This window comes from Papaver somniferum, chromosome 9, assembly GCF_003573695.1.
Source record: "Papaver somniferum cultivar HN1 chromosome 9, ASM357369v1, whole genome shotgun sequence".
NCBI classification, from domain to species: domain Eukaryota; kingdom Viridiplantae; phylum Streptophyta; class Magnoliopsida; order Ranunculales; family Papaveraceae; genus Papaver; species Papaver somniferum.
In genome coordinates, this window is record NC_039366.1 from 28,740,541 (window position 1) to 28,812,629 (window position 72,089).

A 72,089-nucleotide genomic window follows, 5' to 3' on the forward strand; every position below is an offset into this window, starting at 1 on the left:
ATTATTGCTGCGAGATTCTGATCCTACAAAAACGAAGGTGTGCGACGATCAACGACCACCCTTCAATCCTAAATGCAAATCCTAGCCATCCAAGGTTTCCAAACAACGCACAATAACCTTTGGCCCCCAAACCCTAGTTTTGGCCACGCCAAACCGTGCCAAGGCATGCCATACCACATGTGCCAATGGCATGCCAACCACCTTGTCGCGCCACGCCATACCGGCCTTCCCTATGCGGATGCCAAAACGAAGGCCTGCAACGATCAACATCCACCTTTTCATCTAAGATGCAGATCTTAGCCGTCCAAGGTTACCAGCTAACGCATGGTAACTTTTGGCCCTAGTTTGGTCGCGCCTAAAAAAATCCCAAACCCTAACTTTTGGCTGCGCCTAAACCAGGCCATATTAAATCCATACCGAGCAGGCTTTCATGCCATTGGCTACCAAACGAAGGGTTGCAATAATCAACGGATACCTTTCCTCTTAAGATGCAAAATCTCGACCGTCGAAGGTCACCGAGCCGGCAAGTCTCCCAAGCTCGACTTTCCAGACGACAACAACATTCTACATGTTTTCCATGAAAACACTCGAGACATCAACGCATGTCACAAACTGGGGGATGCTCATTGGGTATTGGTTTGGCGGTTTACAGCATGCGGCGTACACTACGCCCGTTATAAGAAAGTATCATAAGGATGAGGCGGTTATTAAATACAGGGAGTAATGGTGAAGCGCTTTCTTTTATGGAACATCAATTCCAGGCGTTACCGGTTACCACCTCCTCCCATTTACTCACCCGTTTTCCATTTCTTAATGAGACCATAGTACGTTTCACTCCGACTTGTATAAATAGGCATTACTTATTTCCACCGAACAACAAGTTCAGGTCAGGAGCATATAACACTCAGAAAACATTTGCTAGCTTTCCATTTGTTAGCTTCCCACTTTCTGATACAAGTCGTAGAAAACAACTATTCTGGTCTTAACACTTTCTTCGCTTCCCTCCCCAAAACCAACCCTTCTCCTTAACTTTGTGACTGAAGCAAGTCTGGAACGACCATATCTTGGTTTAGGACGGATTTGTACAGATTGATCTCTCGAATCTAAAGTACTCCTTGTAGTACATTGTTTAGGGTTTAAATTCGTTTCTCACCCACACACCCGAAATTACCAAAATCAGCAGAAACCGTTTTCACCCTTAAACATCAGGTGAATAAGATAACTAAAGCATGGATGAATACTCTTGATTATTGTCCTGAGGATGAAACCTGTGATTGTTCTCTTAATCTCTTTGATGAAAATCACAATCGTGATTCATGTACGACATACCGAATTACTCCAACGGTGTTTCATAAGCTGTGTCAGCAAATGTCACCCAACTATGTATCACTCTCTAGTCATCTTGACAACAAGGGTGATACAGAGAAACACAAGATGCTACCAAATCTCTCGGTTTCCTTGTGTGAAAATCAGGATCATCCTAACGCGAATGATCAAAAGCAGTCCTTTTCTGCTAAATGTTGTGTGCAGAAGAAGAAGAAGAAGAAATCTCCTATGAAATCCTTTTTTCCTCAAAAAGTGATTTCTGGAACAATGCAGGATGTGCGGAAATCAACAATCAAGTTCTTCAAAACTGTGATTAAAAAGGAAAAGAATGATTTGCATAGCTCTTCTTTCTTAAAGAATAAGCAGAAACTTGAATTAACAAACAATTTCCCCCCTCACGAGAGATATCCCAGTCCTATCTTGGATTGGCATAATTATGATCTATAATCTTGTTGATTCATGATTCTTTCGTCTATCCCTCTTAGGCAAGAATCATGATTTTCAAGAGGGAGTGTTGAGATGCATCTGTTAAATTCCTTGTAGTATTCGTCTTTGTTTATTCTCCTCTAGTACCGTTGTTGCTCCTGTACGGTTTATGGCTCTTTACAGGACTGGTTCTGGAGATAACCAATTTCTGTTATCGTTTGGTAAAAGGTCCTTTTTGGAAATTATCCATTTTCATTCTTTTAAAATGAAGTTTCTTCTCTTATGTATGATCATTTCATTTACCTTCTCTATCATGTCCTCCTTTAGTCTTTCAAGCAAAGAAAATGATGTATGGACTATTATGTTTCCTTATAAGAAGATTCGTTTTGATTCTTCTGATAACGAAATGTGGTATGACAAGCATATCCCATCCTATGATGAGAATCCTTCAGTCTCACAATTTGATAAGCTCTCTTTAACCATGAATCTTGTCTTGGATCAAGTACGTGCCCTGAAAAGTGAACTCGAAGCTTCTTCCAAAAGACTTGAAGAAAAGATGGATAATATTGAATCTAGGATTGATCTAATCGAAGATGAGCTTGATGAATATAGGGAATATGAGAAGAATTAAAAGTAAGTGTAATGCATCATAGAGGTTATTTTTGTTGCCTAGTATGTCTTTTTTTTGGTTTAGTTGGAAGAATAACTAGTGCTTGAATAGCAATGATTGTGACTACACATAGCTATTATTTTTCATCTTCTTGTTCCTTTTTAGGTTTTTTGGTTAAAAAAAAATTCTAAGAAAATTTGGAGGATGATGTTTTTGCAGTATTTAATCTTTATGATTTGTTATATTGCAACTTGTTATGGGATATTGGTGTTTACGTCCGTGAACTATGTTTGTCCCATAGCTTGTCAAAAGTAAAGTCGTTTGTGATCGATATTCATGTATTGGTTAAAGAATGAATGGACTTTTGACAATTACAAAAGTTAAGCCTATATTGTCAATCTTTGACGGAAGATAGGTTAGAATCTTTTGTTTGCAAGGATTATGTCTATTGAATGTCGTTATGTGAATGGTGATGGAAGATAGAATTAACCCTTGTGTATTCCACAATATTGATCTTTACTGATCCATATTTTATGTAATACTGTGAGGCTCCGTAATGTGTCTTATGTTGAGCACTAAACAACCAAGTTGATTAATTTTGATTGACTTTGTTGTTGCTCAGTAAGGTACTATATGTCGAGCATTATGAACTAAATTAATCATCTTGGTTGGTTATTTAGTTATTACTCAATAAGTTTTTCTTGTGTTGAGTATATGAACGGTTAACCTAATCATTCCTTATGGTTAAACTTAGTCGTAGCTCCGTAAGTTTACTTATGTTGAGAATAATCAATTAAATTTATCACTTTTTATGTTTAATTTGGTTGCATATTCCGATTAAATTATTCATGGGTTTACTTGTGATTAATTTGATTGAGTTTTTGGATATAAAAATCATTCTTATGGTTTTGGTGTCCAACAGAAATCCTTCTTTTCTTTTGAAATTAAGGTCGCTCGTTGTTGTTCTCTCGGGAATGACATCAAATGGGGGAGAGTTCTTTTGAACTTGTGCTTAATGGTCATGTCTTGAGGGGTGTGCGGCTGTGGAATTTTAGAGGGGTTATCTTGTATCTTTAAACTCCTTGATGAAAGCATTTAGCTTCGGCTTTATGATTGCATCTAAATTAGTTGGTATGTATTTTTTTTTTAGTCATGAAATGTATCTTACGGAAATTTCATTATGATCCCGTTCTTGTACCTTTGCCAATGTTATTGACAAAAAGGGGGAGAATTAATATGTAGTTTACACTACAAATACATATTGTTTTCGGATCATTGTGTAAGGTGGAGTGGTTTCCATGTGAGATGGAGTATTGACTAAGGGGGATTGATACATATCACCATAGTATTATTGTTGAAGTTGTGATACAATTGAACTTTGACACTGTGTAATAATACTATGACACTATATAGCAATGATCGAGAATTATGTTTTCTCATTGTTATAGCTACGGATCTTCAACAATGGTGATGCTAAACTTACAACCTTTGGGATCATTGGAGTACTTGGAAATGACGAAGATTTCGAGGAACGTTGAAGATTAGACATGTGGAATAGGAGCTACTAAAGTTTCATTATCTTTTTTGTATTCCATATGTATTGATAGTTTTGTCACTAAAATTGACAAAGGGGGATATTGTTAGAGCATTGCTCGGTCGAACTCGCATGCGTTGCTATCTCAAGCATGTTTGTCAATGTTAGTGATCAAAACTATAAGTATTGATTTCTAGTCTACTATAGCTAAGTCTCGGACTAGGATAGAAAGTGTACTTGAGCTCAAGGACTTCATGGCGATTCATCATACAAGAAGAAGAACTGCTCAAGGAACCGGTGGAACTTCTCGACAAAAAGGTATGTGAAGACTTGAACTTATCTATCACTCAAAAGTCTATCTATTCTATCTCCTACTTCTTGAGACAAAAAGTCGTATGCTATATATAGACTTTGATTGTACACAGTTGGTATTTCGAGCCGAGTATACCTCGCCTATCTATATCTCGAAATATGTGTTGGTAAGCTTTTCGCTTCGACCAAGTTTATCTTTACCTAGTGACGAAAGTCATGATATGTTTCAATCACTTTGAAAATTGCTTTGACGAAGAATGTTTCAATGATTGGAATAAGAGTTTAGATTACATAACCAATGTGGACATAATCATTGTTGTGGAAACACCATTTATGTATAAGTCATATTCCTTGAACCAAAGTTTGCGAACTTTGTTGATCAAGAGAACCGGAAGAATGGGGTGAGCCAAGTCCGCAAACTCAGTCCGCGAAGTGTCGAAGTTCTCAAACTCGAAAATTTCTGCTGGAGTAGACAAACTAGTGCGTGAAGCTAAGTCCGCAAACCCAGGAGTTCTCATCCCGAGAATTTCTGCTGGAGTTTGTAAACTCTTCCCGGTAACTTAAGTCCGCGAACCAAGTCTGCGAACGTAAGAAGGTTATATATTTGAAGATGATTTCTGAACTTAAACTTAAAAGACTAAGGAATGCAGTTTGCAAACTGTGGCTATAAAAGTTCATGAAACGATTTGAGCGCATCAAATCATGTTTGCTTCAATTGTGTCTTGTGTAGTTACATAAGAATCCTTTGCAATTGAACAACTCTCTAACTAGTTCATTTGAGTCATGTGAACTAGTTATGGTGAAGAAGAACATGGTTGATATGAAATGCTCATATGGCTAACCTTTTGGTTAACTATTATTGAACCAACAAGTGAATACGTTTGGGTACGGTTAACAAAGCATTTCAATTGTGCGTAACAAGCTAAGTTTTCGATCTAACGGTTGAGAAATATTAGCTTGAATCTAAATCAGGTTTTCATCTAACGGTGGATATTAATTGCTTTGTTACCAAGGTAACTTAATGGAAAACCCTGATTTGAAAGACTATATAAGGGGACATCTAGCATCAATGCAAAACTAATCCCCACACCTTACATGTGATACTAGTTTGCGTGGTAGAGTGGTTTCTCCTTTAACCTTTGGTTTTCTTCTTCTAAAACCAGGTTAACGACTTAAAGAATTCATTGGGATTGTGAAGCCAGACATATACTACTTTATCGTAGTTGTGTGATCTGATCTTGCATCTTCTATCGTACGAGTACAATCATATCGATTGGATTGAGATTGATATCTCCGATAGGAAAGATATAAAAAGTAATCACAAACATCTTCGTCCCATCGTTTGTGATTCCGCCACATCTTGTTTCGCTGCCATACGATTAAGATTGTTGTGAGGTGATTGATAACTCTAGGCTGTTCTTCGGAAATATAAGACCGGATTATCAATTGGTTCTTGTTCACCTTGATTACTATCAAAAGACGGAACAAAACCTTTTAGGGTTTATCTGTGGGAGACAGATTAATCCTTCGATAGACTTGTCTGTGTGAGACAGATTTGTTTGTCATCAAGTCTTCGACTTTGGGTCGTAGCAACTCTTAGTTGTGGGTGAGATCAACTAAGGGAATCAAGTGCGCAGTATCCTGCTGGGATCAGAGGCGTAGGGAGTACACATGTACCTTGGATCAGTGGGAGACTAATTAGGGTTCAACTACAGTCCAGTCCGAAGTTAAATTGAAGTAGGCTAGTGTCTGTAGCGGCTTAATACAGTGTGTGTTCAATCTGGACTAGGTCCCGGGGTTTTTCTGCATTTGCGGTTTCCTCGTTAACAAAATTTCTGGTGTCTGTGTTATTTCAGTTTCCGCATATTGTTTTATCTTTATAATTGAAATAATACAGGTTGTGCGTTAGATCATCAATTAGAGTAATCCAACCTTTGGTTGTTGATTGTCATTGATTGATCCTCAGATATTGGTATTTGATACCATCCGAGTTATTCCTTGTATTTGATTAGGACTCACTGATTTCTATTAGCTTGAGTAAATCAAAACAAGAGAGAGATATTAACTCCTTGAGATACTTTTACCTAGATTGAGTCTGACTGTCTAGTTGATTCTTTAGAAAGTATTCCGGAATTAGTCCATACAGATTGCTAAGCGAAATATTGGGTGGTGGTGTTAGACCCCACTTTTTCAAGAATGAATTTCCAAAGATTTTTTCTGAATATCGTCATTTTACGCGTCAGTTACAAGCTGCACATCCCTTTTAAAATATACTTGTTGGAGTTCCATCTCATCTGCCGATTTCATAGTTGTTAGCAGCCATGAGCATTCAACTTGCTTTGCATTCAACTATATATCCATCAACATAGATGCATTTTTCTTATTAATTAAACCAACTCCAACATGATTAACTATAGTTTTTTTTTCTACAAGAAGCATCACAAAAAATGGTAATTAATATAAGCAACAACTTCAAATCTTAATAAATGAACGAAGCAATTAGCTACGTGATTTAATTTTTTTTTGTTACCATCCCCTAAAAAAGAGACTCATGCTATACAAGCTACGAGGTTAGGTGGAATTCTGCATCATGCATAATAAACTCAGGTATAATTTTTATTTCTGTCCTTGGAGAAATCTAAAACTCTGTGGCTTTAAACTTCCTAGAAAATATCTACCACATTTTTCTTTAATAGACAAGTGCTTAATATGTTTTTGCATCTAAATCGGTTCTCAATATAAAAATGTTTAAAGGATTTTTTAACTTTTTTGACAGGAAAAGTAAAATGTTTATTAAAAAGTAACTAAGTCCCTGAAACAGTGACACAGATATCTGAAATGACGAGGGTACCCAAATATACCACGATACTTTTGTTTCAAAATATAAGTCTGATATCTTAATTGATCGTCTATGGACAAAGTCGAGACAATACAATTCAGGATATTCACTTGACAATAGTTACGGTACAAGACCGATTGATTATAGGATCAATGTCAAGTGATTAATATTTAACGTACAAGTGTTATTTACTTTATTATAATAAAAAAAAATTATAATGCGAAAGTAAATTAAATGACACGACAAGATTTTGTTAACGAGGAAACAACAAATGTAGAAAAACCCTGGGACCTAGTCCAGTTTTGAATACTCTTAGAATTAAGCCGCTACACAAAGAACAAATCCAACATCGTATAGTTGAGACCAAGTAATCTACCCCTAGTTACTTAGTTATCTAAGTATCCCTGCGTCTATGACCGTATGGTCACGCACGTGAATCCCAAGACAGAAATCACTATCTTGATTTGCTTTACCGATGTAAAGTCTTGAGCACTCGCCTACTTTAGATCGTCTTCCAAACAATAAAGGAACAAAGATGTTTGGTAACTACTCAAATAATCTTTCAGAAAAAGATTCGTTGAAATTTGACAAAGGCTCTTCCGTTTAAACTAGTAAACTCTTTTGTTGTGTAGATCAATCCAAATCATTAACTTAGATTCAGATTCACAACTATCAAATTCAGATATTTAAAAATATCACCAAATGATAGTTGCCGATATAAAAGACCATATGATCAAATCTATCAAAGATAAATCGGATCTAAGTCGGATCCCAGACGATCAAGATGTGTGTAGAAATCATGAGATACGAAAACCAATAAGAAAAATCTTCTTGTCTTCAAATCTTCAATTGCCTTCTTTTGCACATGCACAACACAACTTGAATCCATTTATGATCGACCAAGCACAAAACGAAGTCTGTTAATGATGGATGATCACAAGTTGTCTTTAGATCTAAAAATAGTTCTTAAGATCCTGTCGATACTTTGATCTAGTTTGAGTGACCCTTATGTCAGAAGAGAAGGCTCTCAAGAATAACTAAACTAGGTGCAATCGAAGTTTCAACAACAGTTAGTCAATCAAATCAATAATCGAAAACTAAAATAACAATGTAATTATCTAGTTTCCCACCAGCGGTACTCGTAGAGCTTCTTGATCCCACAAAAGTCTTTAAACGAGCAGTTGTAAGAGATTTCGCCTAATTAGGGTACTTTTCTCTCTAGATAGATGACTCCACCAAAAACAATACGAATGAAAAGTTTTCCTGGCTCTTAGGATAGTTTGCAGGAAATGCAAAATTAACTATTCATAGTCCAAGGTTGTTTGGACAACAAAGAAATTCCAAAACAAAAAATATTTTCAAGATATGCAATAAGTACCTAATTTCAGTTTTTCATATTTCCAATTAATATCCACCTGTAATTCTGAAATCTCTCATTAGTTTCGCACTTAACTAATATAACTTTCTAAGAGATATGTTTTGATTACTGGAAAGCATATAATCGAAAATCTTAATTAAAAGATTCTTAATATTTTGATTTGGGGAGTTTCAAGTAATATCGTTGAACAATAGAAGATAAGAATTATATTCTTGTTCAAATTATGTCGACATCTATAACTTTCCTATTTAGCAAACCGTAATTCCAAACTCACACAAAACCCTAAAGTTATATGTGAATGTAGATGATCGATTTTTCTCTTGGGACCGGTTCTACCATGACTCCTAACATAGGTTAAGATTGGTTTTACCAAGTCTCCAAATATAGGTAGGGATCGGTTCTACCATGACTCCCAACAATAGTAAGGATCGGTTCAACCATATATCCCTCATTAGGTAAGGATCGGTTTCTACCATGGCTTCCAACAATAGGTAGGATCGGTTTTACCATGTATCCATCCCAATATACAGTAGAAACTCCATTAATTAATACTCGATTATTAACTAAACTCTCTTAAATAATATTTTTAGTTGGTCCCTAGTCGGGGACAACGTTCCAAATTAATAATTCACTAAAATTATAAATTAATACATTTTTTATTACCTATGTAGGCCCTATGTGAAATATAATATATATATATTCAATATACAGAATACTATCTGTAATGTATGTAATAAGGAAGATGAAACAGCTGATCATATTTTTCTTCGTTGTGATCTTGCTAAAGATATATGGGATTATTTTGTTAAGGTTTGCTATGTGAATTGGAGTGTTCTTGTAATAGTTTTTGATCTGTTTATGTATTACAAAGGTGTTGTTCTAAATGGCAGAAGGAAGGAGGTTTGGGAGAAGATTATATATGCAATCTTATGGCATCTTTGGAAGACTAGAAACTGCAAGACTTTAGGTGGAAGAAAACAACTTTTTGAGAAAGTGTGTTTAAATAAGAAACAATCCATTATTCTTTGGTGTTTTGAGATAGAGGTTTTTAGAGGTTTCACTGTTAATCAGATTTTGTTCAATTGAGAAACTTTCTTGCACTTATAATGGAGTGTTGAGCAATTTACAAGCTTTGTAATCTCTTTTCTTTTAATATAACCTTCTTTATCTCAAAAATGTTTTATAAATATTTCTTAAAAAATGAATCCATTGTCTTCTGTTTTTTGTTAAAATCAACAACACATTGAATTTCATATCTAATTTTTCTTATCATCGTCAGAATTTCTAGTATTGTTTCTCATAGCCGAGCGAGAAATTATTTAATATGATTTCTTTTTTAACAACCTCGTTTCATGAAGAGGATGAATTGTAGAACTTTCATCATCTTCTTTCCCATCTTTATTAGTTCTTATAACGCTCTCAATCATTTCTTCACGAATCAGAATACAGAGAAAATAGTTGGATCTGGCTTCACGAATCCCAAATGAAGTCTTCAACTCGTTAACCTAATAATGGTTTTGGAAAACTTAGGTTAAAGGAGAATCGACTCTAGTTTGCAACTAGGACACACAGAAGTGTCGGGATTAGGTTTTCCAGTTGCTAGAGTTCTCCCTTATATAGCCTTTCAAGTAAGAGATAGCAACGCTTGCGAGTTCGATCGAGCAATGCTCTAACACATAGGTTAGTATGTAGTCAATATAAGTAAACACGTTCTCTCTGAAGAAGCTGGGGTCTAGCAACCATACACAATATTTCGCTTAGAAAATTGTATGGACGAAATCCAATATACGTTCAAGAGAATCAACTAGACAGTCAGACTCAATCTTTAAAAAAGTATATCAAAGAGTTTATATCTCAATTTCTCAATTCAATCCGCAATCAAACAAATAGGAGTTTGTGAGCCCGATTGAAAAAGAGAAATAACTTGGACGGTATCACAAACTAATATCCAAGTGTCAATCAATTCAATCAATAACCCAAAGGACGGATTCAAGAAATGATTGAACTTAACGCACAACCTGTGGTATTTCAATTATATAAACAAATATAATGCGGAAAAGAAATAACACAGACACCAGAAATTTTGTTAACGAGGAAACCACAAATGCAGAAAAACCCCGGGACCTAGTCCAGCTTTGACCATACTGTATTAAGCCGCTACAGACACTAGCCTACTACCAATGAACTTTGGATTGGAATGTACTTGAGCCCTAACCAATCTCACATTGATCAAGGTACAGTTGTGCTCCTTACGTCTCTGAACCCTAGTAGGATTCTACGCACTTGATTCCCTTAGCTGATCTCATCCACAACTAAGAGTTGCTACGACCCAAAGTCAAAGACTTGATAAACCAATATGTCTCACAAAGAAAAGTCTATTGAATAGATAAATCTGTCTCCCACAGATATACATATGAGTTTTGTTCTGTCTTTTGATAAATCAAGGTTAACAAGAACCAATTAATATACCAGACTTATATTCCCGAAGAACAGCCTAGAAATATCAATCACCTCACAATAATATTAATCGTATGTTGGTGAAACAAGATATTGTGGAATCACAAACAATGAGACGAAGATATTTGTGGCTACATTTTATCTTGCCTATCGGAGATTAAATCTCGAGCAAATCTTAGAGAAGATAGTACTCAATCACTATAGAAAATAGCAAGATCAGAACATGCAACTACAGAGAAAATATTTGGGTCTGGATTCACAATCCCAATGAAGTCTTCAAGTCGTTAACCTACATGGTTTTTGGAAAAACCTAAGGTTAAAGGAGAATCGACTCTAGTCGCAACTACTATCACACATGAGGTGTGGGGATTAGGTTTTGCAGTTGCTAGAGTTTTCCTTTATATAGTCTTCAAATCATGGTTTGCAATCAATGTTACCTTGGTAACAAAGCATTCAATATTCACCGTTAGATGAAAACCTGATTAGACTCAAGCTAATATCTTTCAACCGTTAGATCGAACTTAGCTTGTTACACACAAATGAAAAGTGACTTCATTCAGATATGAGCAACCGTACCTAAACGTGTACACATTTGTTGGCTCAACAATAGTTAACCGAAGTTAGCCATATGAACACTTTCATATCAACCTTATTCATCTTAACTATAACTAGTTCAAATGACTCAAATGAAACTAGTTCTAGAGTTGTTCAATTGTTTATATTCTCGTAGAAGTATACAAGACACAATTGAAGAAAAATCGATTTTGATTCACTCGAATCAAGTCATGAAAATTATAGCCACGGTTTGCAAAAAATTGCATTCCTCATTATATAAATATACTAGAAATAACATGTGTCGTAACGGCATGACATGAGGTTAACAGAGAGTTCTAATAAATATCTAGAGATAGCTCGTGCCGTAATGACATTGCTTTAATATGATATGTGACTGGTGTAATTTTTCTTTTTTTCCGGACTTTAAATCGTGTTCCTTTGCAAGATAGTTTTCTGTTTTGTTTTAAGAGAAAATAATGTCTATAAATGCATTGTAAAATTATTCATACACATTATCCAAAAACTAACAAAAAATCATTTAAGTAATAGTGTGTATGCATATCTCACTTATGAGTTATGAATAGAGATAAACAAATAAATCTCATTTCCCATTAGATTCATCATGCCACCACTAAATCTAATTAATGCATGTATGATATATTATGATTTCATTTAATGTTTCTTTGAATATCTTGAGTTAGGAGTTTATGCAATAACTAAAGGTTAATAAATTTTGATTCATAATGGGAGGGGTTACAGAAATGACGACCGTCGGATGTCTTTCGTTGGGATGAGATTGGGATGGTCGGATGCAACTCTTGTCTCTCAAAATGTTATCCGACTGTCCAAGCTCAAAAACCCATTCTGTTTTGTATTATAGATTAGTTCATGAACAAACCGATTTTAGAAAATAACCCACTCAAGTATGCTAACGGGTACGCATACCTTAGTGGTAAGACTAAGTTTGGGTTCGCCAGTATGCGAACGGGTACGCATACCACCAAACTCAGTAAAGTCCCGAAACTTGAACCTCACGCCAATACGGGTACCGGTATGCGTACTTAGTTCCCAGACCTCTATCAGTACACATACGGGTATGCTTAACATGGTTCTCGGACTTGGATAACACATATGCAAGTACGCATACTGTGCTTATATCCAATTGTTCTAAATTTTCATTTCAACCATTGAAACATTCTCGGAAGACGACAATAACTGTCTCACACAAACTGTTAGCTTCAAAGCAATTTTCAAGTGATCGAATGATCAATACGAAACATTCCGAGTCTACATCAAATGACTGTCTCACACAAATCATGTAAGATGTTACCAGGCGATTTTCACATGATCATATTTTGACTTTCGTCAAGAATATAATATGAACTTGGTTAAAGCGAAAGCTTACCAACACATATTTCGAGAAATATGTAAGCGAGTTAAACTCAGCTCGAAATATCAAATGTGCATAATTGAAGTCTATATAGCTATACGACTTTTGTCTCAAATAGGAGATAAAGTATATAGACTTTTGAGTGATAGATGAGTTCAAGTCTGCACATAACTTTTGTTGATGAAGTTCCACAAGCTCCCGTTAGTAGTTCTTCGTCTTCAATAGATGAAAGCTATGAAGTCTGATGCTCAACTACACTTTCTACCATAATCCGAGACTTAGCTATAAGTAGACTAGAAATCAAGACTTATAGTTTTGGCAACTAAACTTGACAAACAAGCATGAGATAGCAACGCTTGTGAGTTCGACCGTGAAATGCTCTAACAATCTCCCCCTTTGTCAATTTTAGTGACAAAACTATCAATACATATGGAATACAAAATAATTAACTTTGTATCTCTCAATCCAAATGATTGATTTTCTTGGTTCTTCAACATTACTCGAAATATTCGTCACTTCCAAGTACTCCAACGATTCTGAATGTGCTCAACTCAGCATCATAGTTGTTGAAGATCCATAGCTATAACCTGAGAAAACAATAACTCTCAATCATTGTTATACAATTTCATAATATTATTACACAGCATCAAAGTCCAATTGTATCACAACTTTTACAACAATACTATGGTGATATGTATCACTTCCCCTTAGTCAATACTTCATCTCACATGAAAACCACTCCCCCTTACATAATAATTCGTAAATCATATGTATTTTTAGTCTGAACTACACATTAGTTCTACCCCTTTTTGTCAATATGAATTGGCAAAGGTATGAAAACTAGTGGGATCCTAATGAAATTTCCATAGAGATACTTCATGACCAAAAGAGAACATATCAACTTTGTTTTGATGATTTCACATAGACGACACTAGTGTATACATCAAGGAGTTTATAAAGATACAAGAAAACTCTTACAATATTCCACAGCCGCACACCCCACAAAGATCTTTAAGCACAAGTTCAATTAAGAACTCTCCCCCATAAAATGTCATTTCCGAAAGAACAATAAGAGTGATCTTACTTTTACAAGAAAAGAAGGATTTCTTTGGATATTAACAAATCACATGAGCCATAAATTTGTATCCAAAAATCTCAATTGAATTAACTACAAAGGAAATGATTAATTTAATTGGCCATTCTCAACATAAGAAAACTTACGGAGCAACACAGTATATTCACAAAGATGTGGATCAGGGAAAGACCAACACTGTGGAATAATCAAAGATTCATTCTATCTTTTATCAATATTTGCATATGACATATAATTGACTTAAATTTTGAGCATATATGGGATAATCATAGTTCACGGACGTAAACACACGTATCCTATAACAATTTGCAATATATAAAACCAATAAAGATTAATACTGCAAAATCAATCTTTGTTCTTAGAAGGTAGAATCAATCTTTTTCACACGGATTGACACCAAGAATAGCTACCAAAGGCGTATAAAAATATTTTCTTAACAAAGAAGAACATACAAAGTCAATAAACACCATGCATCATAGTTCACATAAGATGATTGTGCACATTTAAGAATCACATAGTAATACGACTACTGCCCATTCTTGAACTTCCTTCTTTGTGATTCACCAACAACATTCTTTTAATATCTACAAATGATCGTAAAAGAGTAGTACTCCAAGAATCCAAGTGCGACGAAACGGAGCACAACACTCAAAAACAAGAGAGGGACAAAGACCAATCTTAACTCATCCAAACTCAAGAATTATTATCTCCAATTTGAAAAGAATTAAAATAGGAAGAGAATGCAAAAACATTGAGGTCATTTCGAGTTCGGATGAAGAAGTTACGGCCAAAACAATTTTACCGAACATCGACGTCTATAGGCCAGTATGCATACGGGTTTGCAAACGAATTTTCGTGACCTGGAGCAGTATGCAAACGAGTTTGCGTACTAAAACCCCTGGATTTTGATTTTAAATGATGATATGCATACCTGGTATGTGTACCATGAAGTCCAAACATCCCGAACTACTATTTTCAAACCTAAACATTTAAGAACCTTAAACACATATCAAATTAGGTAGAAATGAACGATAAGCAAGGTACATGGATTATTATAAGCACTCAAAGCAAATAAAAACAAAAATCTTGCTCAAGTTTATAGACATACCTTTTTAAAAGAATCCAATCGAAATCTACAGCCTTACCGAACATAATCTGTGAGCCCCAATTCTTGTGTTTTCCTCACCGTATACATAGCAGGGGATTCCTTGGTGAGGATACACTTACAACATATTCAAGTTGTGTTGAGGTAAACAATTTCTTGCTCACCACAAGTGAATTTTAGATTATCATGAAAGAGATCGCTTTTAGAACCTTTCACATCCAAATCCATCTTTCCAAAGAACTTTTTAAGTTCCAACATCATGGATACTTCCTTCTCCATAGTCATGGAATTTTCTGGGTGATCATTACTTTTCACACTCAAGGCATCATTGACTTTCTTTGGTATCCACTTCTGAGTGTGTTTAGGAACAACCAGAACCTTCTTCCCATTACTCTCTTCTAGAATTCTTGGAGGATAATTGGATTGACTATTCTTTTGCAAGTTAGTATTTCTCCAATTGGGAGCATCAGATATTGTCTTCGTCTTTACAAAGTTATCCTTTTGATAATCATTACGATTGTGACAAGACTTCTTATGACGTTTATAGGCAAAACTAGGTTTATCACAACACTGATTCCTTTGCCTAAATGTTGGACAGTTACAACCTGTAGCTTTAAGGGGATTATCCTTAACATATGATCTTGGTTTCACAACTTATTGTGATGCCAAAACAAGAACATCATGAAGTTTCTCATTCCTCATACGGAAACGACATCTCCTTTCCAGATGACCTTTATTTCCGCAATAGTGGCAAACATAAGGAATGTTCTTACCTCGATCCGTATGTGCTGACTTTGGAAGTTTATATACTTTGCTCTTTCGAACCTTAACTTCCGGTGAGGGTATTTCACTTTTTCCATCAGCGGAAACCTTTTGTTGAGAAGAATAACTAGCCTTGACAAATTTTACCTCTTTGCTAATACTTGGAGCATCTATTCCCTTATAGCCCAAGTATTGAACTTTTTCAAGTCATCTTCCAACATTTTGATTTTATCAAGAGCAGCAGTTAAATCAACCTAAAGTTGCTTTTCTCGAGAAAGAAAAGCACTTTCTATGTCTTTAAAACAGCTTTGTTGAGATTTAATCCTTGCTTCAGATTCAACAAGTTCTTCTTTCAACTTAAAGAGATTTCGACGAAGATTTTCACATTCAGACTTCTTTGAACGTACATCTTCTTCACGATTTTTAAGTATACATTGTAAAAGATTATAACCACAATCGTATCCCTTAAAGATTTTTCTCATTTTCCTGTTTTCTAGACAGAGAGGAGTCAGAAACTCAGTCAAGCAAGATGTTGACCCTTGCTTCTTCATGAGTTGGTCAAAGAGCTTGATATATTGTGAGACTTCCTCATCAACACCGTGTCCCTCATCAGAATCACTTCCATCTAAAAGATCGTCCAACTGCTCATCTAGGCGTGCTTCCCAGTTATACACAGTTTCAGACAATTGAGAAGGTGTGAGAGACTTCTCAAGAAAAACAAGGCTTTGAACCAAATCAGAATATTTCTGAACTGGTGATGCGTTATCTGAGATATTATCATCCATATCCAGATCGCTACAAACACAAACTTATGAGGTCTTAAACGTGTTTGCTTGCTCTGATACCAAGTGAAAAAGCGGGGATCTAACAACCACACTCAATATTTCGGTTAGCAATTTCTATGGACAAACTACAATATACTTTCAAGAGAATCAACTAGACAGTCAACTCAATATTTAGAAAATTATATCAAAGAGTTTATATCTAAATTTCTCAATTCAATCCGCAATCAAATAAATGGGAAGTTGCGAGCCCGATTGAATATGTGAAATAACTTGGACAGTATCACAAACCAATATCCAAGTGTTAATTAATTCAATCAACAACCCAAAGGACGGGTTCAATAACTGATTGAACTTAACGCACAACCTGTGATATTTGAATTATATAAACAAATATAATGCGGAAAATAAATAACACAGACATCAGAAATTTTGTTAACGAGGAAACCGCAAATGCAGAAAAATCCCGGGACCTAGTCTAGCTTTGACCACACTGTATTAAGCCGCTACAGACACTAGCCTACTACCAATGAACTTTGGATTGGAATGTACTTGAGCCCTAACCAATCTCACATTGATCAAGGTACAGTTGTGCTCCTTACGTCTCTGAACCCTAGTAGGATTCTACGCACTTGATTCCCTTAGCTGATCTCACCCACAACTAAGAGTTGCTACGACCCAAATTCAAAGACTTGATAAACCAATATGTCTCACAAAGAAAAGTCTATTGAATAGATAAATTTGTCTCCCACAGATATACTATGAGTTTTGTTCCGTCTTTTAATATATCAAGGTGAACAGGAACCAATTGATATACCAGACTTATATTCCCGAAGAACAGCCTAGAAATATCAATCACCTCACAATAATCTTAATCGTATGGTAGCGAACCAAGATATTGTGGAATCACAAACGATGAGACGAAGATGTTTGTGACTACATTTTATCTTGCCTATCGGATATTAAATCTCGAGCAAATCTTAGAGAAGATAGTATTCAATCATGATAGTAAACAACAAGATCAGAACACGCAACTACAGAGAAAATAGTTGGGTCTGGCTTCACAATCCCAATGAAGTCTTCAAGTCGTTAACCTACAGGGTTTTTGGAAAAACCTAAGGTTAAAGGGAAATCGACTCTAGTCGCAACTACTATCACACATGAGGTGTGGAGATTAGGTTTCCCAGTTGCTAGAGTTCTCCTTTATATAGTCTACAAATCAGGGTTTGCAATCAATGTTACCTTGGTAACAAAGCATTCAATATTCACCGTTAGATGAAAATCTGATTAGACTCAAGCTAATATCTTTCAACCGTTAGATCGAACTTAGCTTGTTACACACAAATGAAAAGTGACTTCATTTAGATATGAGTAACCGTTCCTAAATGTGTACACATTGGTTGGCTCAACAATAGTTGACCGAAGTTAGTCATATGAACACTTTCATATCAACCTTATTCATCTTAACCATAACTAGTTCAAATGACTCGAATGAAACTAGTTCTAGAGTTGTTCTTCTCATAGAAGTATACAAGACACAATTGAAGAAAAATCGATTTTGATTCACTCGAATCAAGTCATGAACATTATAGCCACGGTTTGCAAAAGATTGCATTCCTTATTATATAAATGTATTAGTTCATGAACAAACCAATTTTAGAACATAACCCACTAAAGTATGTAAACGGGTATGCATACCTTAGTGGCCGAACTAAGCTTGGTTTGCCAGTATGTGAATGGGGTACGCATACCACCAAACTCAGTAAAGTCCCGGAGCTTGAACCTCATGCTAGTATGCGTACTTAGTTCCCGGACCTCTACTAAACAAATTAGTACGCATACGGGTATGCATATCATGGTTCCCGGACTTGGACAACACATATGCAAGTACGCATACTGTGCTTATATCCAATTGGTATAAACTCTCATTTCAACCATTGAAACATTATCGGAAGACGACAACAGCTGTCTCACACAAACTATTAGCTTCAAAGCAATTTTCAAGTGATCGAATGATCAATACGAGACATTCCGAGTCTACGTCAAATGACTGTCTCACACAAATCATGTAAGATGTTACCAGGCGATTTTCACATGATCATCTTTTGACTTTCGTCAATAATATAAGATGAACTTGGTTAAAGCGAAAGCTTACCAACACATATTTCGAGAAATATGTAAGCGAGTTAAACTCAGCTCGAAATATCAAATGTGCATAATTGAAGTCTATATAGCTATACGACTTTTGTCTCAAATAGGAGATAGAGTAGTTAGACTTTTGAGTAATAAATGAGTTCAAGTCTCCACATACCTTTTGTTGATGAAGTTCCACAAACTCCCCTTAGTAGTTCTTCGTCTTCAATAGATGAACGTCGTGAAGTCTAATGCTCAACTACACTTTTTATCATAATCCGAGACTTAGCTATAAGTAGACTAGAAATCAAGACTTATAGTTTTGGAAAATAAACTTGACAAACAAGCTTGAGATAGCAACGCTTGCGACTTCGACCGAGCAGTGCTCTACCACGCTCAATTCTCATCGATTATGCGATATTTTTTTTTTTGTTTTTGTAGAATTCGTATCTTGAAAGATAGATAACAAGTTTAATCACTTGGCAGAATTCCGATTCAATTATTTAGATAAGACAAGATTGATCTTGGATATTGATTCTTGAGATCGTCCAAGTACTCTGCTTAACAATCAGGTTCACGTACCTTGTATCTATATACATACTGATTGAGTATAGGTTCAGATATTAACTCTATATACATATTGTCAAGAATCATTCAGTTGGTCTACTTGCTATTGTATTAAGTTTTGTCTATACAGGTTTCCCAACAAAAAGGTTCGGTGCATTTGGTATCCCGTTTGTTTTTAGTAGCTTCTGAAGAAGATTCTTGGAAGCACACATAGATTTGTTGATGCCAGATTAGCTGAGAAACTTCATTTACACATTGAACCTACTGGTCACATGCTAGTCACTGTACCAAATGGTGATACTATAACAAGCTCAGGATTATGTCCTAACTTGTCTTGGTCCAGGCAGAATTATATCTTTTATGGGAATATCAGAGTTTTTCCTTTAGCAGGGTGTGATATGGTTTTAGAAGTGGAGCAGTTAAAATAGTTGGGGTGATGTAATATTCAATTTGGATGACCTTTGACTATCCTTTTTACATCAAGGGAAATACATTTCTTTACAAAGAAGCTCTTCCACTCATTCTTGTATCATGATCAGTGACTCTTCATTACTGAAGTTTATTAAAATCAAGACACCCACCTTGATTGAACAATTTTTTTTTCAATCTCTGCAATGCCTATTGATCTAATTTCTTCCGCTATTACTTCAGTGCTAGAAACTTATCAAGATGTTTTTGTTGAGCCAAAATCCTTACCTCATGCCAGAGCATTGGATCACAATATTCCTCTTACAGAACCTACTTCTCAAAGGCCTTACAGGTGCCATCATGTGCATAATGCTCTTGTAGAAAATTTAGTTCATGAAATGTTAGATGAAGGACTTATTCAAGACAACAATTGCCTATTTTCTTCTCCCATTTTTTAGGAAAGAAGAAAGATGGCTCTTGGAGATATTTTAAATAAGTTTTCCATTTCTTTAATTGATGAATCAGTTGGGTCTAAATTTTTCTCTAAGATTGATCTCAAGTCGGGTTACCATCAAATATGAATGCATTTTCCTGATATTCATTATACATCTTTTAGAACACATCAAGGATATTATGAGTTTAGAGTTACCTTTTGGTTCAACAAATGCCCCTCCTACCTTTCAAGGCCTCATGAACTAAAATTTTAAACCTTTCCTTAGGAAATTCAATCTAGTATTCTTTGATAACATCCTGATTTATAGTAATTCTTTAGAAGAACATTTCTTACATCTATCTTAAACATTATCTATGCTAAGACAACATTTTCTGCTTTCCAATTGGAATATATATTGTTTTGCTCAGCATCAATTGGCTTATTTGGGACACTTAATTATCTTTAAGGGTGTAGTTGCGGACCCTGATAAAATTGCAACAATGGATAGTTGGCCACAACCTACTGCACTGAAGAAGCTGCGAGGGTTTATAGGGTTGACTAATTATTATAAGAGATTCATTAAAGCTTATGGTATCATTAGTAGGCCCTTGAATGATATATTGAACAAGGAATCCTTCATTTGATCTTGTGATGCCTTACAAGCCTTCACTTCACCAAACAAGCCATGCTCTTTGCATGTATTCTGGCTTTACCTGATTTCTCCAAGCTTTTTTTTTTTCTTCTGGAGACTGACGCATGTTCTAAAGGCATTAATTGGAGTTGTATTAATACAACAGGGTAAACCCATTTCCTTATTCAGTAAAGGGTTAGGTCCCAAGGCACTAACTATATATGTCCACTTATGAGAAAGAGTTGTTAGCCATTGTCATGGTAGTTCAAGACTGGAAGCACTATCTTCTCATAGTCAATTCATCATCAATACTGCTCATCATAGCTTGAATTTTTCATAAAACAAAAAGTAACTTCTGTTTTGTAGCAAACGTGGCTTATGAAACTATTGGAACTAGATTATGTCATTAGATACAAAAAAGTTCTTGACAACAAAGTTGCGGGAGCATTACCTAAGATTCCACGTTATTCTGTTGAATCTATGACACTTTCATTATCACAACCTCAATGGGATCAAGAAATTATTCATAGCTACAATGAGGACTCTCTAGCACATCAAGTTATTTCTCAACTACTCATCCATCCTTCTCACAAGATACATACTTACAATGCTGGTATTCTGAGGTAAAAAAAACCATATTATACATTGGTTCTGGTAATAATGTCAGAGATAGTGTCATTGAATTTGTTCATTGTTCTGCTATAGGAGGTCATTATAATATGTTAGGGACTTACAACAGAGCTAAAAAGCCTACTTTTAGTGGCCTAAAAATGTAAGTCGATATTATGTAGTTTGTTGCTACTTGTGAAGTTTGTCAATGTAACAAAGGGAAAAAATACTCATTCTGATGGCCCTCTTCAACCACTTCCAATATCAGACTCTGCTTGGAAACACATACCCATGGATTTCATAGAGGGTTTGTCATTGTGCAACAGAAAATCAGTTGTTGTAGTTGTTGTGGATAGATTTACCAAAGTAGTTAATATCGTGTATCGGTATCGTATCGGTTGGGTCTGATACACCTATACAAAAGATTTTTATCGGTTTTTTATCGGTGATACATTATCAATAATAGAAATTTTAAATATTTATATATGTTTCAATTTAAAAAAATTGGTGCCATATGATGCATTAATTTTCAAGATCAAAAGATTCACAGTACAAATTCAATCATATTTCAATTTTATCCCATATTTACTACTCCTATTTCAGATGACACTGTGGTTGCTACTAACCTAAATTAGTGAGGTTGAAGATAAACGATCCAACGATAATAAATTCGCATTTGATAAATCTTAAGAAGAAAGTGAATGAGCAATAAAGAAGCATAGTTTTTTCAAGGATAGAAAAACTCATTAAAAAAGAAATAGTTGTAAAAAATTTTACTAAATGGATTGAGTTTTCAAGGGTACAAAAGAAAAAGATTATTAGGAGGAAGGATTTTGTTTACATATTTTCAGATCTAAATAATTTATCCTACCTTATCGATATTATCAACGTACCGGCCTGTATGAGCGTTTTTATCGTTCACTCCTTGTATAGCCGATATTTTAGATATCTTAAAGGTTTTTCCGACACATGATAAAAACCTATAATATTGGACGCTACAACCGATATTGACTACCTTGAGACTTACAAAATAGAGTCATTTTATAGATCTTGGCCATCAATTTACCGCTCTCAATATATCAAAGGAATTTCTGCATCACATATTCAAGCTTCATGGATTGCCATCCTCATCTATTGTCTGAGAGAGACAAGATATTTGTAATCACGTTTTGGCAAGAACTAATCAAGTCCTTGGGCACTTCATTGTTAGAGCATCGTTCGGTTGAACCCACCAAGCGTTGGTATGTCAAGGTTGGTTGTCATATTTTTGTATCAAAACTCATAAGTAATTTGATTAAATTATTAGAGTCAACTTGACGATACTCTAATAAAGTAAATACAATGTACGTTAATCCAAGAACTTGATATTGATCCTACAGTTGAATCGGTGTTGTACCGTAACTATTATCAAGTGATTATCTTGTTGTTGTATTGTCTCGACTTCTTTGTACATAGACAATTATACAAGGTATCGTACTTATAGGTTGATACCGAAAAGATTGTGGTGTACTTGGTACCCTCTTCATTTCATTCACTGCATCTCAGTACATGTTACCATCCACAAACTGATGGTATGACAGAAAGGACTAATACTTGCTTAAAATAATATCTCATATGTATGACAGGTACCACTCCTAGACTATGGTCAGAATGGTTGTCCTTAGTTAAATGTTGGTTTAATGCTAATTACCACACAAGTTTGAAAATGACCCCATTTCAGGCCTTATATGGCTATCAACCACCCCATTTAGATTTTTCTTTACAGACCACTACTTCTGTAAAAGTTGTTCAACACTACTTACATGACAGAGGTCACATGTTGCAACTACTCAGAGAAGATTTGTTGAAAGCACAAACAAGGATGAAATTTTTTGCAGATCAACATAGAACGGATATGACCTTTGAAGTGGTTGATATGGTTTTTCTAAATCTCCAACCTTATTGGAAAACTTCTATGGATACTCGTGAGAATTTCAAACTATCTTCTATGTACTTTGCCTCCTTTGAGATTGTATAAAAGATTGATGCTATTGTTTAGAAGTTAAAGTTACCAGTTGGTTCGAGAATATACCGGGTGTTTCATGTGTCACAACTTAAAAGAAGAAAATTGGTCAGCATTTAACTTTATCTTCCTCGCTTTTACTGGTTGATTAGACTGATCAGCTGTACGTGACTGCCATCTTACTCTTCGAGCTGGAGTTTTTGTTCCTCAAGGATTGATCCAATGGGTTAGTGCACCTCCAGAAGACACAACATGGGTAGACACAACCACGTTAAAGCTCAATTTCCGCACTTTATCTCCGAGGAAAAAGACACTTCAAAAAGGGGTGGGTATTGTCATGTACCCGTGGGCTTAGAAGTCGTTGGACCCAATTACTTTTCTCCAGTTCTATTATTTGTTTATCTGTTGACTTTTCTTAGCTTGTTGGGGGACATTTCTATCTTTTAGAGGGAATAAGTGAGACTAGGTTGAGTAAGATCTAACGGCTAGTAGTCATTAAGATCCTTGCCCCAGAGTTAGGGAGGGTGTTTGTTATCAATGATTGTAAAAGACCTGGATTAGGTAATGAAGAAGTTAATTTGAGGCTATATCCTCTGAGGAAGAGATGGGTATGGTCATAATTGGAGTGGGTGTGCGTCCGTGCTGCCCCCTCTTCCAAGCCCAAAATTGTGCGTGGGCGGTGCCCCTGCCAATCTTCCAAGCCCAAAATGGCAATCTTCCAAGCCCAAAATTTATCTAGTGCTGAATTTAAAGTGTTTGCTCTTTCCATAATGCAGTTTGCTTGATCTTAAAAGGAGAACCAATCAATTGGATTTTTGCTGCTGTTAAAAATGCCTACAAAATTAGTTGTAATGCACGCATTTTTTTGGTCAACGACATCCCACTACTGAATGTGCTTGCTGCTGGGGACATGCACCGCATTTGCTTTGCACTACTGCAATTGCCTGGTGCACCCCTACCAAAACTAAGAAAGATATTGTTTACCAGTTTTAGTTGATGGTTTATTGCAGGCTTTTGGTCTAGTTTTGGGCTAAGTTTCTGGCTAGGCCTGTCAATGGAAGAATATCCGTCGGATATTTAGAAATCCGATATCCGACATGTTAAGCATTACCGGATATTCGATATCCGATAATATCCTATAGGATATCAAAATCAGATATCGATTCCGATAGGCTAAGCTGTCGGATATCCGATAAATATCCGATAGTATCCGGTTATAACAAAAAAGCTTAAAAACCCTTAACATTTTCATAATTGACACTTATGGGATATTTATCCGACAATATCCGATACTAGACTCGAAATTAGGATAAATTATAAATAAGTTCCTGTACTATCGGATATCGGATATTAACATTTCGGATGGGGTCTAATCCGTTTCCGATATGTTAAGGAAGAAATATCCGATAAAATATCCGATATCCGATAAAACGGATAAAATCCTATAGGATCTCGAATAATCGGAAACGGATACCGGATATCGGACAAATATTGACAGGCCTATTTCTGGCATTTGGAAACCAATTTGTTGATTTTATGTTATTACAGCTGGAACTTGTGTTCCAGTTTAAAATATAAACAACAGGTCAATCAAACTCGTCACTGAACCTGGAAGTGGTGCAGTAATCTGAAGTTTTTCCTTAGGATCTTGTCCTGCGAACTGTGAATACAAGGGAGCAGTGCAAATTTGATACTTACATAATTTAAAATCCGATTCTTGATTCTATAAAGGTGAATCTCATTCAACTATCCTTTGAAACTGATGCAAATAAAAACTTTGTAACACAAGTCACTGTTGAAAAACTGATGGCATACAACAAAATTTTCCCGTGAAACAGGGTGAAAAATTACAAGTGACCAAGCACTATCGCATGTAACCCTCACGCAAGACGTCAATCATGCTATAGATACGTCTGTCTGCCTTGGACTGGACCTGCAACAAAAGTCCACGAGTCAAAATTTCATTGCAAGCCAGGTACAAATGCTGCTATTGAGAGTTAACCAGAGACGAGCATTTGTTCTTTTCATCTTGCCTTCTTAGCCAGGAAAATGGCAGCATCTATTGCACCCTCAGCATATATGGAGGTACCACACACATTATGTTGAAACTCAAACGAAACCCTGTAGGCAGAAAGTAGTTTAATACTCGTCAGACAAGAGTGGGTTAAAGCCAGTGCTGAAATTGAAATTACATGTACATATATGTATAAGCGTGTGCATGGGTGGGTGAGAAATCACGTTTTGTCAGGTGACGTTAGATGATACACATGGAATGCATGTCCTCGCAAGTGCTCTTCTGGTACACCCACCATCTCGAGTTGTTGTTCAGGGTCACGTATTTGTTGCATCTGGTTAACAGAGTTACTCAGGTCATCAAAACAAGGTTCTCAGAGAACTTACAGGATTAGCCTAACAAAGAAATTGATGTTGATATTGAAAAACAAGTAGCCTACAAGTCTTGCTAGTTGCTTAAGTACATAGTGCATCATGCAAAGTCTTGCTAAGACAAAAAGATAACTAAATCCAATCGAATGATATAAACTTAATACAAAGAGAGAGTAATGACTTACTTGATCTAATTCATAGGATATCCCAAGCTTTTGGAAGCATTTGATAACATCCTTGGCTGTTCCGGAAGGGTCCAATTTGCTTGCTTGATGAGACTCTATTACCTACGAAATTGTAAAGGAATCAGATACTTATACATCTACAGATTCTATACAAATAAACTAAGTTGATGAAAAAGATAGATTAACAACCAAAACGGAACAAGAACATAGAGATGATAAGGTTGATGCAATCACAGAGTATATGGCTATCTTTCAAGAGCAAGACTATACCTCTAAAGAATAGCCAGAAAAAGCACCAGGAAATTGCTCTGCCATGATATCCATGGCTGCAATAAATGCAACAACCTAACCAAACAAACAGCATTAGTTCATACGAAAAACCCAGATGCAGAATCAAAAGGAAAAAGAACCCGCAATCGAGATGAAATATAAAGATTGTGTCACCTGCTTCCCCATTTGTGGTGAGATTAAGGCATAACCTTTTGAATCTTCAACAGTATTGTACAACATCTCCCTGTCTCCCCCAGTAGTTCCCATTACGAATGGAACTCCAACTTTCGAATATAATTCAGCATTAGCTACAAATCAAAGATCCAAATATTAGAGAAGGAAACTGAATTTTCTCCTTAAACTATAATCTAACAATGTTTAACTAAATACCATATGAAAAATCCAAGAAGATTTTACCATTAACCGCAGCCGGGACTGTAAAATCAATCACAATCATATTCGGGTTTTCATTGAGCAACGAGGTGAGAATGTTTTCTCTTCTACTGGGACCATATATGTGAATCTCTGTACCACCTACTTCCACAATTTGCCCAGACTTCGATTCACTGCCGAATGATACAGGAACCACCTGAAGCCCTGCAGAAACTCCAGCTTCTATTATTGCCTTACCCATCTTTCCAGTACAACCATTCACCTACAATAGTGCATAGCTAAATACATATGTTTTTCACTTGAATCACAAAATTCATGTTCTCATAATTGAAGGACAGAACAGAAAGTGGTATATCTTCAAGCCAATTTGTTGCTTGATGCCAGGACGACTTCAATATGCAAAAACTCTCATTTGAATCAGAAAATAAAAACTCGAAACATAAAGCGTTGCCACCTAATACACACTGTCTCATATGAACCTAACTAAGTTCTCACAAATTGGGGAAAATTTGGCCCTAAATCCCTAAACCCTTAGTTGACAGATAAATATACCCCTAGAAGGCTAGAATCAATATAACACCAGAATGTCAAATGTAACTCTACATTCAATCGATCTTATAACTTTATATGAAAATCAAAAGAAAACCCATTTTGACATATACAAAACTAGAAGAAGTTTAGAGTTTTACCATGATTGGAAATGCAAGGTTTTCTTCTGAGGCTGATAATGACATTGAAGAAGAAGAAGAAGAAGACAAGGGTTTGTCAATTTTTTGTGTAGCTGTTATTGCTGTAACGGGTTTTTTGTTAATTGAAGAAGAAGTAGAAGTAAAGGGTTCAGAGATCGACGGTTTAAGAAATTGTTGACCATTAATGAATTGAGAAACATGGAGATCTGAAGCGGAGAATTGTTTTTTTAGTTGATTACTAACGAAGAATAGGGGTTTTGGTGGAGATTTCAGAACAGAGAAAGAAGACATTTAATCGAAAAATCTGAGATTGGAAGTGTTAAACTCTGAAACATACTGCTTTTGGGCGCAGAGTTTGCAAGAAGATTATAGGTCTACAATCTACATAGCCCAACTTCTCCCAATGCTTAGAAAACGAAGGTAATGATAGTCCCACATCGTACAGAACACAGAAAAGATCAAGAAAACAAGCCTATAAGAGAAACATGAAACGCATCTACAAAACATACTTACCTGGACGGGGTGAATGACTGATCATGAAGGGTCCTGGCCTAGGTAAGTGGCTTCCATTGCACTTTGGAAGGGTGCTCGCCTAAGATCTGTCCTACGGGGCCGAGTCTACGTCGTAATTTTTTCCTCAGGGGGTGTGCGTCCGCGCTGCCCCTGCCAATCTTCCAAACCAAAATTTGCTATGGCAGAAAGCTGTAACCAACACAGAATCCAACTGCAAAATTCTGCGTTAGTAGACCTGCTCCAAAACTAGCATTTTCGTCTTTACTTGTGCTCTCAACACTTGGTCAGTTTGGCAGCATGGTCGATGGTCCACAACTGGAACTTCAATATGCAAAATTATTACTGACATCATTTTATTTTTTTAACTATGAAACTACTGCGATGGAACCCCACAGGAAATCAGCATCAGCGAAGCACTTCTTAAACTTCTCTTTATGTGTTGCAGCAACTAGCATGGAGAACAGATCTATTTCTCTAGTCTAGCTTACACACTGAAAGGATATTATGCTATTATTCTCATACTAGAAAATATCATTAACACAAAGGAGACTTTAAATTTCAGTTGGATTGAGCGTAACTGGTCGCAGGCTCCAGTTCAAGAATTTTGCAATCTACTTAAGCAGAATGGTCAGTATCTGTCATCTTTTATCAGTTGAATGAACTAGAATTACTTCATATTTGTTCAGTAGATTTTTTCATGGTTGTTCGGTTTGTTGGAACGCTATACAGAATTTCTCAACGGATCGAAGTTCTATTAAGATGCTGAAACTTGACATGTTTTGAAAGCACAAACACAGAAATGAGAAAAACATTGTTACAAGACAAGATGGTGCTGCTGGAATAATTCATATTTGCAAATGATGCCAGCTTCCAATTCTTTACCCCACCTCCACTACTCTCTATACTATGAAACAGAAGCACAACTTGTATATGCGTGTCTAAACTCAGCACAATGTTTGAACATTCTTCTTGGCGTGGAATTTTCCAGTTTTATGTGGATAATTATTCTTAATGCATTTTAACATGAATCCAACTGCAGCAACTACTGTGATGGATAATAATTGGAACCTGGCGTCAAAATAATTAGTCCAATTGCACAATATTGTGTTGTTACTCATTTGGGAATCTTGTTTGCCCGTGCTGAATGTGTTGTAATAAACAACTGCAATAACAGTGCCCAGAGAGTTGTCACATACGCCTAAACGCAGCAGAGCAAGGTAGCCTTGGACCTAGGAATCTAAACATTTGGTTTTGAGGATTGTTGGGTTCCTCTTTGGAAAAGAGAAACCCTCCAAAAATAGGCGTATGCCGCTTAGAAACGGCAAGCACACGGTATTCTTTAGTAAAAGGCGAAAGAATAGTTCGCTTTGTGCTTACCGCACGGCTGCGTGATTCATTTAATAGAGTGGAGAGCTAGTTTTATACACAGCAATTTGCGTACAGTTGTACCTCCTAACCTGTGTGGTACTAATCTCCCTTTTCACTTCCACTCTCAACTGAGACTTTACAGTTGCTAGTCCAAGTTGGTTTCAGGGCCTGCTTACAACTTACTCATTCAGTTTACATACGAGGTGTGGAAATGAATGAACTAGAACTGATAATGAGAATGCTAAGAACAACTTTTAAAGGTGTGGAAAGAGTTACACCTTGTTTGTTTGCAGCTGACTCATCTGAGTCGTCTGCATCTGAGTCATCTGGATCTCACTGAAATCACCTGACTCATCTGGATCTGACTCACTAAGGTCTGAGTCAGAAAATATGTTTGTTTTGTGAGTCAGACCTGACTCAGCTGACTGGATTTTTTAGGACAGAAAATGCCCTTACGCACATTTTAAACCATTACTTAAACATCACAAATTGTTCCATCGTAGTTTAAACAACTTCCCTTTTTGATGGAATTAAACATATTAGACATCATAAAATAGTAAAATCTAAAGATTAAAGTCCTATAAACATAAAAGAAACAATAAAATCTAAAGGAGACTGGCCATCGCGTCGCATAAATTGTTCATATGATAAGGTGCATTTTCTTTCGTTTCCGCTTCCTCTTCCTCATCCACCTGCATATCATTCAATCTCAAATGACTGAGGTCTCTAAACTGAGAAACAAGCACGTCGCTCAGATAAGAGTCAATTAGACTAGAGTGTAACACTGCTAGGTGAACTAAGTAAAACCAAAGAAAAGGGAAAAACTCACAGGTACGCAAGAGATGCCATTAGAGAAATGAAATAGGAAATTTGTCCATTAAAGGTATACTGGGAAAGATTACTGCATTACGTACTTTCAAGCATCAATAAACATCATACGGTATAACATATATTTCCGCTGACAAATAAGAAAAAAGTGTGCAGTTGTGCAACTTACAGCCTTTCCAGAATAGAAGGAATACATGGTATAGAGTTTCCAAGATTATTATTACTTAAATCCCTGCACACATTTGCAAAAACATTGTCAACACACACTTAATGGTCCAACCTCAAATCATCACTATTTGACTGGACCAACCCATTCTTGTGAATCCGTGACTTATTTGCAACATGCTAGTAGAAGATTTTACGTCTATGTTAACGAGAATGAAGTGAAAGAGTAGTACCTGCTTTAGAATCCAGTGATGGCAATAACTGACTTCCTAATGAGATAATGTTACTACCTGCACCATACAAAAGTAATTATCACTAATCCATATACAGCAGGAACGAAGAAAAGAATCTTTAAGAGGTAAAAGTAAAAGCAATGGTTGGCACCAAATCATTATGGCCTATCAGTCCTCATTACTGTCCTAATACCGGAATTTTTAAGTTGGGAGTATCTGGTGGTAAAAACCATTTAACAAGCCAGGACAACATGGCATAATATTCGATTGTGTGTATTCCTCTCCGCAGCATGTTCTCATTCAAAAAGTTTATGCCTCCAAACAAATGACAGGGTTTTCTAAGAAGAAAACAATATCTAAGACGAAGGAAATATGACTTTATTTTACAACCCTATATTGGTAAGACACAAAATATTATGTATAATTTTGATGCATGAATGATGACTATCGAAGTCCAAGAAATCACTAGCACTAGCATCACTACTTCATAGCAAAAGAAAACAAAATCCAAGAAGAAGGCCATAATGTAAGTAGGACTTGGGCTTGTACCTTTTTAATACACAAAAGAGTGGACAATATCAGGTGGCAGTGCACTATAGGGGACAACATTGACATGAATTGAAGGATAGCAAAGGCAGTAAACTGAATTCGTCGTGACAATTCTATTGGAAATTAGTCACTAACCAAATATGTCCCCTACCATCGGTGAGATTCACAAACCAAACCATTGCAGGAGAAACCCATGTGAACAAATAAAGGGACAGTGTGCATAGGATCATGGTAGATCCTTTTCGATTTTGATTGTAAATGTATTTGTCATTGATGCTAATCCTATCATTTACTTGCCTTCCATTGAAACTAAAGTCATGTACTCCTTGGGATCGTCAATGCAACAAGCGAAAAAGAGACATGGATCCACCTTAGCAACTAGATTATCATTGTTGGTGATGAAGATGATAAAATAAAAATTACAGTTCGGTAGTGTACTCTGGTCCTCATATGCTAAAACAAAAATTACCAGTACTGCTCTCATAACTGTAAAAAGGAAAAACGAAATGAAATCCCTGGTTGTATGGTCTAGTATCCTAGCTATAAACAGGAAAAACCCATGTTCTATCATAATTAGCAAGTAAAGTTATAATTCTCCCCTAGGCATTTTCACAAACACCATCAAATATTCAACCAGAAAATCTAAATAAAAACCCATGTTCTAAATCAAATAAAACTCATATGAAAATGAAAGAAACTATGCTCCAAATCACATAAAACCCATATGAAAATGAGTATGGATGAAGAATTGTACCTGGAGATGATGATGATTCTAAAAGAAGCTTTTAGATGATTTGAAATAGATGGAAAGACGAGGCGATGATGGATATAGAAATTACTCGATTTGTTGATAGAGATGAAGCATATCAGTTGAGAATAGATCTAGGGTTTGGCTCCTCATCTACCATTCCGACGGAATGAAGGAAGAAAATGAGAAAAGAAATGAAATTTTTTGATATAAAACGTCGAGGGTATTTTTGTCGATTTCAGCGAGTCAGGGGTTTGATCCGTCCACTCAGCAGCATTTCCATGGATGACTCCATAGGGCCCGAGTCAGAGGTTAGGTCCGACTCAGATGCCGAGTCAGAGGTTTCCAAATTTACAAAACAAACAGTCTAACTGCTGACTCGCCGCGAGTCAGGGGTTGACTCAGACCCAGACGTCGAGTCAGCTGCAAACAAACAAGTTGTTACTCATACATACGAGGTAAACGAAAATTGCAATTGAGATGTTAACTAGCTCAACACTAATATTGTTGAGCCAAAACTAGAACTGGGATGTTTAACCAGTTATGTTTCAGAGAGCACAAGACTCGAATGCTGAGGGAAAAGTAGAATCCCTTTAAATGCTATACCATGGACATGGTGAAAAAATTCATTTCTCTTGATTACACAATAAAAGTATTTACAACAGCATTCTCTTCGTACAAGAAAGTATCCTTCTGGGGCTGGGAGCTTACATTCTGCTTAGGATTTTTATTAACACAAAGGAGATGTTAATTTAACCGCAGTGGGATTGAGCTTAACTTGTGAACACATAAATCACGAAGCCATCCACGTGTTCACAAAAAATATTCACATACACTCTAATTCTAAAATTGTACATCGTATGTGTAAAGGGGATGATTATATCGATTCATCGACTCAAAGCCTTCGAGCTTGTCATTGTCTAGTCGAATATTATCATAAATAATTTTCGTATAAAGGAATAAACAGAGAATCAAGTATAAATGTAAAGCACATGATGTTCAACGCTGAATGTAAAGTGCTGAAATGTAAATAAGACAAAGATTTACTTGGTTCGGCACTAAGGCCTACATCCACGGGGCTGGTGTTTCACTATGTATTGAATGATTACAAAGATAGTCGAATGACTTTAGAGTATACATAGGTCCGCGAAGTAGGGGGATTACTTAGTCTTCCTATTTCTCTCTCCTTTATTCTCGTATAATTGCTCTGGATTGGTCGACCCCTTCTCTCTCCTATATTCTCCTATAATTGCTCTGGATTGGTCGATCCCTTCTCTCTTAGTGAAGAGGGGTATTTATAGGGTTGAAACATAAAGCGTTGCCACCTAATACACACTGTCTCATATGAACCTAACTAAGTTCTCACAAATTGGGGAAAATTTGGCCCTAAATCCCTAAACCCTTAGTTGACAGATAAATATACCCCTAGAAGGCTAGAATCAATATAACACCAGAATGTCAAATGTAACTCTACATTCAATCGATCTTATAACTTTATATGAAAATCAAAAGAAAACCCATTTTGACATATACAAAACTAGAAGAAGTTTAGAGTTTTACCATGATTGGAAATGCAAGGTTTTCTTCTGAGGCTGATAATGACATTGAAGAAGAAGAAGAAGAAGACAAGGGTTTGTCAATTTTTTGTGTAGCTGTTATTGCTGTAACGGGTTTTTTGTTAATTGAAGAAGAAGTAGAAGTAAAGGGTTCAGAGATCGACGGTTTAAGAAATTGTTGACCATTAATGAATTGAGAAACATGGAGATCTGAAGCGGAGAATTGTTTTTTTAGTTGATTACTAACGAAGAATAGGGGTTTTGGTGGAGATTTCAGAACAGAGAAAGAAGACATTTAATCGAAAAATCTGAGATTGGAAGTGTTAAACTCTGAAACATACTGCTTTTGGGCGCAGAGTTTGCAAGAAGATTATAGGTCTACAATCTACATAGCCCAACTTCTCCCAATGCTTAGAAAACGAAGGTAATGATAGTCCCACATCGTACAGAACACAGAAAAGATCAAGAAAACAAGCCTATAAGAGAAACATGAAACGCATCTACAAAACATACTTACCTGGACGGGGTGAATGACTGATCATGAAGGGTCCTGGCCTAGGTAAGTGGCTTCCATTGCACTTTGGAAGGGTGCTCGCCTAAGATCTGTCCTACGGGGCCGAGTCTACGTCGTAATTTTTTCCTCAGGGGGTGTGCGTCCGCGCTGCCCCTGCCAATCTTCCAAACCAAAATTTGCTATGGCAGAAAGCTGTAACCAACACAGAATCCAACTGCAAAATTCTGCGTTAGTAGACCTGCTCCAAAACTAGCATTTTCGTCTTTACTTGTGCTCTCAACACTTGGTCAGTTTGGCAGCATGGTCGATGGTCCACAACTGGAACTTCAATATGCAAAATTATTACTGACATCATTTTATTTTTTTAACTATGAAACTACTGCGATGGAACCCCACAGGAAATCAGCATCAGCGAAGCACTTCTTAAACTTCTCTTTATGTGTTGCAGCAACTAGCATGGAGAACAGATCTATTTCTCTAGTCTAGCTTACACACTGAAAGGATATTATGCTATTATTCTCATACTAGAAAATATCATTAACACAAAGGAGACTTTAAATTTCAGTTGGATTGAGCGTAACTGGTCGCAGGCTCCAGTTCAAGAATTTTGCAATCTACTTAAGCAGAATGGTCAGTATCTGTCATCTTTTATCAGTTGAATGAACTAGAATTACTTCATATTTGTTCAGTAGATTTTTTCATGGTTGTTCGGTTTGTTGGAACGCTATACAGAATTTCTCAACGGATCGAAGTTCTATTAAGATGCTGAAACTTGACATGTTTTGAAAGCACAAACACAGAAATGAGAAAAACATTGTTACAAGACAAGATGGTGCTGCTGGAATAATTCATATTTGCAAATGATGCCAGCTTCCAATTCTTTACCCCACCTCCACTACTCTCTATACTATGAAACAGAAGCACAACTTGTATATGCGTGTCTAAACTCAGCACAATGTTTGAACATTCTTCTTGGCGTGGAATTTTCCAGTTTTATGTGGATAATTATTCTTAATGCATTTTAACATGAATCCAACTGCAGCAACTACTGTGATGGATAATAATTGGAACCTGGCGTCAAAATAATTAGTCCAATTGCACAATATTGTGTTGTTACTCATTTGGGAATCTTGTTTGCCCGTGCTGAATGTGTTGTAATAAACAACTGCAATAACAGTGCCCAGAGAGTTGTCACATACGCCTAAACGCAGCAGAGCAAGGTAGCCTTGGACCTAGGAATCTAAACATTTGGTTTTGAGGATTGTTGGGTTCCTCTTTGGAAAAGAGAAACCCTCCAAAAATAGGCGTATGCCGCTTAGAAACGGCAAGCACACGGTATTCTTTAGTAAAAGGCGAAAGAATAGTTCGCTTTGTGCTTACCGCACGGCTGCGTGATTCATTTAATAGAGTGGAGAGCTAGTTTTATACACAGCAATTTGCGTACAGTTGTACCTCCTAACCTGTGTGGTACTAATCTCCCTTTTCACTTCCACTCTCAACTGAGACTTTACAGTTGCTAGTCCAAGTTGGTTTCAGGGCCTGCTTACAACTTACTCATTCAGTTTACATACGAGGTGTGGAAATGAATGAACTAGAACTGATAATGAGAATGCTAAGAACAACTTTTAAAGGTGTGGAAAGAGTTACACCTTGTTTGTTTGCAGCTGACTCATCTGAGTCGTCTGCATCTGAGTCATCTGGATCTCACTGAAATCACCTGACTCATCTGGATCTGACTCACTAAGGTCTGAGTCAGAAAATATGTTTGTTTTGTGAGTCAGACCTGACTCAGCTGACTGGATTTTTTAGGACAGAAAATGCCCTTACGCACATTTTAAACCATTACTTAAACATCACAAATTGTTCCATCGTAGTTTAAACAACTTCCCTTTTTGATGGAATTAAACATATTAGACATCATAAAATAGTAAAATCTAAAGATTAAAGTCCTATAAACATAAAAGAAACAATAAAATCTAAAGGAGACTGGCCATCGCGTCGCATAAATTGTTCATATGATAAGGTGCATTTTCTTTCGTTTCCGCTTCCTCTTCCTCATCCACCTGCATATCATTCAATCTCAAATGACTGAGGTCTCTAAACTGAGAAACAAGCACGTCGCTCAGATAAGAGTCAATTAGACTAGAGTGTAACACTGCTAGGTGAACTAAGTAAAACCAAAGAAAAGGGAAAAACTCACAGGTACGCAAGAGATGCCATTAGAGAAATGAAATAGGAAATTTGTCCATTAAAGGTATACTGGGAAAGATTACTGCATTACGTACTTTCAAGCATCAATAAACATCATACGGTATAACATATATTTCCGCTGACAAATAAGAAAAAAGTGTGCAGTTGTGCAACTTACAGCCTTTCCAGAATAGAAGGAATACATGGTATAGAGTTTCCAAGATTATTATTACTTAAATCCCTGCACACATTTGCAAAAACATTGTCAACACACACTTAATGGTCCAACCTCAAATCATCACTATTTGACTGGACCAACCCATTCTTGTGAATCCGTGACTTATTTGCAACATGCTAGTAGAAGATTTTACGTCTATGTTAACGAGAATGAAGTGAAAGAGTAGTACCTGCTTTAGAATCCAGTGATGGCAATAACTGACTTCCTAATGAGATAATGTTACTACCTGCACCATACAAAAGTAATTATCACTAATCCATATACAGCAGGAACGAAGAAAAGAATCTTTAAGAGGTAAAAGTAAAAGCAATGGTTGGCACCAAATCATTATGGCCTATCAGTCCTCATTACTGTCCTAATACCGGAATTTTTAAGTTGGGAGTATCTGGTGGTAAAAACCATTTAACAAGCCAGGACAACATGGCATAATATTCGATTGTGTGTATTCCTCTCCGCAGCATGTTCTCATTCAAAAAGTTTATGCCTCCAAACAAATGACACGGTTTTCTAAGAAGAAAACAATATCTAAGACGAAGGAAATATGACTTTATTTTACAACCCTATATTGGTAAGACACAAAATATTATGTATAATTTTGATGCATGAATGATGACTATCGAAGTCCAAGAAATCACTAGCACTAGCATCACTACTTCATAGCAAAAGAAAACAAAATCCAAGAAGAAGGCCATAATGTAAGTAGGACTTGGGCTTGTACCTTTTTAATACACAAAAGAGTGGACAATATCAGGTGGCAGTGCACTATAGGGGACAACATTGACATGAATTGAAGGATAGCAAAGGCAGTAAACTGAATTCGTCGTGACAATTCTATTGGAAATTAGTCACTAACCAAATATGTCCCCTACCATCGGTGAGATTCACAAACCAAACCATTGCAGGAGAAACCCATGTGAACAAATAAAGGGACAGTGTGCATAGGATCATGGTAGATCCTTTTCGATTTTGATTGTAAATGTATTTGTCATTGATGCTAATCCTATCATTTACTTGCCTTCCATTGAAACTAAAGTCATGTACTCCTTGGGATCGTCAATGCAACAAGCGAAAAAGAGACATGGATCCACCTTAGCAACTAGATTATCATTGTTGGTGATGAAGATGATAAAATAAAAATTACAGTTCGGTAGTGTACTCTGGTCCTCATATGCTAAAACAAAAATTACCAGTACTGCTCTCATAACTGTAAAAAGGAAAAACGAAATGAAATCCCTGGTTGTATGGTCTAGTATCCTAGCTATAAACAGGAAAAACCCATGTTCTATCATAATTAGCAAGTAAAGTTATAATTCTCCCCTAGGCATTTTCACAAACACCATCAAATATTCAACCAGAAAATCTAAATAAAAACCCATGTTCTAAATCAAATAAAACTCATATGAAAATGAAAGAAACTATGCTCCAAATCACATAAAACCCATATGAAAATGAGTATGGATGAAGAATTGTACCTGGAGATGATGATGATTCTAAAAGAAGCTTTTAGATGATTTGAAATAGATGGAAAGACGAGGCGATGATGGATATAGAAATTACTCGATTTGTTGATAGAGATGAAGCATATCAGTTGAGAATAGATCTAGGGTTTGGCTCCTCATCTACCATTCCGACGGAATGAAGGAAGAAAATGAGAAAAGAAATGAAATTTTTTGATATAAAACGTCGAGGGTATTTTTGTCGATTTCAGCGAGTCAGGGGTTTGATCCGTCCACTCAGCAGCATTTCCATGGATGACTCCATAGGGCCCGAGTCAGAGGTTAGGTCCGACTCAGATGCCGAGTCAGAGGTTTCCAAATTTACAAAACAAACAGTCTAACTGCTGACTCGCCGCGAGTCAGGGGTTGACTCAGACCCAGACGTCGAGTCAGCTGCAAACAAACAAGTTGTTACTCATACATACGAGGTAAACGAAAATTGCAATTGAGATGTTAACTAGCTCAACACTAATATTGTTGAGCCAAAACTAGAACTGGGATGTTTAACCAGTTATGTTTCAGAGAGCACAAGACTCGAATGCTGAGGGAAAAGTAGAATCCCTTTAAATGCTATACCATGGACATGGTGAAAAAATTCATTTCTCTTGATTACACAATAAAAGTATTTACAACAGCATTCTCTTCGTACAAGAAAGTATCCTTCTGGGGCTGGGAGCTTACATTCTGCTTAGGATTTTTATTAACACAAAGGAGATGTTAATTTAACCGCAGTGGGATTGAGCTTAACTTGTGAACACATAAATCACGAAGCCATCCACGTGTTCACAAAAAATATTCACATACACTCTAATTCTAAAATTGTACATCGTATGTGTAAAGGGGATGATTATATCGATTCATCGACTCAAAGCCTTCGAGCTTGTCATTGTCTAGTCGAATATTATCATAAATAATGTTCGTATAAAGGAATAAACAGAGAATCAAGTATAAATGTAAAGCACATGATGTTCAACGCTGAATGTAAAGTGCTGAAATGTAAATAAGACAAAGATTTACTTGGTTCGGCACTAAGGCCTACATCCACGGGGCTGGTGTTTCACTATGTATTGAATGATTACAAAGATAGTCGAATGACTTTAGAGTATACATAGGTCCGCGAAGTAGGGGGATTACTTAGTCTTCCTATTTCTCTCTCCTTTATTCTCGTATAATTGCTCTGGATTGGTCGACCCCTTCTCTCTCCTATATTCTCCTATAATTGCTCTGGATTGGTCGATCCCTTCTCTCTTAGTGAAGAGGGGTATTTATAGGGTTGAAACATAAAGCGTTGCCACCTAATACACACTGTCTCATATGAACCTAACTAAGTTCTCACAAATTGGGGAAAATTTGGCCCTAAATCCCTAAACCCTTAGTTGACAGATAAATATACCCCTAGAAGGCTAGAATCAATATAACACCAGAATGTCAAATGTAACTCTACATTCAATCGATCTTATAACTTTATATGAAAATCAAAAGAAAACCCATTTTGACATATACAAAACTAGAAGAAGTTTAGAGTTTTACCATGATTGGAAATGCAAGGTTTTCTTCTGAGGCTGATAATGACATTGAAGAAGAAGAAGAAGAAGACAAGGGTTTGTCAATTTTTTGTGTAGCTGTTATTGCTGTAACGGGTTTTTTGTTAATTGAAGAAGAAGTAGAAGTAAAGGGTTCAGAGATCGACGGTTTAAGAAATTGTTGACCATTAATGAATTGAGAAACATGGAGATCTGAAGCGGAGAATTGTTTTTTTAGTTGATTACTAACGAAGAATAGGGGTTTTGGTGGAGATTTCAGAACAGAGAAAGAAGACATTTAATCGAAAAATCTGAGATTGGAAGTGTTAAACTCTGAAACATACTGCTTTTGGGCGCAGAGTTTGCAAGAAGATTATAGGTCTACAATCTACATAGCCCAACTTCTCCCAATGCTTAGAAAACGAAGGTAATGATAGTCCCACATCGTACAGAACACAGAAAAGATCAAGAAAACAAGCCTATAAGAGAAACATGAAACGCATCTACAAAACATACTTACCTGGACGGGGTGAATGACTGATCATGAAGGGTCCTGGCCTAGGTAAGTGGCTTCCATTGCACTTTGGAAGGGTGCTCGCCTAAGATCTGTCCTACGGGGCCGAGTCTACGTCGTAATTTTTTCCTCAGGGGGTGTGCGTCCGCGCTGCCCCTGCCAATCTTCCAAACCAAAATTTGCTATGGCAGAAAGCTGTAACCAACACAGAATCCAACTGCAAAATTCTGCGTTAGTAGACCTGCTCCAAAACTAGCATTTTCGTCTTTACTTGTGCTCTCAACACTTGGTCAGTTTGGCAGCATGGTCGATGGTCCACAACTGGAACTTCAATATGCAAAATTATTACTGACATCATTTTATTTTTTTAACTATGAAACTACTGCGATGGAACCCCACAGGAAATCAGCATCAGCGAAGCACTTCTTAAACTTCTCTTTATGTGTTGCAGCAACTAGCATGGAGAACAGATCTATTTCTCTAGTCTAGCTTACACACTGAAAGGATATTATGCTATTATTCTCATACTAGAAAATATCATTAACACAAAGGAGACTTTAAATTTCAGTTGGATTGAGCGTAACTGGTCGCAGGCTCCAGTTCAAGAATTTTGCAATCTACTTAAGCAGAATGGTCAGTATCTGTCATCTTTTATCAGTTGAATGAACTAGAATTACTTCATATTTGTTCAGTAGATTTTTTCATGGTTGTTCGGTTTGTTGGAACGCTATACAGAATTTCTCAACGGATCGAAGTTCTATTAAGATGCTGAAACTTGACATGTTTTGAAAGCACAAACACAGAAATGAGAAAAACATTGTTACAAGACAAGATGGTGCTGCTGGAATAATTCATATTTGCAAATGATGCCAGCTTCCAATTCTTTACCCCACCTCCACTACTCTCTATACTATGAAACAGAAGCACAACTTGTATATGCGTGTCTAAACTCAGCACAATGTTTGAACATTCTTCTTGGCGTGGAATTTTCCAGTTTTATGTGGATAATTATTCTTAATGCATTTTAACATGAATCCAACTGCAGCAACTACTGTGATGGATAATAATTGGAACCTGGCGTCAAAATAATTAGTCCAATTGCACAATATTGTGTTGTTACTCATTTGGGAATCTTGTTTGCCCGTGCTGAATGTGTTGTAATAAACAACTGCAATAACAGTGCCCAGAGAGTTGTCACATACGCCTAAACGCAGCAGAGCAAGGTAGCCTTGGACCTAGGAATCTAAACATTTGGTTTTGAGGATTGTTGGGTTCCTCTTTGGAAAAGAGAAACCCTCCAAAAATAGGCGTATGCCGCTTAGAAACGGCAAGCACACGGTATTCTTTAGTAAAAGGCGAAAGAATAGTTCGCTTTGTGCTTACCGCACGGCTGCGTGATTCATTTAATAGAGTGGAGAGCTAGTTTTATACACAGCAATTTGCGTACAGTTGTACCTCCTAACCTGTGTGGTACTAATCTCCCTTTTCACTTCCACTCTCAACTGAGACTTTACAGTTGCTAGTCCAAGTTGGTTTCAGGGCCTGCTTACAACTTACTCATTCAGTTTACATACGAGGTGTGGAAATGAATGAACTAGAACTGATAATGAGAATGCTAAGAACAACTTTTAAAGGTGTGGAAAGAGTTACACCTTGTTTGTTTGCAGCTGACTCATCTGAGTCGTCTGCATCTGAGTCATCTGGATCTCACTGAAATCACCTGACTCATCTGGATCTGACTCACTAAGGTCTGAGTCAGAAAATATGTTTGTTTTGTGAGTCAGACCTGACTCAGCTGACTGGATTTTTTAGGACAGAAAATGCCCTTACGCACATTTTAAACCATTACTTAAACATCACAAATTGTTCCATCGTAGTTTAAACAACTTCCCTTTTTGATGGAATTAAACATATTAGACATCATAAAATAGTAAAATCTAAAGATTAAAGTCCTATAAACATAAAAGAAACAATAAAATCTAAAGGAGACTGGCCATCGCGTCGCATAAATTGTTCATATGATAAGGTGCATTTTCTTTCGTTTCCGCTTCCTCTTCCTCATCCACCTGCATATCATTCAATCTCAAATGACTGAGGTCTCTAAACTGAGAAACAAGCACGTCGCTCAGATAAGAGTCAATTAGACTAGAGTGTAACACTGCTAGGTGAACTAAGTAAAACCAAAGAAAAGGGAAAAACTCACAGGTACGCAAGAGATGCCATTAGAGAAATGAAATAGGAAATTTGTCCATTAAAGGTATACTGGGAAAGATTACTGCATTACGTACTTTCAAGCATCAATAAACATCATACGGTATAACATATATTTCCGCTGACAAATAAGAAAAAAGTGTGCAGTTGTGCAACTTACAGCCTTTCCAGAATAGAAGGAATACATGGTATAGAGTTTCCAAGATTATTATTACTTAAATCCCTGCACACATTTGCAAAAACATTGTCAACACACACTTAATGGTCCAACCTCAAATCATCACTATTTGACTGGACCAACCCATTCTTGTGAATCCGTGACTTATTTGCAACATGCTAGTAGAAGATTTTACGTCTATGTTAACGAGAATGAAGTGAAAGAGTAGTACCTGCTTTAGAATCCAGTGATGGCAATAACTGACTTCCTAATGAGATAATGTTACTACCTGCACCATACAAAAGTAATTATCACTAATCCATATACAGCAGGAACGAAGAAAAGAATCTTTAAGAGGTAAAAGTAAAAGCAATGGTTGGCACCAAATCATTATGGCCTATCAGTCCTCATTACTGTCCTAATACCGGAATTTTTAAGTTGGGAGTATCTGGTGGTAAAAACCATTTAACAAGCCAGGACAACATGGCATAATATTCGATTGTGTGTATTCCTCTCCGCAGCATGTTCTCATTCAAAAAGTTTATGCCTCCAAACAAATGACACGGTTTTCTAAGAAGAAAACAATATCTAAGACGAAGGAAATATGACTTTATTTTACAACCCTATATTGGTAAGACACAAAATATTATGTATAATTTTGATGCATGAATGATGACTATCGAAGTCCAAGAAATCACTAGCACTAGCATCACTACTTCATAGCAAAAGAAAACAAAATCCAAGAAGAAGGCCATAATGTAAGTAGGACTTGGGCTTGTACCTTTTTAATACACAAAAGAGTGGACAATATCAGGTGGCAGTGCACTATAGGGGACAACATTGACATGAATTGAAGGATAGCAAAGGCAGTAAACTGAATTCGTCGTGACAATTCTATTGGAAATTAGTCACTAACCAAATATGTCCCCTACCATCGGTGAGATTCACAAACCAAACCATTGCAGGAGAAACCCATGTGAACAAATAAAGGGACAGTGTGCATAGGATCATGGTAGATCCTTTTCGATTTTGATTGTAAATGTATTTGTCATTGATGCTAATCCTATCATTTACTTGCCTTCCATTGAAACTAAAGTCATGTACTCCTTGGGATCGTCAATGCAACAAGCGAAAAAGAGACATGGATCCACCTTAGCAACTAGATTATCATTGTTGGTGATGAAGATGATAAAATAAAAATTACAGTTCGGTAGTGTACTCTGGTCCTCATATGCTAAAACAAAAATTACCAGTACTGCTCTCATAACTGTAAAAAGGAAAAACGAAATGAAATCCCTGGTTGTATGGTCTAGTATCCTAGCTATAAACAGGAAAAACCCATGTTCTATCATAATTAGCAAGTAAAGTTATAATTCTCCCCTAGGCATTTTCACAAACACCATCAAATATTCAACCAGAAAATCTAAATAAAAACCCATGTTCTAAATCAAATAAAACTCATATGAAAATGAAAGAAACTATGCTCCAAATCACATAAAACCCATATGAAAATGAGTATGGATGAAGAATTGTACCTGGAGATGATGATGATTCTAAAAGAAGCTTTTAGATGATTTGAAATAGATGGAAAGACGAGGCGATGATGGATATAGAAATTACTCGATTTGTTGATAGAGATGAAGCATATCAGTTGAGAATAGATCTAGGGTTTGGCTCCTCATCTACCATTCCGACGGAATGAAGGAAGAAAATGAGAAAAGAAATGAAATTTTTTGATATAAAACGTCGAGGGTATTTTTGTCGATTTCAGCGAGTCAGGGGTTTGATCCGTCCACTCAGCAGCATTTCCATGGATGACTCCATAGGGCCCGAGTCAGAGGTTAGGTCCGACTCAGATGCCGAGTCAGAGGTTTCCAAATTTACAAAACAAACAGTCTAACTGCTGACTCGCCGCGAGTCAGGGGTTGACTCAGACCCAGACGTCGAGTCAGCTGCAAACAAACAAGTTGTTACTCATACATACGAGGTAAACGAAAATTGCAATTGAGATGTTAACTAGCTCAACACTAATATTGTTGAGCCAAAACTAGAACTGGGATGTTTAACCAGTTATGTTTCAGAGAGCACAAGACTCGAATGCTGAGGGAAAAGTAGAATCCCTTTAAATGCTATACCATGGACATGGTGAAAAAATTCATTTCTCTTGATTACACAATAAAAGTATTTACAACAGCATTCTCTTCGTACAAGAAAGTATCCTTCTGGGGCTGGGAGCTTACATTCTGCTTAGGATTTTTATTAACACAAAGGAGATGTTAATTTAACCGCAGTGGGATTGAGCTTAACTTGTGAACACATAAATCACGAAGCCATCCACGTGTTCACAAAAAATATTCACATACACTCTAATTCTAAAATTGTACATCGTATGTGTAAAGGGGATGATTATATCGATTCATCGACTCAAAGCCTTCGAGCTTGTCATTGTCTAGTCGAATATTATCATAAATAATTTTCGTATAAAGGAATAAACAGAGAATCAAGTATAAATGTAAAGCACATGATGTTCAACGCTGAATGTAAAGTGCTGAAATGTAAATAAGACAAAGATTTACTTGGTTCGGCACTAAGGCCTACATCCACGGGGCTGGTGTTTCACTATGTATTGAATGATTACAAAGATAGTCGAATGACTTTAGAGTATACATAGGTCCGCGAAGTAGGGGGATTACTTAGTCTTCCTATTTCTCTCTCCTTTATTCTCGTATAATTGCTCTGGATTGGTCGACCCCTTCTCTCTCCTATATTCTCCTATAATTGCTCTGGATTGGTCGATCCCTTCTCTCTTAGTGAAGAGGGGTATTTATAGGGTTGAAACATAAAGCGTTGCCACCTAATACACACTGTCTCATATGAACCTAACTAAGTTCTCACAAATTGGGGAAAATTTGGCCCTAAATCCCTAAACCCTTAGTTGACAGATAAATATACCCCTAGAAGGCTAGAATCAATATAACACCAGAATGTCAAATGTAACTCTACATTCAATCGATCTTATAACTTTATATGAAAATCAAAAGAAAACCCATTTTGACATATACAAAACTAGAAGAAGTTTAGAGTTTTACCATGATTGGAAATGCAAGGTTTTCTTCTGAGGCTGATAATGACATTGAAGAAGAAGAAGAAGAAGACAAGGGTTTGTCAATTTTTTGTGTAGCTGTTATTGCTGTAACGGGTTTTTTGTTAATTGAAGAAGAAGTAGAAGTAAAGGGTTCAGAGATCGACGGTTTAAGAAATTGTTGACCATTAATGAATTGAGAAACATGGAGATCTGAAGCGGAGAATTGTTTTTTTAGTTGATTACTAACGAAGAATAGGGGTTTTGGTGGAGATTTCAGAACAGAGAAAGAAGACATTTAATCGAAAAATCTGAGATTGGAAGTGTTAAACTCTGAAACATACTGCTTTTGGGCGCAGAGTTTGCAAGAAGATTATAGGTCTACAATCTACATAGCCCAACTTCTCCCAATGCTTAGAAAACGAAGGTAATGATAGTCCCACATCGTACAGAACACAGAAAAGATCAAGAAAACAAGCCTATAAGAGAAACATGAAACGCATCTACAAAACATACTTACCTGGACGGGGTGAATGACTGATCATGAAGGGTCCTGGCCTAGGTAAGTGGCTTCCATTGCACTTTGGAAGGGTGCTCGCCTAAGATCTGTCCTACGGGGCCGAGTCTACGTCGTAATTTTTTCCTCAGGGGGTGTGCGTCCGCGCTGCCCCTGCCAATCTTCCAAACCAAAATTTGCTATGGCAGAAAGCTGTAACCAACACAGAATCCAACTGCAAAATTCTGCGTTAGTAGACCTGCTCCAAAACTAGCATTTTCGTCTTTACTTGTGCTCTCAACACTTGGTCAGTTTGGCAGCATGGTCGATGGTCCACAACTGGAACTTCAATATGCAAAATTATTACTGACATCATTTTATTTTTTTAACTATGAAACTACTGCGATGGAACCCCACAGGAAATCAGCATCAGCGAAGCACTTCTTAAACTTCTCTTTATGTGTTGCAGCAACTAGCATGGAGAACAGATCTATTTCTCTAGTCTAGCTTACACACTGAAAGGATATTATGCTATTATTCTCATACTAGAAAATATCATTAACACAAAGGAGACTTTAAATTTCAGTTGGATTGAGCGTAACTGGTCGCAGGCTCCAGTTCAAGAATTTTGCAATCTACTTAAGCAGAATGGTCAGTATCTGTCATCTTTTATCAGTTGAATGAACTAGAATTACTTCATATTTGTTCAGTAGATTTTTTCATGGTTGTTCGGTTTGTTGGAACGCTATACAGAATTTCTCAACGGATCGAAGTTCTATTAAGATGCTGAAACTTGACATGTTTTGAAAGCACAAACACAGAAATGAGAAAAACATTGTTACAAGACAAGATGGTGCTGCTGGAATAATTCATATTTGCAAATGATGCCAGCTTCCAATTCTTTACCCCACCTCCACTACTCTCTATACTATGAAACAGAAGCACAACTTGTATATGCGTGTCTAAACTCAGCACAATGTTTGAACATTCTTCTTGGCGTGGAATTTTCCAGTTTTATGTGGATAATTATTCTTAATGCATTTTAACATGAATCCAACTGCAGCAACTACTGTGATGGATAATAATTGGAACCTGGCGTCAAAATAATTAGTCCAATTGCACAATATTGTGTTGTTACTCATTTGGGAATCTTGTTTGCCCGTGCTGAATGTGTTGTAATAAACAACTGCAATAACAGTGCCCAGAGAGTTGTCACATACGCCTAAACGCAGCAGAGCAAGGTAGCCTTGGACCTAGGAATCTAAACATTTGGTTTTGAGGATTGTTGGGTTCCTCTTTGGAAAAGAGAAACCCTCCAAAAATAGGCGTATGCCGCTTAGAAACGGCAAGCACACGGTATTCTTTAGTAAAAGGCGAAAGAATAGTTCGCTTTGTGCTTACCGCACGGCTGCGTGATTCATTTAATAGAGTGGAGAGCTAGTTTTATACACAGCAATTTGCGTACAGTTGTACCTCCTAACCTGTGTGGTACTAATCTCCCTTTTCACTTCCACTCTCAACTGAGACTTTACAGTTGCTAGTCCAAGTTGGTTTCAGGGCCTGCTTACAACTTACTCATTCAGTTTACATACGAGGTGTGGAAATGAATGAACTAGAACTGATAATGAGAATGCTAAGAACAACTTTTAAAGGTGTGGAAAGAGTTACACCTTGTTTGTTTGCAGCTGACTCATCTGAGTCGTCTGCATCTGAGTCATCTGGATCTCACTGAAATCACCTGACTCATCTGGATCTGACTCACTAAGGTCTGAGTCAGAAAATATGTTTGTTTTGTGAGTCAGACCTGACTCAGCTGACTGGATTTTTTAGGACAGAAAATGCCCTTACGCACATTTTAAACCATTACTTAAACATCACAAATTGTTCCATCGTAGTTTAAACAACTTCCCTTTTTGATGGAATTAAACATATTAGACATCATAAAATAGTAAAATCTAAAGATTAAAGTCCTATAAACATAAAAGAAACAATAAAATCTAAAGGAGACTGGCCATCGCGTCGCATAAATTGTTCATATGATAAGGTGCATTTTCTTTCGTTTCCGCTTCCTCTTCCTCATCCACCTGCATATCATTCAATCTCAAATGACTGAGGTCTCTAAACTGAGAAACAAGCACGTCGCTCAGATAAGAGTCAATTAGACTAGAGTGTAACACTGCTAGGTGAACTAAGTAAAACCAAAGAAAAGGGAAAAACTCACAGGTACGCAAGAGATGCCATTAGAGAAATGAAATAGGAAATTTGTCCATTAAAGGTATACTGGGAAAGATTACTGCATTACGTACTTTCAAGCATCAATAAACATCATACGGTATAACATATATTTCCGCTGACAAATAAGAAAAAAGTGTGCAGTTGTGCAACTTACAGCCTTTCCAGAATAGAAGGAATACATGGTATAGAGTTTCCAAGATTATTATTACTTAAATCCCTGCACACATTTGCAAAAACATTGTCAACACACACTTAATGGTCCAACCTCAAATCATCACTATTTGACTGGACCAACCCATTCTTGTGAATCCGTGACTTATTTGCAACATGCTAGTAGAAGATTTTACGTCTATGTTAACGAGAATGAAGTGAAAGAGTAGTACCTGCTTTAGAATCCAGTGATGGCAATAACTGACTTCCTAATGAGATAATGTTACTACCTGCACCATACAAAAGTAATTATCACTAATCCATATACAGCAGGAACGAAGAAAAGAATCTTTAAGAGGTAAAAGTAAAAGCAATGGTTGGCACCAAATCATTATGGCCTATCAGTCCTCATTACTGTCCTAATACCGGAATTTTTAAGTTGGGAGTATCTGGTGGTAAAAACCATTTAACAAGCCAGGACAACATGGCATAATATTCGATTGTGTGTATTCCTCTCCGCAGCATGTTCTCATTCAAAAAGTTTATGCCTCCAAACAAATGACACGGTTTTCTAAGAAGAAAACAATATCTAAGACGAAGGAAATATGACTTTATTTTACAACCCTATATTGGTAAGACACAAAATATTATGTATAATTTTGATGCATGAATGATGACTATCGAAGTCCAAGAAATCACTAGCACTAGCATCACTACTTCATAGCAAAAGAAAACAAAATCCAAGAAGAAGGCCATAATGTAAGTAGGACTTGGGCTTGTACCTTTTTAATACACAAAAGAGTGGACAATATCAGGTGGCAGTGCACTATAGGGGACAACATTTACATGAATTGAAGGATAGCAAAGGCAGTAAACTGAATTCGTCGTGACAATTCTATTGGAAATTAGTCACTAACCAAATATGTCCCCTACCATCGGTGAAATTCACAAACCAAACCATTGCAGGAGAAACCCATGTGAACAAATAAAGGGACAGTGTGCATAGGATCATGGTAGATCCTTTTCGATTTTGATTGTAAATGTATTTGTCATTGATGCTAATCCTATCATTTACTTGCCTTCCATTGAAACTAAAGTCATGTACTCCTTGGGATCGTCAATGCAACAAGCGAAAAAGAGACATGGATCCACCTTAGCAACTAGATTATCATTGTTGGTGATGAAGATGATAAAATAAAAATTACAGTTCGGTAGTGTACTCTGGTCCTCATATGCTAAAACAAAAATTACCAGTACTGCTCTCATAACTGTAAAAAGGAAAAACGAAATGAAATCCCTGGTTGTATGGTCTAGTATCCTAGCTATAAACAGGAAAAACCCATGTTCTATCATAATTAGCAAGTAAAGTTATAATTCTCCCCTAGGCATTTTCACAAACACCATCAAATATTCAACCAGAAAATCTAAATAAAAACCCATGTTCTAAATCAAATAAAACTCATATGAAAATGAAAGAAACTATGCTCCAAATCACATAAAACCCATATGAAAATGAGTATGGATGAAGAATTGTACCTGGAGATGATGATGATTCTAAAAGAAGCTTTTAGATGATTTGAAATAGATGGAAAGACGAGGCGATGATGGATATAGAAATTACTCGATTTGTTGATAGAGATGAAGCATATCAGTTGAGAATAGATCTAGGGTTTGGCTCCTCATCTACCATTCCGACGGAATGAAGGAAGAAAATGAGAAAAGAAATGAAATTTTTTGATATAAAACGTCGAGGGTATTTTTGTCGATTTCAGCGAGTCAGGGGTTTGATCCGTCCACTCAGCAGCATTTCCATGGATGACTCCATAGGGCCCGAGTCAGAGGTTAGGTCCGACTCAGATGCCGAGTCAGAGGTTTCCAAATTTACAAAACAAACAGTCTAACTGCTGACTCGCCGCGAGTCAGGGGTTGACTCAGACCCAGACGTCGAGTCAGCTGCAAACAAACAAGTTGTTACTCATACATACGAGGTAAACGAAAATTGCAATTGAGATGTTAACTAGCTCAACACTAATATTGTTGAGCCAAAACTAGAACTGGGATGTTTAACCAGTTATGTTTCAGAGAGCACAAGACTCGAATGCTGAGGGAAAAGTAGAATCCCTTTAAATGCTATACCATGGACATGGTGAAAAAATTCATTTCTCTTGATTACACAATAAAAGTATTTACAACAGCATTCTCTTCGTACAAGAAAGTATCCTTCTGGGGCTGGGAGCTTACATTCTGCTTAGGATTTTTATTAACACAAAGGAGATGTTAATTTAACCGCAGTGGGATTGAGCTTAACTTGTGAACACATAAATCACGAAGCCATCCACGTGTTCACAAAAAATATTCACATACACTCTAATTCTAAAATTGTACATCGTATGTGTAAAGGGGATGATTATATCGATTCATCGACTCAAAGCCTTCGAGCTTGTCATTGTCTAGTCGAATATTATCATAAATAATTTTCGTATAAAGGAATAAACAGAGAATCAAGTATAAATGTAAAGCACATGATGTTCAACGCTGAATGTAAAGTGCTGAAATGTAAATAAGACAAAGATTTACTTGGTTCGGCACTAAGGCCTACATCCACGGGGCTGGTGTTTCACTATGTATTGAATGATTACAAAGATAGTCGAATGACTTTAGAGTATACATAGGTCCGCGAAGTAGGGGGATTACTTAGTCTTCCTATTTCTCTCTCCTTTATTCTCGTATAATTGCTCTGGATTGGTCGACCCCTTCTCTCTCCTATATTCTCCTATAATTGCTCTGGATTGGTCGATCCCTTCTCTCTTAGTGAAGAGGGGTATTTATAGGGTTGAAACGTGGGTCCTACTTCTGAGATGTCGTTGCAACCTTATCTGCTTGTGCTTTGTGCCCATTACGCAGAGGTCTTCGGAATATGTTGCGGTCTAAGCTTGAATACGAAGAGCTATCCTCGCTTATTCCAAGAGATGATTGACACGTGTATATCTCTTGGTATTTAATGCGGGCAGTTGGACGTCCGCTTGTGTCATACAAGTGTCTCTTAGTCTGGTCACATCCGCGTCAGTCAAACTCTCTCTCAGCCGTTGATCTTGGATCTTCCTCGGGATAGGATTTACTAACACCCAAGGAGTATTATCTGGAGCTCCTCTTTGCCATCATACCTCTGTGATCCTCAGTCCCTGATCGTCATATCTGCTGACCGGTGATATTTTCTGATGAGATGCTCCCCTAGGTTATGACTGCTTGTTATCATGTTTTGATGTCTCGCTTTGCATGCTTTCCACGTGTCTCTTCCTGTACACGTGGTGGATGGTGAAACGTGTACACACAATTTGCCCCTCTTCTTATGACCTGGGCGTATTTTGTAGTTTAGAAGAAGAAAGATCGTCATACACGTTTTATCTCTCCTGAAATAACTTCCCCTATAAATACGGGCACGTTTCCCACTTTTGCATTAACTGCTCCTTGGTACGAGGGACATTTATTGTCTTCTCTTGCTTTATAAATAGGAAAGAGAATGTGAAAATACTTTTCATCCTCTTCTTGTCAGTGTTCATCCTTTTCATGTGTTTTTTGTTTTCTATTCTTGTTCTTTAGTCATTTATTATCGTTGTCCTTGTGAGGAAGATAACAACATTCAATTTTCTGACTCTTTCGTTCTCGACTGTTGCTGCCCCTGTATCAAAGATAACTTGCTTTTGATATCTCTGATCTTTCTATCTCCGATTGTGGTTGTTGCTTGTCGTCCTCTTTTATACAGGTATGGGGTTTTTCATTATTACCATCATTGATTCATCTATTTTCTGTTGTTGTATCTACCCGTTTGTCTTCTGCTGCTGTACTTTTGGCTTTGTGATGAAGAACACATATGTCGAAGCATATATGCTTGCCCCTGTTCTTTGTTACAAAGCCTATAAGTCTGTATCTAAGTGAACCCGTTCTTTGTTAATCCGGATGAACCATCAGTCTACGGGTTTTTTGATCTTTAGTGATCCCCTCGTATTTTCCTCTAAACTGTTTTTGTGTTTCCTTGTAGCTATGTCTGATCGCCCGCGGGCTTCTTACCAGACCCCGCCGTCTAGTCCGCCAAGATCCCCTCCGCGTAGAGATTCTGAAAGATCTCCACTTGGGGAAGGTTATTATAAATCTTCGCAATCGGATCCTCGTGGTCATAGGGTTTTATCTTCCTCTGGTGTGAAGGCTTTGCCTACTAAGAAAGGGGATCTGCCGAAGGGTCCTTCTGGGTCTAGGTATGTTGTTAACCGCGCTCCTTCTCGTCCTCGTGAAGATTCCAGGAGTATGCAGGCTCCTCCTCGTGATGATTCTAGGAGTACGCGGGCTCCTCCTCCTCGTAATGAAACATTAAATGTTCTGCCCCTTCGTTCAATGGCTCCTCCTTCAGTTCCCCTGCAGAGTTCTTTGCCGCCTCCTCCAACAGTTTCTTTCAAAGGGAAGTAATCCAAGGGTACTATGTCTAAAGCTGATCCGTCTAAAAATATTCCTTCCAAAAGGAAAGCTTCAGAATTGAGTCCCACGTCAGATTCCACGGACGAGGAAGAAGCTGCCCCGGTGATACGCAGTGTTTCAGTTAGTAATAAGAAAATCACTTTCAAGCATATTGATCTTGAGATGTTCAAGGAAAAACATGAGCTTCAAGCCTTTGAGGTTCGCTTTTATGCCCCAGACGACGATATCACTTACGAACTCCTCTCTAAGTATCAGTTTGATGAGTTCCATCTGTTGACTACGGTTGGAGCCTTCGAGGCGGGTCTCATGTTTCCCATGTATAAGTCGGGTGACTCCTTTTATTATGATGTGCTGGCTAGTCGTGAAGGTTCTTCCACAAACACTCATAATCATTCCGTGTCACAACTGTCTGGGAATTATCTTCGTGCACTGAAGGAATGTTACCTGTGGAGCAAGGGGGAGACTATGATGACCTGCTACGTTCCAAATCCTGCTGAGAGAGTGATGTAGTTTTTCAATGATGTTATAGTAAGATGATTCGTTCACTCAGATTTGTTGAGAATTTGTTTTAAGACTTAATAAAGAAAATAAGGAAAAATATATATACACAATTTGTCACAAGATGAAGAGATGCTGAGACGCGGGATTCCACTAATTTTCATATTGTTATGGTTCAGTCATTAACTCTAGACAATATAGCTCAAACAAAAGAAGTTGTGACTCTAGTTCTTTGCCAAAAATAGATTTCGTAAAATATTATTTGTAAGTTAAAAGCATGACGCATCTAAAGTATTTATAACTAAGCATGCGGCATCTAACAAAATAACAAATAATTAATAGAAATCATAAAGCAATTAAATCTATGCAAAAAGTCAATAAAAGAATTAATTCATTTACCACAATCATGAAAAGTTGCTTCCTTCGTCGTCCCAGCGGTGGGGTCTAGCTCCTCATACTTAAAACACGCTCAAAATAATTTTCCATAGCTCAAAAAGGTGTTTTATCGAAGAAAAGATATAAAGCAGTGTTTGTAACAGTTATTATTGTTACAAAACCTACTGCTACAAATGAGTTGTTACAAAGTAGTTGTTACAAGAAAACTATAGCTCAAAACTGTCGCAAAACAACAGTCTTATCTGGAAGAAAACGTAACGGTTTTTTCGACACTAGAAAACGACTGCTTTTTGCAGTCTATTGTTCTTCGTGTTCTTCTCTCATGGCAACAACAACAACTCTCTCCAACTCTAATTCCTACACTCTGTTCTCACCCCTTACTCTTCATTCCCTTTTGTGTGTCCCCCATCACCTATTTATACCCAACATATGGATATCTCTCGAGTTAATACTCACATCTTCTGACGTTTAGTAAAGTATCTCCCAAGTATTTTCTCTTTATTTTCACACGTAGAAGAGCTGTCAAAATCTTTCAGAACTTCCCTAAACTGATAGATACGAATCCCAGGGGGATTTTATATTCCCATATACTGCATTAACTTGCAGATAACAGCAAATCTTCGAGATATTATTCTTTCCCTGTTGACTCAAATATACACGAAAATCTTCTATATTGTCGATCAAAAACCAGTCAGCAATCCTACTTCGGTGTGTCAAATCATTCCCAATCAATACTGTTGAAAATCTCCGACAAAAATATTCACAAGATTTCGATAGTATTTCCACCTCCTCTTTTCTATAAAAGGAAAGAAAATTTCCCTTGTTTTACTCTTCAAAACCATATACCAATCTTGTTTTAACGAAACAGGATACATCAAGTCCAAATCCTTTGAGAATCTCCAACAGAACTCGTTAAAATCTTCCCCAGAAATATCGCTGTTGCTGTATATTTCTTTCCGCCAAAATTTCATTTTTAAACCGTGAAGAAGAAGTGTCCCCTATCCAAAATATGGGTGCCTTTAACAGCTGGGGCGCCTGGGGGTGCCCTAATCCAAAGTGAGGGTGCCTTTTAACACTTTTTCTGGGGTGCCTTTAGTAATTTTCTCTGGGGGTCCAAATAGCACTTTTCGAGCACTTTTTCCACACAAATGTATTTCTCCAAAAACACCTATCCAAACACAAAAGCACCATAATTAGTACAATATCGAGCACTAACAATACAGAACATTGAGAACAAAATAGACACATAAATGCGTCTATCAAATACCCCCAAACTTATTATTTGCTAGTCTCGAGCAAATTAAAAGAATAAAACCGAGTTAATCTCGGGTGGGTTTATCAGAGGTGTACCCACAAAAACCATGACTTCTAATTGGTCACAAGTATCTAAAGAGTTATGAGGACATACATATTCTCAACCTATCTCCAAGTAACTAGAATGCCAGAGAAATTAAAGGTGTCAGCTCTAAAGCTGACTGAAGAAAAGGGGAGACACATCCGCACCACTGCTAGATAAAGAGATATCCGCTACACAGCTAGATAAACATTGTAAGATGCGTCCGTCGCTTTACAGCTGGATAAGATTAGGAGAGAGATAAAAATGAGAGGGACATCTGCTACAAAGCTGGACTAATTACGTGTGATGAGTTAAGCCAGTGCTAGAAAGATATTGTGCCAGATTGAAAGCAGATTAACAAAGCAACCAAAATGCATCTTTCTTCGACTCTCTCACGGTGCTCAGTATAAATAACGTCTTCTTCGGTCTTCAACTGTTGATGATAAACTCTCGAACCTCATAGAACCTTGACAATTAACTCTTCTCTTCGATTTCTTACTTGAGTTATAAATTTCTTCTTCCCTATGGCCTTATTGAACAAAAAGAACGTAATGATGTTTCATTTTTCATTTTTTTTTTTGACAAAAAAATTACAAGACAAAAATTTACATGGCCATGAGAGAAGGACTTTAAAACTTGGATCTTCGCAACTTGTGATGTCTTGGTATCATGAATTCAAACAACTTATATCATTTGCTCTTATAACTTCTGAGTCTTCAATTTTGACTTTTGAATTATTCTTTTCTATTGTTGCTTCTAAACCTTAAACGTCTTCAACTTTCTTCATAGATTTTGATGTCACTCCGCTTGTTGATGATGATAAGTTTCTACTGAGAGAGAGTCGTAATCCAGTAACTACGACTACATTGTGAGGTTGCTTTGTCTTTCTGGCATTTCCTGACCTACTTGCCTTTCCATCATGGATGGTTAGGTCCATCACGGTTACCCTCTAAAAAGAACAAGTTCTCTCCTGAATTTCAAAGATCTCAATGTCTTTTTCTCTAATGTCTCAATAAGTTGTTATCCCTAGCATTCCAATTTCTATATTTTCGGTGAGAAAAAGTATGTAAACTTAGCTAACCGGATACCATGTGACGCTGGAAGTTTCAAAAATGCAACTAAAAAGTTTCTCCCATACCCCCAAACTTAAATCTAACATTGTCCTCAATGTTCTAAAGATAAAATTAAAAGCATATGAACAAGGAGAAACTGTTACCATTTGAAGCAAAAGGGTTAAGGAAAGATATTACCGTGTTGCATGAGATTGGGTTACCTCCCAAGAAGTGCTAAGTTTAAAGTCTTCAGCCAGACATCGGAAGGAATTAGTCACCTCATAGAATCATATAGAAGTAGCCGGAATAATTGTGGGTCATCTGGATCAAAAAGTGCTAACCACAAGAATATGAAACTGCAACATACCAAGAAGATAGCAAACATACCCTTATTTAACTTTTGGTTAAGACAACTATCTCTAGTTGTGGCTCAGGTTCAGGCTCTATAAAAGGGTCTAAATAAAATGCTTTCATAGGCTGGACTTCCTCAAAAGAAGGATTCTTAAGATCAGGTTGTAGAGTCTGGAAATACTCAAGTAAGAACTTAGAAGCACATGACAATAACCTGAACAACTGCGGATCCTTAAAGTCAATTAGACTTGACTCACAAAACTGACCACAATGAAAGAGTTGGTCTTCCTTAAGAAAATGTGTCGACCCTATTCTCCTAAAGTAATTAGGTTTAGTCTCAAAACTTAATAACCGACACATCTTAAAATCAAATGTTCCCACAATTGGAAGAAAATTTGTTGGTGGGAAAACAAAGTCAATCTTGGTATCATAGCCTGGGTCAACCACATCAACCAGAGGATGGGTTTCTAACAACTGAGTTTCTCTTTGGACATCATTAGGTTCAAGAAAAATTATACGAAGATAATCTTGTAAGATGGTTGAGGCACAAATGTCAAGTCCTACACGAGGGAACTTTTTAAGAGTTAAAGCACACGGAGAATGATAATCACCCCCAAACTTAGAGTTTTTTGTGTCTCTAGAAAGACTAGTCACAACTTCCCTAATTTCTAGGTCATCGGATTCCCGAAAATGGTCAATTGATTCTTCTAAGTCGGGTTCATCCTCACTCATTTCTACGAGTTCATTTTCTTTTTCTAAGTCTAATGTTTCTAAATTTCTAGACTCTAAAACAATATTCTCAGAATAAACTCGTTCCTCAAAACTATCATCGGCTTCGTAGACAGGAAATACTACATCATCTAAAACGGGGGTATCTCTAGTCAAATCCTCGTCCTTTTGAATAGGTGAATAATTATAAAAATTATTTGGATTTGAACTAGAAATAATATTATCATCGGAAAGCTTAATTGGAGTAACAAATTCCTGATCACTATGCCTACATATTTCATGTTCTTCATCGATACTATCCTCATCATAATCATCATTATAATAACATGAAAATGATCGAACCTCATAAAAACAAGTAGTGTTACCAATTCTAACCTCGTCATCTTGATTATGAAAATAACTATCCTCATTTTTAAGGGTATTATTGGAAACACTATATTGGAAAGTAAGATTATTTCGATCAAGTCTTTCGTTCGTCTCAGCCATCAGCTTGAGGGATTCCTCTATAGAAAGTTCTCTTTCGTCAAAAACTAAGTTATTCGTTTCTGCTAACTTACGTGTCGACTCAGCTAATTTACGTGTTGACTCTAGTAAAGAGGAATTATCAGAAGGATCATAAAAAGGACTACTTTTCAATAGTTTCATTGCATCCTCCAAAGACGAGGAACTAGTGCTATAGTCTTCTTGCTCGTATGACCGGTGCGCATGTGGATAGTAATTGGGCTCACCATGGTATAACCCATAACCTTCAAAAGTTTCGCGTTCCCAATCACTATTCACACTATGGTCATAAAAAGGATAATGTCCAAGCTGCTCAGTCGAATACTCATTGTATTGGCTATTATAATACCAGTTCGACATCCTAACTGCAAGGGAATTCTAAACAAACACAAAGAATGCTGACTCGACCACAACAAGCCTATTTTATCTAGCAAACAAAAAGCATGATGGTTCCACTTAGATTGTTTCTAGACCAGCTTCTATTCTTTCGAAAAGGAATTCGTTACAATATGAGCAAACCCCTCTGGAATCAATCCGAGTCAAAGTAAGCTGAATAGAGGCGAGGGAAGCTGCGTGGAGATTTGATACCCAAGGCCTCACCGCATTACAAGGAGGCGCAGTCACGCATTCAACTCACAGAAACCATCATGAACTTCGAAGTATGCTTAAAGGAGTAACCAATATTTCTCGAATGACTTTCCTACTAAGCTCGTTACCATATAGGTCTCGTTCTATTCCAAATTTTAAAGCTTAGGTTCGCGTTTGGTTTCGTTTTCCTAAGGCGCGCAAAAAGAGAACGGTGATGAAATCCGAACCCTTATCTTGTATGGCCAGGCCTTTCCCTTTACTAGGAAATTAAAACAGCCGTATTAGATTCCTCAACATATATGCATACAAAATCATCCAGTAAACCCGCTGACAGGAGATTCGCGGGTGTTTAGAATTCTTACCTCCCGTTCCAGACGGGGGATGAACCGTTGAAGTCGACTCGGGCCACAACTCCAATGTTGTGTACGAACCCGAGGGGCCGAGGTGATATCGTAATCACCGTCCTTCTCTGCAAACAGTTTATTTAAAATTACCCTTCCGTAAGGTTTTAAAAAAATAAAAATGTCCAATGTCCAAAAATAAAAATAAAAAATTCCAAAAATAAAATAAAAATTACAAAAATAAAAATCTATTTACAGTTTCTAAAAAAAAAAAAAATATTTATATACAAAAATCTTCTTCTTCACTCCTCTTGAATTCTCCTTTTCTTTCCTTCTTTGGCTTTTGTTTTCAACACTTTCTTCTCTTTCTTTAGCTTGGCTCCAAATCTGAAAACAAACAAGAAATACCAAAAGGCGTAAAAAAGAACAAAAAATAATAAAAATGAAACCTAAAAACAAATCTATAAACAAATCCGCGTCGGCGGCGCCAAAAATTGATGTGGTTTTTCAATGATGTTATAGTAAGATGATTCGTTCACTCAGATTTGTTGAGAATTTGTTTTAAGACTTAATAAAGAAAATAAGGAAAAATATATATACACAATTTGTCACAAGATGAAGAGATGCTGAGACGCGGGATTCCACTACTTTTCATATTGTTATGGTTCGGTCATTAACTCTAGAAAATATAACTCAAACAAAAGAAGTTGTGACTCTAGTTCTTTGCCAAAAATAGATTTCGTAAAATATTATTTGTAAGTTAAAAGCATGACGCATCTAAAGTATTTAGAACTAAGCATGCGGCATCTAACAAAATAACAAATAATTAATAGAAATCATAAAGCAATTAAATCTATGCAAAAAGTCAATAAAAGAATTAATTCATTTACCACAATCATGAAAAGTTGCTTCCTCCGTCGTCCCAGTGATGGGGTCTAGCTCCTCATACTCAAAACACGCTCAAAATAATTTCCATAGCTCAAAAAGGTGTTTTATTGAAGAAAATATATAAAGCAGTGTGTTTGTAACAGTTATAATTGTTACAGAACCTACTGCTACAAATGAGTTGTTACAAAGTAGCTGTTACAAGAAAACTATAGCTCAAAACTGTCACAAAACAACAGTCTTATCTGGAAGAAAACGTAACGGTTTTTTCGACACTAGAAAACGACTGCTTTTTGCAGTCTATTGTTCTTCGTGTTCTTCTCTCATTGCAGCAACAGATACTCTCTCCAACTCTAATTCCTACACTATGTTCTCACCCCTTACTCTTCATTCCCCTTTGTGTGTCCCCCATCACCTATTTATACCCAACATATGGATATCTCTCGAGTTAATACTCACATCTTCTGACGATTAATAAAGTATCTCCCAAGTATTTTCTCTTTATTTTCACACGTAGAAGAGCTGTCAAAATCTTCCAGAACTTCCCTAAACTGATAGATACGAATCCCAGGGGGATTTTTTATATTCCCATATACTGCATTAACTTGCAGATAACAACAAATCTTCGAAATGTTTTTCTTTCCCTGTTGACTCAAATATACACGAAAATCTTATATTTTGTCGATCAAAAACCAGTCAGCAATCCTACTTCAGTGTGTCAAATCATTCCCAATCAATACTGTTGAAAATCTCCGACAAAAATATTCACAAGATTTCGATAGTATTTCCACCTCCTCTTTTTTTTAAAAGGAAAGAAATTTTCCCTTGTTTTACTCTTCAAAACCATATACCAATCCTGTTTTACCGAAACAGGATACATCAAGTCCAAATCCTTTGAGAATCTCCAACAGAACTCGTTAAAATCTTCCCCAGAAATATCGCTGCTGCTGTATATTTCTTTACGCCAAAATTTCATTTTTAAACCGTGAAGAAGAAGTGGCCCCTATCCAAAATATGGGTGCCTTTAACAGCTAGGGCGCCTGGGGGGTGCCCTAATCCAAAGTGGGGGTGCCTTTTAACACTTTTTCTGGGGTGCCTTTAGTAAATTTCTCTGGGGGGTCCAAATAGCACTTTTCGAGCACTTTTTCCACACAAATGTATTTCTCCAAAAACACCTATCCAAACACAAAAGCACCATAATTAGTACAATATCGAGCACTAACAATACAGAACATTGAGAACAAAATAGACACATAAATGCGTCTATTAGAGAGTGGTACACTCCTCAAAATTTTAACAGTTCCTTTGGAGATTATGTCAACAGTAGGAACCGTAAGCCATGAAGTGTTAGTCTTCGTAACATTGCTGCTCCTCGGGGTGAAATTCGTCTTCTGAGTGAGGTGAGTGATGCCAAGCTGAAGTATGTTCCTGGTACTGAGGGATATGCTCAACGGAAACTCTTTCCTGCTCGTGAAAGGATTAAGCGTGATCATGATTATGAGTGACATGGTACTGTCATTGAAATAGTTGGACCTTGGACTTATGGTTGGATTCCTGGTCCGCGCGGTTGGCGTCCTTTTGAAAACAGCAAGCCTCGTGAAACTCCTCCTGCTCGTTATGGAGATTTCTGTCCTTGGAATCTGAATTTCGCGGGCATGAATTTTCCTTACGCTCTTGATGTCGTTGATGGAGATGAGGAGGAGGGTTCTGGTGCTACCCTTCCACCGAAGAGTGCTGCTACTGCCAAGGTACAGTTTCTTCCTATATTCTCTATTCTATTTTCCCTTTTTTCCCTGGTTGAAAAAAAACATTTTTTAATTGAGGGAGAAAATGAGCCTTTTTCGGGACGTGTACTGGTTTGTAGGTATCGAAGAAGAAGAAAATTGGACCCAAACAATCTTCTACTATTGTGGCCGGTGAGGCTGAGGTTTATGCGGAGGTTACTAGTCCTGTGAACGAAGGGTGTGCTGAGGATGAAGAAATGTCCGATGGAGAAGAACGTACTGATACTTATCCTCCTGATGACGAGGGTGGCAATGGTGAAGAAGAAGTTGTCGCGGGTGGTGAATGTGAGTCTGAGGGTAATATTACCGCACGTGGTACTGGCGAGGGGGGATCTGCCCCTGTTGGCGATAATATTGGTGGTGTGGGTACTCTGCCCGTTATTTCCCCTGAATTTTCTTTTGGTAGGATATATTCCGCGGGGGAATCCTTTGATTTAAACTCTTCCATGGGTCTTGCTGAAGACTTCTCATTGCTTTCCCCAAATGATGATTGGAATGTGCTTGGGAATCTTGGTAAATAAAGTGCCACTGGTCAGCAGGCTGAAAACGCAGGTGGTCATGCTGAGGGTGGTGATGTTGAGACTTGCGCGGGTGAGGAGAATACATCCAAGGGGAAGTCTGCGGTTGAGTCTCCTTAAGAGGATTTCCCTTACTCGCTAATGCCTGAAGGTGAAGATGCCATTTTGGCTTGGCTTAAGAAGAAGAACCTGATGTTCGTCCCTAACCCTGCCCCAGTGGTCACTGGTGAGAAGAATTCCGACGCTTATACTCGTCAGATGATGCAATTGTCTTTTGAAGCCCGCGTTGCTGAGATGTGGGAGAAGAATCTGAGAGCTTCGGAAGCTAACCTAGTGGTTGACCCTCCCTCCTCTGTTGCTGATATGATGGCCATAACTGATGGGTACCAGTACGGTTTTCCCCAGCAGCGTGTCTTAGAGGTAAATCCTTGTACCTTTTTTCTTCTTCATGATATCCGAACATTGTATTCTTTGTGATATCGATCCCTTTAGTATAATAATGTTTGTTGTTTGTGACATAGATGATGAAGAGCAAAAATTCTAACCATGTTCTATACCAATTCTTCAAATCAAAGTCTTTAAAGTTGGAGGCTAAGCTTCGTCATAGAGAAGAGGAACTGTCTGCGGATGAAGTGGAAATAAATGAACTGAGGGGCCGTCTGAAGGAAAAAGAACAGCTGGGTAACGCTGAGGAGAGTATTCGTTCAGAACTTTCTGTAGTCCGTAAAGAATTAGAGCAGACTCGTAGAAATGTCTCATCCCTCACAGGTTCGTATTTTACCGATCTTTCACTCTTCGTGATTCCCTATTTGTTCTTTGGTGTTCTGTCTGACTCTCCCCACCCTATCTTCAGTAGGTGGAGTCCCCGAGATGATATGGCTTCGGAAAGAAAGGGAACGACAGAAATCCCGCATTGCAGAGTTGGTGGGTAAGTTGAAAAGCGAAGCCGTAAAGTGGAACGCTCGTGCTGATGAGCACAACGCCTTAGCAGCTGAGTGGCGTGAAAAGCGAACACTAATGGTTGATATGCAGAATAAGTACAACCATGACCGTCGTCTGTTTAATGGTACGCTGCTATGGACACGTGATAATCTGCGGGAAGCTCGAGGACATGCTTCGGATTTAGAAGCTAGAGTGCGCCTTTTGGAAGGAGAGTTACAACAGGCTCGTTCTTTCTTAGGCCCCGGGGTTAGGGATAGTATGCTGCATCTTACCGAAGAAAGAGATAATTCTAGGGCTGAGGTCGGCGCTCTTAGTAAAGCCCTAGCAGCGTCTCGAGCTGATGTTTCCCGCCAAGTGGAGTCTGAGAAAGATCTTGAAGTAAATGTGTATCGACTCCATAAAAGGATGGGGGAGATGAATGATGAAGTCAACCATCTTCGTCACTTGGATTCAATGAAGCAGGTAAACTTAGATGCGAGTCAATTTGCTCTTACGAACCTTCAAATGGAGTATAAGAAATTATCCGACGAGTATGACTTTCTGATGTATTTTCAAAAGTTGTTGTAGATAGTGGTAAAAGGGGGTTCTTTTCGAACTTGTGAAGATAGATTTTTTTTTTTTAAACTTAGAAATGTAACAAAATTAAACAAAGTGATGTGAATTTTTATGGAGAAAAATAGAGGTGAAGATTCCACCATTCAACAATATTTATGTAATGTTATTTAATTTTTAATTATGCAAATTAAACAATTGATTTGATTCTTAACAATTTCCAAAAGCAGATTTCCAAAATATCAAATGTTAGTCGCAAGCATAATGCATCAAGAGTATAAAACTAAGCATGCATTATCAAGAGAAAATACAATTGATTAATAAAAACCATTTAAATCATTTTTTCAATGCAATTAATCATATAAAAATATTGCAAAAATTAAATAAATAAAAATTACCACATAAATATTGTGTGAATGGCTTCCTCCGTCACCCCTGGGATTGGGTTTAGCTCATCATGGTGTAATACATCTCAAAAGATTTTATTAACGCTCAAAAGTTGATTACAATTGATGAAATAATAAGAAAATCGATTTAAGACCGTCCGTTGCGACACGCAGGAAGAACGACACAACTGAAATGCTGCGCTATTCCTAAGTCGCGAGAAAGGAATTGGAAATTGTCGCAATTAAGCGACACTTTTCAACGACTTTCCCTTACCGTCTAATGTTCTTCGTGTTCTTGGCTGAGCAGTAGCAAAACTTCTTCGCCTGTCGACCTCTTCTTTTGATTCTCTCGGCTCTAACTCTCTCCCAATCACTTGCCAACCTCTTTTCGACCAATTAGGCTAGTATTTATAGTGTTTTGGAGCCCAAAAATACTAACATCAATGCGTATAATTTCCCATTAATCCTTTAATTGCTCGCTGCCCAGAAATAGGAATAATTACCAAATTTAGATTCTCCACACGTTAACTCACTCCCTGTACACTCCTAATCAGCTTCTCCACGCCTCATAAGCTTTCCCGCGCCTCCACATCACTCCATGCATAGCAGAAACACGATTGAGCTCGTGTTCAGTTCACGTTGCTCTGTTTGGAGCTCGTGAATTAAAACGAGCTTTCCAGCCAAAGTCGATCAAATTCGATGCCCACAATGTCTTCCCTATGTCATATCACATCTTAATGCCAATTTTCAGCGATTGAATCGCATTCCAACCTCTTCATTTTCTCGATCAAACATCATGCAGAACTGTTCTTTGTTTCCCGCCAATTTTTAGTTTTCAAATTGTTGAAGAAGGTGCCCTTTATCCTGGACTGGGGTGCGAATATCAGATGCCTTGGGGGTGACCTGGGGGTGCCCCTTAGTAATTAGGTTACCCCTTATCCAAACTTGGGAGTCCGAATAACACGTGTCCTCCGGGTGCCAAAATCAACTTTTCGAGCCGAATTTTCCAAAAATATTTATTTCCAAAAAATACCTACAAATACATAAAATAACAAAATTATTACAAAATCGAGTGCCAACAATATATAGTATTGAGATCAAATTAGACACAAAAATGTGTCTATCACTTTCTTGATGAGGCACGGGACGCAGTCGTTAATGAGTATGAAGAGGCTTCGTCTAATGTCGAAGGTATAACCTGGTTTTATCGAGTGTGATTCTGTTATTTCTTTGTTTTAACCCCTTGGTATTTCTTGTTTTCAGCGCTCGAGGGACAGCTTCACGCAACAAATAATGAGCTTAAAAAAGCTCAATATGCCTTAGTGCAGCAGGAGGGACAAGCCAACTATTTCAAAGGGTTGTCCTCGTCTCGTGAGGAAGCAGCAGCGATTGCCTCCAAATAGGCGGAACGCCTATCTGCATTGGTGTCTCAGGCCCACCAGCGGACCGCTGTTATCACATATAAAGCTCGATGTCAGTTGGCTGAGGAGACCAACAAAGTCCTAGACAAGATTGAACTTGATCTTAAAGCCGAACATGGTCTTGTCAAGAATTATCCACGCCTTCCCCTACCCGCGCCCTTGCCTGGTTCTTCTGGGCCTTCTTCAGGTGGTAGCGTACCTTCATCTCGCAAAGACAACCCTGTTGATGGAGTTGTATCGTCCCAGTAGATTTCTTTTATTAGTCATAGAAAGTTGATCCTTGTTGATTATATAATTTCGGATCATTTTTTGATGTGTTTCTTGCTCTATCTTATTTGTTGAACTTGTAATCAACTCTTTATGAAATGGATCATCCTTTTGGCATACCTGCGTTATCAATTCATTTTTATTTTAAGTATTGTGAAGTGTTAAATTAGAAATAACTTGCTTTGTAAAAAGTTAAGAGTGTTTGGGTGCGACATCGAAGGTAATTACCTTCATGATCGTCTTGAGACCTGTCACCCCGCTGGCGAATCCTGGGCCAGAGGATTCCCAAACGGGGGCCGAGGCAGCGTTCTAGGATATGGGATGCTTATTTGAAATATTTACATGCACCCATTTCGTCGACCCGCTTCCTTAAAATTGGTTGGGTATCTCTTTCTTCTTGGTGCCTTCCCCCTGGTCTTACATTCATAGACACTGATAGGGGAACCCTGAGAGATTGTAGATTAACTACTTTCCCCAATATTGTTAATTTATTATGTAATATACATGCGTTCACCCAGCGGGCCTTTTGACCATTTCGTTTGCTTGAAGATTTTGCAAAAAGTTTGTTTGATTGATAGGTTGAGGCCTGCTACTCCTCGTCCAGATATAAAAACATGTAGAGCGGTTACGCTGCCTTCTTCTTCTGGTATTCTTCACGCAGATGCAAAGCTGCGCTGCTCCTATGGGTAGTACAGTTTGAGCCATTTAGCATTCCAAGGGTGTCGGAGGACCTGGCCTTTCAGATTGCGAAGATAGTAGGAACCGTTTCCGCAATGTCGTGTATTATAAAAGGTCCTCCCCATGTAGGTGCTAACTTGCCCCGTTTCTTCTCTCGTTGATACTGCGGGATTTTTCTTAGCACATACTTCCCTTCTACAAAATTTTGAAGCTTAACCTTTTTGTTGTATTCTCTCGCTAATCTTCGTTGATAATTTTCCATCTTTTGCAATGTTGCTTCCCTCCCTTCTTCCAGGTCGTCCAGTCTCTCTAACATCATATCTGTTGTGAGATTTTTCTCCCATGATTCGGTCTTTGTGGTTGGCATGAGGATCTCTGTTGGGATGACTGCTTCAGCTCCATAAGTGAAGAGAAATGGTGATTCCCCGGTGGCAGATCTTCGTGTTTTCCTGTATGCCCATAATAAATTGTGTAGTTGTTCACACCACCGCCCCTTATGTTCGTCTAATTGCTTTTTGAGGATAAGGGCGAGGGTCTTGTTAGTAGCTTCCGCTTGTCCATTGCTTTGAGGGTATATGGGGGTGGACTTGTTCTTCCTTACTTTGAAAGTGTCGAAGAGCATGTCTATATTTTTCCCCTGTAATTGTTTACCATTATCGGACACGATTTCCGCTGGTATGCTGAACCTGCAAATGATGTTTTGGAATATGAAAGTAAACACATCCACGTCTCTGATCCTGGCTAAGGCTTTAGCTTCCACCCATTTACTTAAGTAGTCTGTGGCTACTATCAAAAATTGTCTTTTCCCTGATCCTTCGATGAAAGGCCCAACGATATCTATGCCCCATTTTTCAAATGGCCACGGACTATCCACAAAATTTAACGTTGTTGCTGGTGCGTGTATTTTTTTTGCGAAATGCTGACATTCTTCACATCGTCGGGACATTCTTGCAGCATCTTGTATCATTGTGGGCCAGTAATATCTTTGCATTTTTGCTTTGTCGGCTAGTGATCTCATGCCGCTATGATTCCCTGCGTCACCATAATGGATGTCGTTTAGAATTCGATGCCCCTCTTTCCTGGATAAACAACGTAGTAACGGTCCGAGGAAAGATTTCTTGTACATGACCCCATCCCGAAGATCATATCTTCCTACTTTGGAGAGTATTTTCCTGGCTTTTTATGATCCGCGGGTAAGGTTCCATCCTTGAGAAACGCATGAATCACCATTCTCCAATCATCTTCGTTGCTGAAATCTTCGTCTTGATTTGCTCTTGACAGGATATCTTCTTCGTCAAAATCGTTATGGATGTCTTCTCCCACCTGATCTTCGATATTTTCTTCCACTGTATCTTGATTGGTAGCAAAGGAGAACTATGATGCAATTAAAGGCTCGTATACCCTTGTTATTTTGATAGCTTCGATATTCTTGTCCTTCAGCATGGATGATATATATGCTAGGGAATCCGCGTTCCTGAGATCTCTCCTGCATAAGTGCCTGAACTTGATGTTCGGGATTTGTGATGCCAATGTTTGGACCAAGGCCATGTAAGCTGAGAGGGTGTCGTCATATACATTGTATTCGAACCCTATTTTCCGTATGACAAGCTGCGAGTCACTTGTCAGTCTTACATCAGTTACCCCCATCTCTATTATCAAGCGGAGGGCATGTACGACTGTCTCGTATTCGACGATGTTGTTAGTATGCTCTTTGAATTCTAACCTGAGTGCCTGTACGATCCTTTCTCCAGTTGGGTTGGTGATGACGATGCCTATTCCCGCCCCTTCCTTATTTTTTGAACCATCAACGAAGACTTCCCATCGTCTTTAACTCGTGGGTTCGAGGACATCAACTGGATCCTTGTTTTCCTCGTCAGCTTCTGGTATGCCCCTAATCTCTTGATCGTTGTCCAGGGGGAGGTCTGCTAAGAAATACGCCAATACTTTTTGGGAGTGTTGAATTTCATGGATGATGTTGAATTGGTCCAGGTGGGTGTTCCACTTGGCTATTCTCCCTACTTTCCCCGCACTTTTGAGGACTGCTTCTAATGGTGCTTTGCATGAGACGCGGATGAAGTGAGTTAGGAAATAGGTTCTCAGCTTTTGAGTAGCCCATATTAATGCCAGGATGAGTTTTTCGATCTTCGTGTAATTCCTTTCCGCAGAATTGAGGGTCTTGCTGACATAATAGATAGGATGTTCTATCTTCGTATTGGTTTTGACTAGCACTGCGCTAACTGCGTCTTCTGTCGCTGCTATGTACAGTGCCAAAACCTCATCGGGATCAGGTTTCTGTAGGATTGGAATTGAAGCCAGGTATTCCTTGATTTTTTGGAAGGCTTCTTCACATTCTGCGGTCCATTCAAACTTACTCCCTTTTTTGAGAATATTGAAAAAATGTTTGCATTTGTTCGAGGATCGGGCAATAAATCTGCCCAAGGCTGCTAAGGATCCATTAAGCTTTTGCACTTCTTTCAAATTCTTTGGAGATGGCATTTCCATTATGGCCTGAATCTTTGCGGGGTCTACCTCAATGCCCCTTTTTGTTACCATATATCCGAGAAATTTTCCTGAGGTGACACCGAAGGTGCATTTTTCTGGATTTACTTTCATGTGATGTTTCCTCATTGCTTCAAAAATATCTCTCAGGTCTTGGTGGTGATCTTTGCGCAGCCTACTTTTGACGAGCATGTCTTCAACGTAGACTTATAGGGTACTACCAATCCATGGCTTGAAGATAGCATCGACCATTCTCTGGTAAGTTGCCCCTGCGTTTCGAAGTCCGAAGGGCATTCTAGTGTAGCAATAAAGGCCGTGCGGGGTGTAGAATGCTGTGTGTTGTTGATCTTCTTCTGCCAGAGCTACTTGGTTGTAACCAGAATATCCATCCATGAATGACAGCTCTTCGTACCCTTCCACTGCTTCAACCAGTTGATCTATGCTCGGTAGTGGATAGTTATCTTTTGGACATGCCTTGTTGAGGTTAGTAAAGTCGATACATATCCTAACCCCTCCATTTTTCTTAGGAACGATGACCATGTTCGAGATCCATGTTGGGTACTTGACTTCCTTGATGAAGCCTGCTTCTAGTAATTTCTGGAGCTCTTTCTCTACTTCCTTATGATACTCTGGTGCAACTTTTCTTATTTTCTGCCTGAAAGGTGGCGTGCCTGGTTTGATGCGTAGCTCGTGTTGGATTATTTTTGGATCAATCCCCGGCATGTCTCCTAATTTCCAGGCGAATACATCCGCGTATTCTTTAAGTAGTTTGGTTAAGGAAGCTTCTCTTTCTTCGTCCATTATGGTCCCTATTTTGATCATCCTCGAATTTTCTTCCGTTCCTATGTTGATTTCTTTTACGGGCTCCACTAGTGTGAACATCGGCTTCAGGTCCCCAAGGACAGGGACGTTCTTTAATTGCTATTTGGTATGTTTCTGTCCTTCGCTGGATGCTGAAGTACTTGCCTCTGTTTTAAGAACACTATCATCTTTTGTCAATCCCTTCCCCGCGGTTTCCTTGAGGAACAGGTCTATGGCATTTTCTTTCGCAGCTTCTTTATTTTTGGTCCTTCGGGTTTTTCGCTACTCTTCCTGTTCGTTGTTGATACGATCCTGAGTGGCCTGGCATTCCTTTGCAGAGAGTCGATCTCCCTTGATTTCCATTACTACCTCGGGTGTAGGGAATCTGAGATATTGGTATTAAGTTGCTGCCACTCCCTTGAGTTTGTGTACCCATTTTCGGCCAATAATGGCGTTATAGGGGGATGGGGCGTCTACCACGCTGAACCGTGTTTCTACTTTCATGGGCCCGGCGTTCACCTGCAACACGATGTCTCCCAATGGCTTTGTGGGTGCTCCGTTGAACCCGTAGATGGTGTAATAAGAGGACATCAGCTGCTCATCATTGAGCTTCATCCGTTTGAAGGTGTCGTAGAATAGAACGTTAACTGAGTTTCCCCCGTCGATGAGGATCTTTTTGAGGTTACATCCGGCCACTGGTAGTGTGAGGACCAAGGGATCGTTATGGTCTTCCATATCTTCTTCGATATCTTCAGTATCGAAGATGATAGGTGCGTCCATCCACTCTTCGTGCTCGTCCACCTCTACGCCATCAATCTTATATAATTCGCAGTGATCTTCGAATTGCTTTCTTAGCCTCTTTCCTATCTGCGCTGTAAGTGAGGGCCCTACGGCTTCGGAACACGAAATGGTGTTGATTGTGTGGTTTCTGTCTGGAAGTTGGACTTGCTTGGTTCGTTTGGATCTATCCTCGGTGACTTCCTTTCGTATGTATTGCTTGAGTTCGCCAGCATCAATCAACTTTTGGATCATTATTTTGAGGTTTTTGCATTTCTCGGTCTGGTGACCATTGAAGCAATGATACTCACAGTAATCTTTTGACTTCTCGGTCCTTGGGGGTTGTTTTCCCTTAGACCATGGCCACTCCAAATTTTCCCTTCCTTTGATCTCTCGCAAGAGCTAGCATTGAGCTTCGTATAAACCTGATCTTCGAATTTTCGATCGTCTTTTTGTCGATCATCTCTTCGTTCCTTCCTATCTTCATGTGGTCGTTCCACTGAGCTATTCCTTTTGACCCCGCTGGTTTGTTCTTCGGAGTTAGTACGGTGAGACCTTTGCGTTTGTGCCCTCGGGTTCTCACGCTGGATTTCTTCAAGACGAGCATACTTCTCAATAATTATTCGAAGATCTCCTTCTGTCTTAGGTACGTTTCCATTGATCTCAACAAACCGTGGACTCGTTCGGTCTAATCCCCATTCGTAGTAGTTGATGCTTACTACGGGATCCACACTCCCTATAGCTTCGCAGATCTTATGTCATCTGTTGGTGTATTCCCTTGTGTTCTCCTTGTAACTAATTGCCAGTGAAAAAAGTTTATCCATTCCGGTGTTGACAACTTTGTTGTACATGTAGGTTCTCAAGAATTTCTCTGCGAGTTGATCGTAGGAGTTGATGGAATCAGGTGGCAGGTTGTCAAACCAAGACAAAGCCGACCCCTTCAGACTTGATGGGAAATACCTACATAGGACGGCGTCGTTTTGACTCCATAGGGCTAATATACGATTATAATACCGGATATGTGCCGCGGGATCACTGGATCCGTCATAGCATTCAAAATTTGGGACAGGGCACTTCAGCGGAATGGGGGTGTTTGCCAGGCGATGAGTTAGGGGCGTGGAGTTAGCCTCTTTCATCACCTCTTCAAGCCTTCCTCCGCCTTGTCTGGCTTTTAACTGCCTGATCTCAGCCATCATCTCATCACGCAGCTCTTCCATCGTGCGGTAATGTCCCACGTTCTCGTGCTCAGTTGAGCATTTCTTTCTTCGGTCTTCACTGTCATAATAATCTGAGTCTTCGGCGGCATAATCCGGATCAGATGCACTGCTTCCCCTAGCGGCGTTTGCTAGGATGATTCTTCGGTCTCGATTAGGCTCTGGTGCCTTAGAATTTGCTTCGTCCAGTTGTTGGCTGGTTTTCATGCTTTGGGCAATCCGATCTTTTAAGTCTTGGTTCTCTCTGGCCAGCAGAGCTACGGCATCTGCGTATACCTGCTGGCTCTTTTTCAATTCTTCGAGCTCTACCATCATTCGATGAGACTGGTTAGACCCCTGATTGGGAGTTCCGGCTTGTACCCCTACGACCATGGTTCCCCCTTCATCTACTGTGTGTATTAAGGGTGGCAGAGGATCATCTTCGATTGTTGGTATCTCCAAGTTTGGTCCCCTAGGTTGAGTTTCCACCTGCGGTGCTAAAACCACTGGTATGGTTTGATTCTGACCGTTTGTTGACGGCATTTCGAAGGCTGGCGGTTGTGCGGGCTGATGTGTCATAGATTCTGCCACCCCTTCTCTTTGTTGATGGACTTGGTTTGTAACCAAAGTTTTGTTAGCTTCTGCAGCCTGGAGGGCCGCAACATTTGCATTGCTCTTCGTAGCTGCTGCTTTGAGAGCCGCGGCTGCAATGAAGTTAGAGTTCATAGGTGAGGTGATTTCCGCAGCACCCTGCCTCTGATTAGCTGTCTTAGCTTTGTATCCTTTCTGCTTACTTTGGGTCATGACCGGGGTAGTCCTCGGTGTCTCCTTTGATGAGGCTTTGGTTTTTCCTGCCTCTAGTGTCTTTTCCATCTTGAGTCCTTTTCTGCATAGGGGAATTTCAAATAAAGAGAACCAAATATATCCACGAGGATCGGGTTAGTGCCATTCGTACCCGCAAAATGTGTGGAATAAAAAGTGTTTACTTTAAGAAAGAAATGAGTTTCCCGAGGGCCTTAATAAAAGAAAAACATAAAGACTTCAACGGTCTTGTTTTCGCAATACAAATCCTCTAATAAACAAT

At 37.9% G+C, this 72,089-nt stretch overlaps 1 protein-coding gene and 8 non-coding genes across 9 annotated transcripts; 4 read left to right on the forward strand and 5 right to left on the reverse strand.

The window, feature by feature from the left end:
* Positions 1 to 25,028: 25,028 nt before the first annotated feature.
* On the reverse strand, positions 25,029 to 27,685 carry LOC113313542 (probable 4-hydroxy-tetrahydrodipicolinate reductase 2, chloroplastic). The gene is made up of 8 exons (XM_026562331.1): positions 27,275 to 27,685; positions 26,610 to 26,847; positions 26,367 to 26,500; positions 26,193 to 26,267; positions 25,923 to 26,024; positions 25,591 to 25,700; positions 25,386 to 25,473; positions 25,029 to 25,285 (listed from the first exon to the last, which is right to left on the reverse strand). The coding sequence occupies exons 1-8, from the start codon at positions 27,563 to 27,565 to the stop codon at positions 25,217 to 25,219; spliced, it is 1,107 nt and encodes a 368-aa protein (XP_026418116.1). The 5' UTR covers positions 27,566 to 27,685; the 3' UTR covers positions 25,029 to 25,216.
* Positions 27,686 to 27,779: 94 nt separating this feature from the next.
* Positions 27,780 to 27,941, forward strand: LOC113314702. Its single transcript, XR_003342580.1, has one exon. It is a non-coding gene; the product is annotated as a U1 spliceosomal RNA (small nuclear RNA).
* A 1,112-nt stretch (positions 27,942 to 29,053) lies between these two features.
* LOC113314491 lies at positions 29,054 to 29,173 on the reverse strand. Its single transcript, XR_003342432.1, has one exon. It is a non-coding gene; the product is annotated as a U5 spliceosomal RNA (small nuclear RNA).
* A 4,570-nt stretch (positions 29,174 to 33,743) lies between these two features.
* On the forward strand, positions 33,744 to 33,905 carry LOC113314703. Its single transcript, XR_003342582.1, has one exon. It is a non-coding gene; the product is annotated as a U1 spliceosomal RNA (small nuclear RNA).
* A 1,112-nt stretch (positions 33,906 to 35,017) lies between these two features.
* Positions 35,018 to 35,137, reverse strand: LOC113314492. The gene has a single exon (XR_003342433.1). It is a non-coding gene; the product is annotated as a U5 spliceosomal RNA (small nuclear RNA).
* Positions 35,138 to 39,707: 4,570 nt separating this feature from the next.
* Positions 39,708 to 39,869, forward strand: LOC113314705. The gene has a single exon (XR_003342584.1). It is a non-coding gene; the product is annotated as a U1 spliceosomal RNA (small nuclear RNA).
* Positions 39,870 to 40,981: 1,112 nt separating this feature from the next.
* LOC113314494 lies at positions 40,982 to 41,101 on the reverse strand. The gene has a single exon (XR_003342434.1). It is a non-coding gene; the product is annotated as a U5 spliceosomal RNA (small nuclear RNA).
* Positions 41,102 to 45,671: 4,570 nt separating this feature from the next.
* On the forward strand, positions 45,672 to 45,833 carry LOC113314706. The gene has a single exon (XR_003342585.1). It is a non-coding gene; the product is annotated as a U1 spliceosomal RNA (small nuclear RNA).
* Positions 45,834 to 46,945: 1,112 nt separating this feature from the next.
* LOC113314495 lies at positions 46,946 to 47,065 on the reverse strand. The gene has a single exon (XR_003342435.1). It is a non-coding gene; the product is annotated as a U5 spliceosomal RNA (small nuclear RNA).
* Between the last annotated feature and the right edge of the window lie 25,024 nt (positions 47,066 to 72,089).

Bases quoted from the DNA above. Each gene is read 5' to 3' on its own strand.
- LOC113313542 (XM_026562331.1), bottom strand. From the start codon at position 27,565: ATGTCTTCTTTCTCTGTTCTGAAATCTCCACCAAAACCCCTATTCTTC. The intron at 26,268-26,366 runs GTGACACAATCT...TTGTTTGGTTAG, and splicing joins CACCACAAATGGGGAAGCAG to GTTGTTGCATTTATTGCAGC. The intron at 25,286-25,385 runs GCAAGATGAAAA...CTTTTGTTGCAG, and splicing joins CCATTTTCCTGGCTAAGAAG to GTCCAGTCCAAGGCAGACAG.